Source organism: Beta vulgaris, chromosome 3 (assembly GCF_026745355.1).
Source record: "Beta vulgaris subsp. vulgaris cultivar EL10 chromosome 3, EL10.2, whole genome shotgun sequence".
NCBI classification, from domain to species: domain Eukaryota; kingdom Viridiplantae; phylum Streptophyta; class Magnoliopsida; order Caryophyllales; family Amaranthaceae; genus Beta; species Beta vulgaris.
The window spans coordinates 31,240,992-31,313,080 of record NC_079204.1 but is presented as its reverse complement, the minus strand read 5'-3'; the positions used below and the strand labels follow the sequence as shown (position 1 = coordinate 31,313,080).

The window sequence follows — 72,089 nt, the reverse complement described above, 5'->3', positions numbered from 1 at the left end:
TTGATGCCAAATACAATATTTCCTAACAAAAATAATTTGCTCCTATAAGTAAAGTTATTTTCAAACAATAACAATAAGCTACTCCCTCTATTCCAATTACATGCTACATCATCTTTTGTCGTTTGGATCCTCTACAGTTCTAAAATAACTCTACAAGGTAGAGTTTGAACAATATCAGCCATTGAATAAAAAATTAATGGCTTATACATTATCTTTCCAAAAATCCCCCTTTCCACTATTATTAGCCCTTGATTTTGAAATGTACGGGTAAGATACAACTCTACCATGTAGGGTTGCATTAAAGCTCTAGAGGATTCGAACTCTGTGCACGAGTGTATAGATTGGGAAAGAGACTTGCTAAAAAATGTATTTAGTATATTATTTTGGACATCTATAAAAGGAATATGTAGCAAGTGAATCGGGATGTAGGGGTTACTTGTATAGTTGTATTAAGAATTTTTTGTCCCAAACTACCTTTAACTTTCAAGTTTTTGCGAGAAACTACCTTATAAAAAAATTGTTTTCCTAAACTACCTTACTTTACAATTTTGTTGTTGACAGCTACTTTATGCCGGTTTCCTGCGTTGACTTTTGTTTTTTCAGTTCAATATAATTACCCTCGTGGGAATTGAGGAGGGTGATTGTTTCAATTTTAGTTTAAGAAGAAGAGGAATTTAATGGTGGAATGGTGGTACAAAGTGTCACATAGATATGAGAGAGAGCGCGCACACACCGGAAAATGGGGAAATTAGGATGGGGAAAATTAAAAAAAGGGTTTGAAGAGGTCAAGTGATATAACGTGACATTAAAAAATCGGAAAAAACAAAAGTCAACATCGGAAACCAGCATTAGGTAGCTGTCAACAACAAAATGGTAAAAGTAAGGTAGTTTGGGACAACAATTTTTTTATAAGGTAGTTTCTCGCAAAAACATGAAAGTTAAAGGTAGTTTGGGACAAAAAATCCTTGTATTAAATGCCTAATTGTAGATGTTTTAAATGGTGTAAAAATCATAACACTTCTAATTTCAATTATGCTATGTTTGTATAGCAAGATTTCATTTCAAATCCCGGATTTGGATGAAATCTATTGTTTGGATGGCATGGAATTTGAAATTATGGAATTTGTCCAAATTCTTATCAAAAGTCTATATTAGTAGAATTTAAAATTCAAGCTATTACCTTGTCATTTGAAATTCTCTTCTTATACATATCCCAACTTCACTCATTCTCTTTCTAATATCTATTTCTCTATCCTTTAGTTAACCCACACTTTTTCTCTCTCCTCTATCAAACCCCCTTTACAAAACAATGATTCGGAATTGAAATACAAACTTTAAATTCCAGATTTCAAATCCATTATTTGAAATGAAATACAAGTTTCCAAAACACTACCTTATGAGATTATAATGCATACGATAGCTTTTTACTTGATATCAAATACAATATTTTCCTAACAATAATATCAAACTACACTTGATGTAAATCTAAAAGCAACCTCCAAAGGATTGGATGATGATTCTAAACTTACGAACAATAGAACATTCACTTTGACAAGAAATTACTCGAAACAAGGGATAGTACCAAAACACAAGAACACACTCAATGTTTTGGGGTTATTCGTCAGAGATAAGACTTACTCAATCTCCCTATGCTTATCACTCAAGACTCACTCAAAGTAATAAGGGTTAGCAATACTTGAGACAAACTCAAAGTAAAAACTATAAACACAAAGGATTTTTTTATCATACTCCAAAATCTAATCTTCTCATAGCTTAAGCTCTCCTTATATAGGAAATAGGAGCAGCCAAATGAAGTACCAAACACACAAAAAAACGTCTAGCAATTAATCCTAAGCTATGGTTTTAGGAGCTCTAAATGCTCCTTGATTTACGCCCCTAGTAACTCCACTTCAATGGGGCTGTTTCAAGGAGGTTACAGCAGCATTACTTCAACATAATCTCATGCTTAGACTTCCCTAATAATCAGCAAACTACACGCCTAACATAAGCTTTACTTGAGGAGTAAGCTCATGATTTATTACAACTCAAAACAAAGAAAAACAAATAGATTAAATAGTAATCCAAACAGAACTTGGCCTTCCTTTACAATCATGCTTGAAACCCAAACAGAACTTGGGCCCTTCAATGTTGCACGACACTTTCAATCCGCCATCCAAGTTAAGCAAGTAAAAACACCCACAAAAAAAGCTCAACACGTCCAACTTCACGTCTAACTTCAAGCAGCAACTCCTTGGGCCTTTAATTTACATCCCATGTAATGCAACACTTGAATTCGGCCTAAACCGTGTCCAAATTAAGTGTTTTGACCACTTTTTCCGTAAGTTCAGAATGTGAACTTATTGATGGACCTATTAAACTCCACGAAATGAGCCAAATTGACCGAGTTATGGCTGTTGGAAATATAAGTATCAACACTAATGCATGGGCTTTTCTCGTGAACCTTGGGCTTGCATCATTCTCCCTTTCTTCGAAAAAGTTTGCCCTCAAACTTTGTTTTTCAAAGTATGAAAATTGATCTCTTATAGTGAAGGTTGGACCAGGTTAAGACTTTCCTTTTGCTCTGATACCATATGATGTAAATCTAAAAGCACCCTCCAAAAGATTGGATGATGATTCTAAACTTACGAACAATGAAACACTCACTTTGACAAAAAATTACTCGAAACAAGGGATAATACCAAAATACAAGAACACGCTCAATGTTTTGGGGTTCTAGGGCAGAGATAAGACTCACTCTCTCCTAAGCTTATCACTCAAGACTCACTCAAAGTAATAAGGGTTAGCAATACTTGAGACAAACTCAAAGTAAAAACTATAAACACAAAGGTTTTTTTTATCAAACTCCAAAATCTGATCTTCTCATAGCTTAAGCTCTCCTTATATAGGAAATAGGAGCAGCCAAATGAAGTACCAAACACACAAAAAAACGTCTAGCAATTAATCCTAAGCTATGGTTTTAGGAGCTCTAAATGCTCCTTGATTTATGCCCCTAGTAACTCCACTTCAATGGGGCTGTTTCAAGGAGGTTATAGTAGCATTACTTCAACCTAATCTCATGCTTAGACTTCCTTAAGAATCAGCAAACTACACGCCTAACATAAGCTTTACTTGATGAGTAAGCTCATGATTTATTACAACTCAAAACAAAGAAAAACAAATAGATTAAATAGGAATCCAAACAAAACTTGGCCTTCCTTTACAATCATGCTTGAAACCCAAACAGAATTTGGGCCCTTCAATGTTGCACGTCACTTTCAATCCGCCATCCAAGTTAAGCAAGTAAAAACACCCACAAAAAAAGCTCAACACGTCTAACTTCAAGCAGCAGCTCCTTAGGCCTTTAATTAACATCCCATGTGATGCAACACTTGAATTCGGCCTAAAACGTGTCCAAATTAAGTGTTTTGACCACTTTTTCCGTAAGTTCAGAATGTGAACTTATTGATGGACCTATTAAAGTCCACGAAATGAGCCAAATTGACCGAGTTATGGTTGTTGGAAATATAAGTATCAACACTAATGCATGGGCTTTTCTCGTGGACCTTGGGCTTGCATCATTCTCCCTTTCTTCGAAAAAGTTTGCCCTCAAACTTAGTTTTTCAAAGTATGAAAAGTGATATCTTATAGTGAAGATTGGACCAGGTTTGAAGACTTTCCTTTTGCTCTGATACCAGATGATGTAAATCTAAAAGCACCCTCCAAAGGATTGGATGATGATTCTAAACTTACGAAGAATAAAATACTCACTTTTACTCGAAACAAGGGATAGTACCAAAACACAAGAACACACTTAATGTTTTGGGGTTCTAGGTCAGAGATAAGACTCACTCAATCTCTCCTAGGTTTATCACTCAAGACTCACTCAAAGTAATAAGGGTTAGCAATACTTTGAGACAAACTCAAAGTAAAAACTATAAACACAAAGGTTTTTTTTATCAAACTCCAAAATTTGATTTTCTCATGGCTTAAGCTCTCCTTATATAGGAAATAGGAGCAGCCAAATGAAGTACCAAACACACAAAAAAAACGTCTAGCAATTAATCCTAAGCTATGGTTTTAGGAGCTCTAAATGCTCCTTGATTTACGCCCCTAGTATCTCCACTTTAATGGGGCTGTTACAAGGAGGTTACAACACCATTACTTCAACCTAATCTTATGCTTAGACTTCCCTAATAATCAGTAAACTACACGCCTAACATAAGCTTTACTTGATGAGTAAGCTCATGATTTATTACAACTCAAAACAAAGAAAAACAAATAGATTAAATAGGAATCCAAACAGAACTTGGCCTTCCTTTACAATCATGCTTGAAACCCAAACAGAACTTGGGCCCTTCAATGTTGCACGTCACGTTCAATCCGCCATCCAAGTTAAGCAAGTAAAAACACCCACAAAAAAAGCTCAACACGTCCAACTTCAAGCAGCAACTCCTTGGGCCTTTAATTAACATCCCATGTAATGCAACACTTGAATTCGGCCTAAAACGTGTCCAAGTTAAGTGTTTTGACCACTTTTTCCGTAAGTTCAGAATGTGAACTTATTGATGGACCTATTAAAGTCCACGAAATGAGCCAAATTGACCGAGTTATGGCTGTTGGAATTATAAGTATCAACACTAATGCATGGGCTTTTCTCGTGGACCTTGGGCTTGCATCAACACTATATTGAATATAATCTTTCATTCTAAAAGTAATAATTTCTTTGTTTTTTAATGACATGGCCCACCTAGGTGGCAATTGGCACGCTCTGTGCTCTGGCAAAAAGTCTCATCTATATATAGCCCATATACATACATACTAGATTCTGTGCTCTGCTTCCTTTTGTCATTGCTTCCTTTTGTCATCAATTGATTGTCTATTCTGGGTTGATTTCAATAATCTCAATATTCGTAGGCTGAAAAGTATGGAGGTGAAGAATCATCTAGAGTTCTGTTTTCATTTCTTGTTGAAACAATGGAGAATGCTGTCAAAACATGGCATGAAACCTCAAAAGTGGATCCAAGAGTCTACTTTCTTCTGGACAATGAGAAGACGGATACAGAGAAATATGCTCCTGTTGTAAACATTGATAAGGTTTGAGTACTTTCCATTACTTTGTATGTTCTTGTGATTTAATATGTTATTGATAGCATCTACTTGTAGAATCATGCACTACTTTATTGCTTATCTGGAGTACTTCACTTAAAGCAACTATTGCCACCCTGCTTTATCTGGTTTAGCATTGCAACTGTAAATATGATGGAACATGAGGTTCATAGCTTCTTTTGACAATTACATCTATGTTCTATTTTTACTGACTGTTCTCTGTTCTTTTTTCAGGCATTTGAATCACCTCATACACACAGCAATTGCTTCTCATTTCTGAGGCAGTATGTCGAGGATTCGTTTGCTAGAGCTGCTTGCTTAATCACGCCCAAAAGTCTCATATCTTATCCTCAGGTACCTTGGAGCTTAACAGCAATTGTTTCTCATTTCTTAGGCACTCTGCCTGTTTTTTTCATATTTCTTAACATTTTGGTAGTAATTTTTAAGATTCCTTCATTTGATATAGGCCATGAATTTGATTTTAAATCATGGGATGCATGGAAGTATAATCAAGACTTCTAAGCTGTAAAGTACTCGCCACTAGGAAATAGTGATGGAAAATTTGCCAGCCGGTTATGGGACTTTATATTAATGTTAGTGATGGAGCCATAATTATCTGTTAGGTGAATAAATGAATTTGCAGCAGCCTTGCAGTTCGATAAAAAAAAGTTTAGATCCTAATCATGTTCCAAATCTGTAGGCAGCAAAGATTTGTCTAGCTTTAGCAATGTTGGCTTTGGTTGTGGCTTGGACGGTGGTAGATTACTTGTAATGGTGGTGATAAAGTAATGTGTTTAGTCTCTAACGATAATGTTGCTGTAGAATGATTGGAGAGGTTATTAATGCCTACACAGCATGTGGGTGGATGCCTTTAATTAATGAAAAACTCGCTTTCATACCCAATAATGGAGTATCTCTTCATCCAAAATTCAATTCTTAACACATTCCATTTAACAGAGAAGTAAAGCCAGTGCAGGAGTGTTTCTAATGGAAAAGAATACTTGGAGAGAATGGAAATTTATCTAATGTTTTTACTTTACTTTGAATAATATGTTTTGCGGGTGCAATTGCTATTGAGGCAATGGTTGGTGTTTTACATTAATAGAGCATTTTGTTGACTTATTCTGTTAAATAATTTTTAAAAATCACAACATTGAACGCTATAGTGTTTTACTGTAGTATCATGGTTTAGTATTGTTATAGAATAAGGTCAAGTGGGGAGGGTTTTTCTCTCTTACAGCTTGTTTGATATTTTCTTTAGTAAAGGAAACAAAGAGAAAGAAAGTGAAGAGAAAAGAAAGTAAATAAAGAAAGGAAAGTACATAAAATTTCCAGTGTTTTGTTTAATGGATGGATTTGAACAAGGTTAAATGGGGAGGGTTTTTCTCTCTTACAGCTTGTTTGATATTCTTTTTAGCAAAGAAAACAAAGAGAAATAAAGTGAAGAGAAAAGAAAGGAAAGGAAGAGAAAATAAAGCACATACATTTTCCATTGTTTTGTTTAATGGACGGATTTGAAAGGAATCCAATCTTTGGTTACCTTTATTTAACCAAAGAAGGGAAAGGAAAGGAAATTGAAAGTTGAGTACTTCTTAATTTGCCTTCCTTTTCGAATTCCTCCAATTTTGGGAGAAAAGGAACTTGAGGATCTTATTAGGATCCTTTCCATTAGTTCCTTTCACTTCCCATGAAATCCCATAAGAGTTATAGAACCAAAAATGGGAAAGTCATTTTAATTTTTTCCTTTCATCTCCATCCAAATCCTCCCAACTAAACTAGTTTTAATAGATTAATTTGGAAATTCAACACAAGTTCTTTTTTATATTATAGTATCAATACCTGCAAAGACTATTATGAGGATTTTAGCAGATGATGTCACCAGATAATGGTTCTTCATAGTAGACATCACATGTGTTTTTTAATCACATCTTTGAGAATAGCTTCTCATGAAATCGTTATTGAGAATATACCATACATAGTTTGTGTTTTATCGATAAACATAAGCCAACGGACCTCTCTCAGGTGAATGATTATCCTCCCATATTCTCTATCCCTTCCCCTATTTTTGTACCCAGAAGGAAGATATAGACCAATTGATCCTAACTGCTTTATAAAATAGTCATCATATAATGCAGTGACCTTGATTTGTCTCCATACCTGAAAATATATAGGCTTCCCCAGCTTCTTTCAGTTTTTCCATTTGAGTTTTCATGGTCTCTAAGAAGCTTCTTTGACCCGTAATATCTATGTTGTTACATATTTCAAAAAATATAAAAAAGTTGATAATTTTGAAAATCTAAATAGATATGAAACAAACAAGATCCCAAATTTTATACTATATATTAAAACAAAGGCCACTAATTTTGCCTTTTCTCTCCCAAACTACAAAAAAGCTTGCTCCTAATTTCTTGAAATTGAAAGCATTTAATAGGTGGAACTGCATCCATATATAATCATGTCATATCTCAAAATGATAATACAAAAAAGAGATAATTCTTTAAATTGAAATCATTTAATTGGTGCAACTACTTGCATATATAATTGTACCAATTCACTATTAGCGATAACATTGGAAAAGAGAGCTTTTTCTAGTTTATAAAACTTTAATGATTTCTTTTTTTAGTATAATTGTATAGTTCTTTTTTTTTATATATATTAATTAAAATTCGAGCATTTCTTGGGTATGCTAGTGATAATATATATCTTGTACATATAACATATTGTAATGGTAAAAACTTTTTGACTCTGAAAAGCTGAAAGCAACAGCTAAAGACAACGGAGGACATAGAGTACTAAGATCTCATAACTGAACTATTGATCTGGTTATGACCTCGTATGCACTATATGTTGCTAAGGTGAAAGTTTAAAGGAGTGTGTGATCTGGTTTGGAACTTGCTTTTACATGTGGATAATTAATTGATTGTCAGGTACTAGACCAGCAAACCTTAGACATTAAGGCTGCCCCTGAGAGTTTTATGAGCATTATCCCTTCCCCAGCCCAAGTTAGTGATGCTTGGATAACAGTAAATAGATGAGGATTTCGAGAGTTAAAAGAGAGAGAGTGCTGGTGATTGTATTGGGTGCGCTGTAAATATAGTTTCAGAATGATGAGATGCTGAGATGTGTGCAGTGCGAAATTCTTCGAAATATAATTGGACTTTGTTTGTTAAGTGCTGCGGGGAAAGAAAATGTTGGAGGTCTTTTTCTCTCATTGCTCGATTTTGGCGGACATCTTGTCCTCCTGGTATCCCGTAAATCTTCAAATGAGATTTTCTTATCTAGAATAACATAGCATTAATTTTGATTACCTCTGATGGTAGAAGGTATGTGATGCATATGCAGGTCTGGAAAGGCCAAGGATTTAGGAAATGGAAACATGGGCAGAATGATGGATTCTTTGTCCAATTTGAGTCTCCTTATGTACGAAAGCTATGGTTTATCCCTTGCAACAGTGAGAAAGGAATGGCCTTGTGCAGGTGATGCTTTTAGTTCTTTTTTTAAAAAATTTTATTTATAGTTTTATCACTTATTGTTTCTATTAGCTGCAGCACCTGCATTGTTTTTTTCTTAAGGTTTTAGATCTTTGTGGCTTAGACTAGAAGAAATTGTGCCAGTATATATTTATCCTATCAGTGAGGTCCCAATCTTTTTGTTTTCCCCTTTCTTTTCCCTAGCCTAGGGCTGGTATGCAGAAAATATTAGAAGTAGCATAATAAATGCTTCTATTGATTCTCCTTACCTTTCTCTTTGTGTGATGGTTGCTATATTGCTATGACACTAGATAAGTTTAGAATTTTCTCTTTAAAACCAGTGCATTTGTTCCTTTCCTTGAAAGCTGGGGCAACTAGTTGCATAATGCTGTATATGAAGTGACTAGAGATGCTACTGTTTCCAACTGTGTTTTGTCTTAAGGCCTATTAATTATCAGCAGTCCTAGCTCGAAACATTGTACGAACAGAGAGAGATCTCTTGTTCTTTCTGTACATGGATATGAAGGATTCCAACTATAGATGTCTTGCAAGATATTTGTCTAATGATGTAAATATTGCTCTAACTCTTTTTTTAATACAAATATTGTGTCATGTTGAAGTATAATGCATAGAATCTCATGTAGTTGAATGCTAACTAATTTTAAGGGATCCCGAGGCTTTGGACATTGGTGCCCATGAACTGCTTCCACGCCTATTTAAATAATCTTCAGCAACTCGTGACAGCTCTATTGTCTTGGCTTGATAATCTCTGGTGAGATTGTTGTGGATGCAACTGTCAGCCTTCTCACGTTCTAGATTCAGATGACTGCAAAAACTGCTCAAGTGTCGTAATATCATGTCAGGTGTCTGTTTTGTCATGCCAGTTGTGTACGATTTTGCTAATAGCTCGATCGACAAGAGTTTCACTTTGAGTGATTGCTTGATCTTTACTATCTTTGGTGGATCTCCCCCAACTTAAGATACTTTTTAGGTGCACATCTAAGTGGGTAAGCTGAGGATACAGTTCAGGTCCCCATATGATCGGTGTTTTTAAGGTTGTGGCGAAATGGGTTTCAGAGCTGATGATATTTCTTGTTACTTGTATTATTTTTGCGGGGACTTTGTTGCAAAACTTCCTGTACATTTTTAGTGTCACATTAGAATTTATATGCTTGATGACAAGCAATTACTTTTTGTCACAGGTCTTAAGCGGAGGAGTTTTAGTTGTCAAAAGTTTTGTTTGCTGTGTTTGACCAATTAGATATCTTACGATGGTATTGGATTGAAGATCGGAAGGCCTTACGTTTTTGTTTTAATTCCCTATAATAAACAGTTTCCTGCATATTCTGCTAGAATCTTCGTTTCAAGGATTTGAGGTTTTTTCTCCGCACCTTTTGAAAGGGAAAAGAAAGATCTACGCAGGTTTAATGCACAACTGAAATATAATATTCAATATGAAAGGATAAGTTTAATATGCTTGAATTAGTTGAAATAAGCATGTGTTAGGCCAATAGAATGAAGCCTGAATTATGAAACAATAATTTCTCTAATGTCTATCTCTTTGGAATTGTGGCTGACTAGGTGCTCTTTTTAAATTTTTTACACATAATACAATTTGCTTATTGTAGCCGAATATAAGTCTAATGTGCAAAAAAGTGTGCTTAGGAAAAAATAATTCTATATGCTCCTGAGAACACCTGAAATGCACTAAGTTTAGGCTACTTATAACAATTTTTTTATCTATCATTTAACGAATATCAAACATTGGTATTGAACTTAATCACTGTTGGGAATCTCCGATGAAAGGAAAAAGTCCCACGTTAGAAGATTAGTAGAAAGATGACAAGCATAGAAGGTCAATGGGTACTTCTATTATTATGCGGTGTTAGATGGCATTTTACTTGATTTATATGCTTTATATATATCAAGTGAGGTTTCGCTGTAAAACCATATAGTTTTAGAATGTAATATTACTTGATTTTTATGTGCGTGTAGAAGAGAAATGATAGGCCTTCAACCGGTGTAGAAAGATACATTTTCTTCGTTACCTCACTTCCGGAGTTTACTAATACCAGCTGCAGTTGGAGCAGCATAACTTAGTTGTATGGTGTGTCACCATGAAGGAAAGTTTCCTTTATACACTTTCCTTCAATGAGTTTCTTTAGTTCTTCCAACAAGCTGCCAATAACGATTAAGTTGTGAAATTTCTTGCAGTTTGAAATTCAATACTTCATCCGGCAAATGCTTGGCGAGGGCTGATTTGATTAGTGAAATTTAAATGTTTTGAGAGTATATAATTAACATTTCATATATTGGTATCCGTGAAAAGAGGGGGATTTTTGTATTGTTGATATAAAAGGATTTAATAGAAAAGGACGAATCAATTAGATAGGGTGGCATGTGAGTATTTATTGAAGGCAATTACATCAAAACTATCTTGTTTGGAGGGTACATTCGTTTCAATACCAGGATTTACAATACCAACTTTTTATACTTTTGCTTATAAACGCAATTATTAAAGTAGTGTGTTGAAGAATGTGAAAAACTAACTGGTGTAAGTTTGCAACCAAACAAAATAGCAAAGTATAAAGCAAATTTTTATGAAAATAAGATAAGTTTACCTCCCAAATCAAGTATCACATGTTGCAAACTTTGTTCTCTAGAAAAAACTCCCTTGAAAGACAGGATTCTCTCTCTTCCCCCCCGAAAGAGTGCCCTACCCTTGGTTTGATCTCCGCCGCGGCGGCCGACTCCTCAGCCATGGCCGAGGAGATTTCGGATATTGTCTCGAGACTACGTATTGATACAGAGGAGGATGAAGTACTGGATGTCGAAATTATTAACCCTAATCCTTCGAACAAAGTTTCTCTATTATTAATGGGGCGCTTATTAACAGAACGTTCGTTCAACGTCGAAGCCTTCAAGCGGACCATCACTACCGTTTGGGCTCCAATCCATGGTCTGGTTATTAGGGCTTTGCGCCCAAATCTTTTTGCTTTTCAATTTTTTCACTGGAGGGATATGATGAAAGTGCTTGAAGGTCGACCTTGGTGTTTTGACAACATGCTAGTTTTGCTCAAAGAAGCCGATGGTGACGAGCCTCCTGACCAGGTAACTATACATCAGTCCCCCTTCTGGATTAGGCTTAAAAATTTGCCTTTTAATATGCGCTCGAATGAAGTTGTGAGAGCCCTAATTGGCAACATGGGTGAGATCCTTGACATAGAGGATGATGTATTAGGGTTTGGTAGATACAGGAGGGTGAAAGTAATGCTTGATACAAATAAACCTTTACGTCGATTTCGGAAAATTAAAGACAGAACTGGGGTGGAGTTTCAGGTTGATTTTGCTTACGAGCGCTTACCTTTTTTCTGTTTGGCCTGTGGAATAATGGGACATGCTGAGAAGGATTGTCAACAGGTGCTAGAAGAAGATAGGTGTGAAAAACTAGGATGGCATTTGGGCCTCAAAGCTACTCCTAGAAGAGGAAGAATGAAGGAGATGGAGGAAGAAGTGAAGTTTAAGAATTGTAAGAAAATTTTATTTGCGGAGTTGTCTAATTCTCAAAAAGCGAAGGGAGGGGAGGGAGAAGTTTCATCTGTGACTACAGCTCCAAAAAATAACTCTTGCATGGGTGCTCCAAAAATGTTGGAGGATGGCACGAATCTCGAAGGAGTACCCACATCAATTCCCACGCCAGGTACTCTAGCATTGGCAGGGGATTTGTCTTGTACTTTGAGCACTAATAATGGTGAAATGGGGTCATGTAATGTTGGAGGAAAACAAAAAATTGATGAAGTGGGGTATGAGGTTCCACGTGTTCACCTAAACCCACCTAAGGAGTTACTTCCTTCTTTAATTGTGGGTCTACAGGAGACTTCAATAATTCCTAATGAAATGGGAAATTTGTCCCATGGTTGTTTTGTTTTCTCTAGTGAACCGAAGCCTAAATCAAAAAAGGCACATCAATGGAAGCGACTGGCCCGTGGCTCGATGGATGAGAAAGGTGCAGATCAAAATATGGATGTGGATATGGACTTGGTATCTTTTGCAGGAAATAAACGTCAGTGTGATAGTAGTATGTTGGTTGGGGAAGAAAATGAGATTGTTGGGAAGCGGTTAAAGTAGAGCATCTCACTTGATTCATCTTACATTGTTTCGGCGGAGATTGGTGATGACCAATCCCGCCAATCATTATGAATCTTTTATGTTGGAACTGTCGAGGTTTGGGCAACCCTCGAACAGTTCGTCAGCTCCACAAATGGAGTAACTTGTATAGCCCGGATTTGGTTTTTGTTTCTGAGACGACGATTAATAAGATAGAAGTCGAAGCTTTGAAAAGTCGTTTGGGTTTTACTAATGCTTTTGGTGTGGCTAGTAGGGGTAGAGCTGGGGGCCTTTGTCTGTATTGGAAAGAGGATGTTATGTTCTCTCTTGTTTCTTTTTCTCAACATCATATCTGTGGTGATGTGGAGGATGGTGTCAAAAAATGGAGATTTGTCGGAATTTATGGCTGGGCAAAGGAGGAGGAGAAACACCACACCTGGACTCTCATTCGTCATTTATGTGATAACACTTCTCTCCCTATTCTACTTGGTGGGGATTTCAATGAAATTTTGAGCAATGAAGAACGGGAGGGTGGTTCTATCCGAATTCGTCGGGAAATGAGTAATTTTCGAAACATGATGGATGATCTTTCTCTTCGGGACTTTGGCTTTACTGGGATTTGGCACACATGGGAACGTGGTAATTCCCCACAGACTTGCATTAGGGAGCGGCTAGACAGATTTATAGGCTCCTCATCTTGGAGTGACTTGTACCCTCACTCTGTTGTAGAGCATTCACTGCGATATCGGTCGGATCACTCGGCTATTATTATTCGGCCCAGAGGATTTCAAAGGCCCAGAGGTAAAAACAGGCGCTGGCATTTTGAAACGGCCTGGCTTCTTGATGCTAGTTGTGAGGAAATCGTGTCTTCTTCATGGCTCAATTCTTCTAGTGAGCAGTTAATGGGGCGAATTGCACTTTTGGGCCAGCAGTTGGTTCGTTGGAGTGGCGAGAAGTTTAGGAAGCTGGGGAAACAAATCGAGGTGGTGGAGAGAGAGCTGGGCCGTGTCCAGCAGGATGCTATCTCGGTTTCTAATTGTTCTAGGCGTGTGGAGCTGGAGAAAAGCCTTGATGATCTTCACACCAAGCATGAGGCATATTGGTATTTGAGATCCCGAGTTGCAGAGGTCCGTGACGGTGACAGAAACACAAAATATTTTCATCATAAGGCGTCTCAAAGGCGTAAAAGAAACTTTGTGAAAGGGTTGTTTAACGATCAAGGGGAGTGGTGTGATGATGGGGAGGATATTGAGAATATTTTTTCTGATTACTTCTCTTCGATTTTTGACTCGGCTAATCCTTCCGACGCGCATTTGACGGACGTTCTAAAATTCGTAGATCCGGTGATTTCTGATGATGTTAACCAGCTTCTTGGCCAGCCTTATTCGAAAGATGAGATTTTTGCTGCTCTACAACAGATGCATCCCTGCAAGGCACCTGGGCCTGATGGTATGCATGCAATTTTTTATCAGCGTTTTTGGCATATTGTTGGAGATGACGTTTCTGCTTTTGTTAGTGATATTTTGCATGGCTCTCTCTCTCCTAGTTGTGCTAATCATACTAACATTGCCCTGATTCCTAAAGTTAAATCTCCTACTAAGGCTGCAGAATTTCGACCTATTGCTTTGTGTAATGTGATTTATAAGCTGGTTTCTAAAGCTATTGTGATGAGATTGAAAGATATTCTGCCTGCGATTGTGACTGAGAATCAAAGTGCTTTTGTTCCTGGGCGTCTTATTACTGATAATGTCCTGATTGCTCTCGAAATTTTTCACTCTATGAAATACCGAAATCGGAGTCGCAAGGGTGTTATAGCCATGAAGTTGGATATGAGCAAAGCGTATGACAGGGTGGAATGGGGTTTCCTTAGAAAACTTTTGCTCACTATGGGATTTGATGTGAGATGGGTTAATCTGATTATGGATTGTGTTTCTTCGGTGACTTATTCTATTATTCTGAATGGTGGTGTTTGTGGTTCGGTGATTCCCACTCGTGGACTTCGTCAAGGAGATCCCTTATCTCCATATCTTTTTATCTTGGTTGCTGATGTATTTTCTAAAATGATACAGAGGAAAGTGCAGGATAAATTGATCCATGGAGCTAAAGCAAGTCGTAGTGGCCCGGAAATTTCTCACCTTTTCTTTGCAGATGACAGTTTACTCTTTACCAGAGCCTCAAATCAGGAATGCACTGTTATAGTTGATATCCTCAACAAATACGAGCTTGCATCCGGGCAGAAAATTAACTATGAAAAATCGGAGGTCTCTTTTAGCAGAGGAGTTAGTGTCAGACAGAAAGAGGAGTTGACAAATATTCTCACTATGCGCCAGGTGGAAAATCACGGAAAATACCTTGGTATCCCTACTATTTTCGGGAGATCGAAAAAACTCATATTTGATTCTCTCTTAGATAGAATTTGGAAGAAACTCCAAGGGTGGAAAGAGAAGCTTTTATCGAGAGCGGGGAAGGAGGTGTTATTGAAATCAGTTATCCAAGCAATTGCAACCTATTTGATGGGAGTCTATAAGATTCCTAGTAATGTTATTCAAAAGATCCACTCTGCAATGGCTCGGTTTTGGTGGGGGAGTTCTGATAATCAGAGGAAGATTCACTGGAAAAGTTGGGAGTCCATGTGTACTTTGAAGTGTTTGGGTGGTATGGGATTTAAGGACCTGAAAATTTTCAATGATGCTTTATTGGGTCGTCAAGCCTGGAGACTAGTTCGCGAGCCCCATTCTCTTCTTGCAAAGGTGTTGAAAGCTAAATATTATCCTAATAGCGACTTTATGGGAGCCTCTCTTGGTCACTCTTTTAGTTATTCTTGGAGTAGTATTTGGAGTTCTAAAGCACTTCTGAAAGAGGGAATGGTTTGGAGAGTTGGCAATGGTTCGCAAATTCGCATTTGGGACGATCCATGGGTGGTGGATGAGGCCGGTCGCTTTTTAACGAGTGAACGTAATAACCACTTTACTTGGGTGAGTGACTTGATAGATTTTGACCGAAATGAATGGAAAGTGGAGGCCATCGAAGCTGCTTTTAATGAACGAGATGTTAGGTGTATTCTTAGCACTCCTCTTAGTTCAACTATAGCTTCGGATGAACTCACTTGGGCTTTTACAAAGGATGCTTGTTATTCAGTGAAGACGGCCTATATGATAGGTAAGGGTGGCAATCTAGATAATTTTCACCAAGCATGGGTGGATATTTGGAGTTTGAAGGTGAGTCCAAAAGTGAAACAATTTTTGTGGCGATGTTGTACTGCCACTTTACCTGTCCGAGACCTGCTGAAGTCTCGCCACATGATAGAGGATAATTGTTGCCCTCGTGGTTGTGGATTACCCGAAACACAAGAGCATGCTCTCTTTGCGTGTCCTTATCTGCTGCCCCTATGGACTGATTGTGGTGTGGAGGAAGTTCGCCAGCTTTTAATTAATGTCCCTCTATGTGAAGGCTTGATGAATTGGCGTAATTATGATCCGAAGCTCCGGGTAAAAGCTGCGTTTCTTGCATGGGGATTATGGGGTGATCGAAATGCTATTGTTTTTAGCAATAAATCCACTCCACACAATGTTCTTGCTGCACGAGTTGATAGATGGGTTGAGGAAGCTGGGATTTACATGCAGAAAATATACATGGCAGGTGTGTCCAAAACTTGCAGCAGCTCTGCGGTCTGGGTTCCGCCCCCTGCAGGTGTAGTTAAACTCAATGTCGATGCCTCGCTCGCGGTTGATGGTTGGATTGGTCTCGGGGCTATCGCTCGCGATTCTTTCGGGCAGGTTATCTTTGCGGCAACTCGAAGAATTAGAGCCCATTGGCCGGCGGTCGTGGCCGAAGCAAAGGCTGTTGAAATGGCGGTGCGTTTGGGAAAGAGATACGGGCTCCAAAATCTCATTGTGGAATCGGATTGCGAAGCTGTGATTAAACGCCTCTCAAAGCATGCTATTTATCTTTCTGATTTAGACATTGTACTCCATAATATCTTATCTGGTTGTGTTGTTTATTCTTCCATCTTTTGGTCACATGTCAAACGTGACGGAAATACAGTAGCTCATAATCTTGCTAAGTTCATCCCTTTCGGGGTTGAACAAGTTTGGGAGAACCACTACCCTAGAGAGGTGGCTCCTTTTGTTTTGATGGATTCTTTATCTATGGAGTAACAGTCGCATGCTTTTCCCCTCAAAAAAAAAAAAAAAAAAACTTTGTTCTCTAGAAGATTTTATCCTATCTTTTTCCTCGTGAACCCATCTTATGATTTTGGATGTGTTTTAAAACGTCAATAAATTAAATTTAGAGCTTAATCAAGCATTTATTAGCTACTCAATTACGTATATTATTAGCATATACCTAAGTTTTTTTTGACACAAGTAAAATGATACCCAAGTTAAATAGTGCATAGTATACCTTTCTCTTAAATAGTTAGTGCAAGCAAAGTTGATGGGACACTCAATGTTTACTTGTGTAGGATGAGAATTCCAACAACTCTTTGGGCCAATTCATAATGTTCAATGCTTCTGTAGGACATGGTGTTTGGTATGTTTCCTAGCACCAATATTTTGGCCCTGCCACCACTAACAGAACTCTCACCATAGATAAGCAAATCTGCATGTAGAGGAGTTCTCCTCAGCCGGTGATTTAAATTTTGTTGTTTTCTTTCAAATCTATAGTTTAAGTATTTATATTCTAATCGTTTCAAAGTAAAAAGTCATATCAGCTTAATAAGTCAAACACATCATTTTAGAACATAAGGTTGTACGATAACACATTCATACACATCATTTTAGAATGTAAATGTTCTATGGCAAAACGTTGTCACACATAAAATTTTAGAACGTAAGCTTGTATGACAAAGCGTTTTCACACACATAGTTATTATAACTAGTTTAAAAACAATGAACAATTTTCTTAGTCTAGTAAATTTAAATTTAAATTTTCCTACGTTGCTTTTTTTTTTTTATCGATAATATATTGGTATTTCAATTCACTATAGTAGTAAGACTCTGCAACAATTATAATTGATATCACATATACCACTTAGTTAGTGTTACTACTTGTATCAAATTTATAGTTAATGTTATAAAGTCAAGTATAAAATTGAAAATATGAAAATGCAAGTGGAGTTGGCTAGACTACATAATGAAGAAAATGTAGTATAATGTTGCTGATATAATGTTGTTGTACCTAGAAATTTTAGATTTAATGCCTTTTAAATAGGGTTAGATTTAGATTTAATGCAAGAATGAATATTTCCAAAACTTGATAAAAATGATCAAGTCGCTTCCTTATTGATATGCAAATCATGGGGTAAAACTATAATGGAAGAAATTTGGCAACCTAATATGCCTTGGAGATATCTAAGAAGGCTTTTTGTTAAAGGAAATAAAAAAAAGCGTAAAAGTCTTTCGAATGGTGGATGACTCATATTCAAGAGATTTTGTACAATATATGTGTACATGTCAAATATGGCATAATTTCATGATCCTTGACGTGGACCCCTATTGGATGTTACAAAATTATCCAATAGGACCACGCCCTAAGCAAAAAAAAATTAATGGATTTCACACTGGCTAGAAGAAAGAGAGAAGGAATACATGATAGATTATTCTTCTCAACTAAATTCAGTCATCCTAGAGAAAGGTTTGTTGACCACCTTAGAATAATGGAAGAAGCTACCTTCAGAATATTATTTTATAATCGTTGAGCGTAACTCTCTGTTAATAATTTGTGGGTTCTGAGCATATCACCTCACAAATCGGGGGGGGGGGGGAGGGGGGGAATTTGTTACTACCATTTTTATATGATAGCTAGCATTTATTACGATACATTGTATTAAGCCCCAGAGGGTTTAATGTTTACATCAATATGGAGGCCCAATCATACTAAGAAGTCCATAATAAAGAGTCAATCACCAGAAGCGCATAAAAGAAAGTCTATGGAAGTCAAGAATGTTCAGGAGATAGAGGCCAAACAACATCAAAACGTTAACAAAAACGTGGGTAATTGTAAATTTGATGATGGAGCATGTAATATTACGTGGGTAATGAGACGTAACCACTTTAGCGCCAGAAGAAAGCAGTTATGATTTGAATCATAAATGATTCAAATCATTTCCCTCCAAAAAGGCAAGAAAGTTATGCGTAGTGATGAAGTATAAATACGAGAAGAATGATCAATTGAAAAACAACAAACACAACACACAACAACATGAAATTTACTTCCGTTTTAGCGTAGCTTTAACCTAGATCAGCCAACCCCCTTCTGGGGTTATAGTTTAGTTCCTAGCCAAGATTTAGAGCATGTACTAAGTGACGAGTTTTTTCATCTTCCGTTTTAACCGAAACTCATGGAGGTATTCAGATTTGTGTTTTCCCTTTAATTGTCCAGCCTGGTTTATCTTCATTTGTGTTATAGAGAATCTTCCTAGAAGTTTGTGATATGAGTAGGAATATTCAGCTTTAATTAATAGATTAATTATTGCGTTGTTGTTCTATTTAATATCTATCGCCTGAATTTATTAAGTGTTGTAGTTTAATTAACTTAAACTATAACAAAGTACGTTAGCAAGGTTTTAACTAATTAAAACCGGTAACCCTCAGGGACTAAGACTCCCGTGGCGCTCAGTATCTAACTATTGGGTGTGCATTGACTTGTTTGCAAAGTCATCCAACTGATTTTGCACCAACAATCACCAAAGGCAATCAAAATGCAAAATGTGAATAGTAAACACTATACAAATGATGCAACTATTTCTAAACGTATGAAGTATTTCTCTTAATTTTGATCCTAACCGTCTCTCTTTAAATTACATTGATCTATAAATGAATGAAGTATATAGATACATTGTTTATGTGCATAACTGTTTATAAAGGTGTACAAAGAGACCTAGAATAACTCATATCCTCTTTTCGAACCTGGTCCAAATTTTTGATATTTATTGTGCGTGTTAGTCACATTAGCCTTATACTTATACTTTAGGTACCTTTTTTTATGAAAAAAAAAATTGTATTAAATTGTAATTTTGAAGATGATGAATGTTTATGCCTTATATTTATGTATGACAATTTGAATTTTCAGGACTAATATTCATAATTAGCATAAAGCCCCAATCTTTTTAAGACAACCCTACTTATGACACTATTATTGGTGACCCGAATTTTTGAAGTGGACTCCGTCCCGCCCCACACTCACCAGGTCTAAAAAAATCGACTCATTGAGTTTAGAGGGTACAGGGTCCAAAATTAGTTTTTTATCGTCAATATTCTTTAATAAATACTTTTTCAGATAATTTTTTGTACACTAAATGTTAGTGCTAAGTTCGATTATTAACTATTTAGTGAATACTAAACTAATAAAACTATAACTAAAAAAAATATTAACCTATTTCAATTAAAAAGTTTAGTGCGCACGACAATTCAAAGTACATAACATAAAAAATGCTTATATAAGTATTATATACTTTGTTACTAACAATAATATTTAAAAAAATTACTTTGCTAATTCTATTTTATTTTATCATTAATTCTTTTAATAAAACAATGACTTATTTTTAGCATATAAATTATATTTTGCAATTTTAATATATTTATTTATTGAAAAAATTATAAAAGTCGATGGGTTGAATCTGAGATGGTCTAGGTCCGATGTGATTGGATTCGGACCCAGACCCAATCCAACAACATTTTGACCCAGAGTACGAGTTCCTTATAAATGGGGCGGGGTCCAATAATGCTGACAACTTTACTGTTTTAAACATCCCAATAAACGCTATACATAGCTGACTCTGTGTACACGGCACATCGTTGTTTTTTTTTTTTTTTTTTTTAACTATTACATCATCCAAGAACACATAAATAACTTCAATAACATGAAATCTAGAAATAGAAAACTTTGATATATTGCACACTTTGCAAATCACAAACAAACCAAATAGAAACAACTTTAAACAACCTTTGGACGCTTAATCCTTCTGAGCGCTCTACTTCTGTGACTAAAGCAGTGTTAGACATCTGATCTGAGTTAGCAAGAAAAGAGCAGCTCTAGCATCTTGGCTGCATTCACCAATGGAGATAAAGTATTAGCGCATTTTAGATTAATGTAATAAAATCCTAGTAAAAATTATAAGTATATGAGACTAAATTGTAAATTTCTTGTTAGTACTTACATCATATGATACAACGGATCTGCAGTAGTAAGCATTACTAGCCACCGAGTAAGTGGATCCACACTCACTATCTTTAAGTGAAACAGTGGACTTATCAAGCTTGACAGACCAAGGGTAATGGTAGTTCTGTCCAGTAGACCCGACTTGGGAGGAGGAACGTTGCATCTTGGCACCCTTAGGTATATTCCTCCCTTCAACAGAGGGCCTCCGCCCACGACTTGGTTGCCTCTCCAACTCTGGCCTTTGCTTTGGCGCACTTTGGGACCGTGCTTTAGCTCTAGAAGATTGAGTATTGGCCATGTAGTTGGGGTAAAAAGGGAATTCATACGACATTGTCTCTGCATAATCAGGGTTAGGGAATGAGAATGGAGCCCTTGATGGGTCTGGCCGCGACATTGCAGTGTAGCATTGTGGACTGCTCTGTGCTGTGGCAAAAGAATATTCTTCAAAGTGCCCACTGCATGTTCTTGGACTCAGGTCAGTAATGGCTGAAGGAGCAGGTGAGTATTGTTGGTAGTCCTGTTTCGAGTTTTCCCTTTGAGAAGAATAATACACTGATATTCGATTGTCCATCCGATCATTCATGTGCCTTGGACTTGGAATTGAGTAGCTACTCCTACTGTTCACATTTGACCCAAATTCTCCTTCATCCATTTCTACTATCTTCACATTCTCCTCCATGTCCTACATCATATTTATATGCAAAAATCTTGATCATTATAAAAGATTCAATAGTATTTCTTTCTGCGATTATTTATTCATTTGTTTTATTAAATCAGCTCGTAGATGTTTCCTAGAACTACAATATAAATTATGCCATAAAAATCCTTTTCTTCTTTGCTAAAAAAGTTGATATTCTTTTCATTAGAGATTTGCGTAGGTCAATATTCATTTGACAAGCTAAATGCTCAATTTCACTTCATATGTACCGATCTATTAAACTCTATACCAGGATTCCAGTAAAATAACACATATATTGAGTAGTGAGATAAATTTGAACAGCAAATTTTTGATTTATTTTCTTGATCCATAAACTAAGATTACAATTGACAGCAAAGACCAATTGATTCTTGTAAAACCATTTAAAAATCTGAATAAAATTTAATAACAGCATACTAACATGATAAGCGTGCTTGATCTTCTCTTGGCTGTTTCTTCTGTGGGTAGACTGCCTATGGTTTATGATGCTCTCGTCATCCGCTGATCGGATCCTCTGAGCTCGAGCTCGGGCTTGAGCTGTGACGAGCGCTTGCATACATCTCAATGTCGCTGTTGCCTGCTTTCGTACCAGGTGACCCCTTACCAAGGCCTGCAACTTCACCAGTCCTCGTAGTGCCTTGAGCGCCTTCCTTGCCTGCAATGCATTTTCTATCCCTTAAATTTTACTTTATATATACTCCCTAGCATACTCTCACTGTCACTATCCTAGTTTACTTTTAGCGGGTCAAACTTATAAATCATTGACATTCTAATGGAAACACTTCTATATATTTGATCTATGACAAAAATCGTAACCCGATTCAATCTAAGCCAAAACAGAGGGAGTATATTGTATATACATAATACATACCAAATAAGAGCGAAACATGGACTGAATCTTGACAGCAGCAGCCTCCTCAATAGCCTCATCTTTACCTTCGGTGGAACTACTTTGATCGATCACTGCAGCTGTCACCTCTGCATCTACAACTGTTGCATTGGCTGCAACATCAGTATCAGCTGCTACCTCTTCTACCTCCGTCTCTGGCTGAGCTACTGTCAAAACTCGCTGCACAACCACCACGGCATCAGAATTCTGTGGCGGCAATGCGGCTGTGGCAGCAGCAGTATTAGGATCCTTCTCCTTCTCCTTTGTATTACTGCTTGCAGACGATCTACGAAAGCTCCACCGTTTCTTTTCCTTAGGTGTCGTAGGCCTCGGTAACGTCACCGGAGGAGTTGTAGAAGTCTCCTGATCTATTGAAATTGACTGCTTATTGGTTTCATTAGCCTTTAGATCTTTATTCACATTCTTGTCTTTTTTACCTATCAAAAAACTCTTTAACCATTTCCCTGTCCTCCCCATCTCAGGCTTCAACAATCAACAATCAATACTGCAAATGTAAATATTTAGACCAAATACATTGGAACAACCAACGAACGAACGAACGAAGGAAGGAAGCAGCAGCTCTTCCTTCCTTTCTGTCTTTTTCTCTCTTAATTCTTTTGGGTTTCGCTGTCGTTAGTTGGTCAGTTGTTAATTAACTAGAGTTGTCTTATGTTGCATAATTGGGTATGTACGTACTTATTTGCTTTCTCTCTCATCTAATACTGTCAATACCTGTCAATATCCATTTTTATATATTTTTCTATGCACTAGTGTCCATAACTTCTACCAGTAAAAAACTTTGCAATTTTTTTTATTTTTTTTCGTTTAATAGGCAATGACTTGTGCACTAAGCGGTTTGTAACTAAGAACGAAGCATAAAAGAAGCTCGCGTTTCTTACAGCTTTGATTTTCTTATCCTTTGGCTTTGCGGAATTTTGTCCAATTTCTGTTACTCTTGTATTTATATCATAACATGCGTTCCTTGTGCCATCTATTGGTTTATGATTGGGAAATTTAATTATTTTAATGAGTTTGGAACTCAATTGAGTCTAATAAAAAACTTCTTTATTAATTATAACATACTTTCTCCAATGTTTTTCTATTGCAACAATTACCACTTTCCTTAGTTCCACATATATTGCAACAATTTCAATTTTGGTAAAAAAAAAAACAAATTTAGTTCACAATAAGAATTATTTTCTCTACTAGTTTAGTGAGTTATAGAGGTACTTTAATGCTAAACTATTTACTTTTTCCACTTCCTTAAAAACGCACCTAAATTACAATAGAAAAAGAACGAAAGTAGTATATTACTAATTTAGATAGTTTAATATGAATTGCAACTTTCCCTTTAGTAATTAAAACTAACTAGTCCAATTGGTTGTATTGTTCTTCATAACTTAATTTAAAACTCTCATTAGTTACCCACTCACAAAGATACATTCAACCTATCCCACCATTTTCATCTCTTCTATAAAAAATGAGCCAAACTCATATGTTTTGATTAGAAAAATAAAAGAAATATAGTTACAGTCCCAAAACCTTTAAATTAGAGAAATGATATTCAAAAGAAAATATAAAAATCGAATTATCTTGTGTGAAGTGCAATTCATAAGTGACGGACTGACGGTGAGTGGTTGAAATTGAAAAGTGACCAAGAAGTATGGGTTGATCATCTTGCAAGATCTAGAGTATTTTTGGAGCATGTACAAAATAAAGATTGTGTAGTAAATTCTGTTTTGCTGTCCATATTGATGGTCTTGAATAAGGTCAGGCTAGAAAGGACCCATGTGAGCAAGGTCAGCAAGATTTCAGAATTCGTGTAAAATACTTCAAATCAGAGTAAAGGTAAAGGGGTTATGGTTGGCCAATTTGGAGGGTTGAATTTTTGGGTGATGACTCTTTGTTGAGATCTTGACTTTTGTGGAGACCACTTATTTTTGGAATACAAAAAATGGGGGCACGTGCTAATGTAAACTCGATGTTTCATCCGAAATTCTTGACAAATGGATAACGGAATTAATTTTACAGCTATAGCGTTTTGCAATCCCGAAGAAGAATTAGGACTTCATTTTATGGGATGAATTTCCTCACATATTCAACGGAGCGCTGATAAGCGCATACCCAATATTTGTAAATACGGGGGCAAAGTTGTAAATAAATACAACTTTCCTCTTTTTTTGTTTTTTTTTTTTTTTTTTTTTGGTTTTTACTTACATATATCCATAATCTGATTCACATTATAGTTGATCTGATTCACATTGTAGTTGATCTGATTCATATCCTAGTTGATCTGATTTCTCTCCTACATGATCAGAGTCAACTTTTTTGTCTTTTCTGGCAAAATTACTAACATACCCCGGTATGGACACTGTTGGTCCATACCGGGTATGCGCAAATACTTTCTCATATTCAATGGTAGTAGAACTGTCATTTTGCTTGAAGACTGGTGATTGAATTACAAATTGATTACCAATTCAACCAAATAGATCAAATAAAATTGACGCTTAACTGAAAAGTGAAATAAAAAAAAAAGCTAATTGGATTAAAGTGCAATCCACTTGACTAAATCGGACATAAATTGACGAAATGAACCGTATGAAAAAACGTTTTAAATTGAAGTAAACTGGACTAAATTCTACCGAAAACTGACATAAACTAAACATAATCAAATTACATAAAATGTTTTCAAAGTTAACGGAATCAAACTATTTCAAACTTTGTAAGCAAAACTGAATCAAAGTACTTCAAACTGAACTGAATCAAACTATTTCAACCGTAACAACTAATACTAATTTTATTTATTTTCCTAAATTATTTACGAATAGTTCGACTCTAGTTATATCTATTAACACAACACCATAATTTATAGAAACTGATAAAAACAAACAAATTTATGTACTATTTGTAACTTTAAAACTAGTTAGTGTCCCGGGCGATGCCCCGGATTGTTTCTTTTCGTAAATTTTTGTCTTGTTTAGGAAAGATTGACGTCATAATTTAAAGAATGCAAGACATTGGAGTAAGAGTTTATGTCTACGATTGTCTACTATCATTACCATTAATGTGTTAGGTATCCAACTACTTGTATAGTCTTTTAATGAGATATAATTACAAGACTTTATTATATTTTATTTTGAAATATCAAACAATGATGTTATGTTGGATCAATGGTTAAGCTTCCACTTTTTATTTCAAAGGTCCTGTGTTCGATACCTTATAACCACACAACATAATTTTTTTAGTTGAGGGGTTTGACATGAAAATAGAGCATTTGCATTAGAACCTTAAAGGAGAGTGCCACATGACACATAGACATTCTTGTGAACGTCTTTTAATATATTAGTATAGATTTCATTAAAACACGCTAAATGTGACATAATGAATATGCAAAATTGTTCAATATAATTTAAAGTTAACAAATTGCTTGTACGAAATAATTGATTAAATAAAAAATTATACTACATTCTCAATTTAAGTAACCTTGAATAGTCGACAACCAATACACAAAAATTTATAAACCTGGGTATTTGTCTACAATTTTATAAACTGAACATAACTACATACTAAATGAAGTCAAAATTTATATATTTTAAACGAGACAAAAATTTTATTGAAGGAAATAGTAGAAATTACAATATAATAAAAACCAATTACAAGGTTTAAATGTATACTACTTTATTCGTCCCATAATATAAGTCATGATTCTGTTTTTACACGGAAATTAAGGTAAGTGGAATCTTGTTTTATTTAGATAATAAATAGATTCATTTTTATTGGGAATTAAGCACTTACATTGTTTTTTTTTCTTTTTAACAAAAAATAAAAAATGAACCTTTAATGTTACACGGTTTAATGTGTAGAAGAGTACAATGGGGTAAAAGATCCCATATTGTCATTAATAATGGTGAATTGAGAGATGAAATTATAGGGACATTTTGGAAATTATATTATTTTCATGATGGTAATTTTGGCATAATTATTAATTGAAAAGTAGAAATAGGACTTATATCTTGAGACGCCTCATAAGAGAACATGACTTATATCACGGGAACAATGGAGTAGTATTTAAAATAGGGAAATTTTCATTGATAACTTTGTAGTTTTTCGGTTTTCCAATAGTAACTCTGTAGTTTTCAAATTCCCAAAAATAACCTTGTACTCTTGTTGAATTCCCAAATGTGACTTTTTCCGTTAAATCTACTTGTTAAAGCAATGCACGCTAATTGAGATGATTCTGAAATGCAAATTTAGGAGAATCTGATCATTTTTTGCAAATTGCGACCTCAAATTTGACCAAATGTCCCCCAAAACCTTGACAATGCTATTTTTTCGAAATAATCTGCATTCTAAAAATATCTCGATTTGCATGCATTATTTTGTGAGCCGAAAAAAATAACCCGGTCAAGGTTTTAGGGGTCAATTTAGTCTTTTATGGGTCAAATTTCAGGTCGAAATTTGCAAAAATAAAGATTAAATGCCCCTCAGATCAATTTGCATTCCGCAAACATTTTGATATGCGTTTATTGATTTAACTATTAGATATAACAGAAATTTAATGGTAAAAAGGCACGTTTGGGAATTCAACAAGAGTACAAGGTCATTTTGGGAATTTGAAAACCACAGGGTTACTATTGGAAAATCGAAAACCTACTAGGTTACCAATGGGAATTTCCCTTTAAAATATCTTCAATTCTCAAAACTGAGTCTTCTACTCCTTTAGATTATAGACATCTTTCCATATACAGAATAAAAGCAAAATAAAGGAACTTCAATCTGTTTCGTGGCAACAACATTTCAACCATATTATCTTGGCACATATACTAACCGTCTAATCCCACAACGAGAAAAATTACTCCTTTTTGGACAACATCATAGGGAAACTCAAAGTAAGAATCAATGGCTAACTCAAGGTGATCAAAACTCTAGATTTTTTCCATATATAAATTAAAAAGAAAAATGCATACAATTCGATTTTTAGACTAAAAAATTATCTAAAGCATTGGGTTGATACTCCTCATAAAATTTCTCAAATATTGCTAAACTCTTTCAAAAACTCTTCTCCGAATATAAGCAGTCCCGTCATATTGACCTATCCTTCCTAATGCCGATAATATCCAACGAAGACTGCACCAATTAAGTAGTCCAACCATCAAATAATGAAATTAAACCAGGCAATTTTTATATAAATTATTCGATTATAACACTACTGGGATCGGATGGGTTTCGGGGAAATTTTTTCAATCTTATTGGTCGATAATTGGAAACGATATCAATATTGCCATTAAATGTATTTCCTTCCTTGGTAAACTTCCTCCAGCGCTAAATCATACATTGATTATCCTTGTTCCCAAAAATGACATCCAGAGAACCCAAATCATTTCTTGCCTATAAGTTTGATTAATATCATAAATAAAGCTATCTCTAAAATCATTGTCGCTCGCCTAAGCCTGATTCCTCATAAAGTGATCAGCCCTTTTCAAAAATGCTTTTCAAAAATGACAATATTCTCATCGTTAGAGAGATGTCAAATGTTTTCCACGAATCTCTGAATAAAACGAGATGAAATGCCCTTAAAACAATATATGAAAAAAGCTTATGATCGCATTGAATAGAATTTCCTTTGTGCTACTCTTACACCCTTTAGGTTCCCATGAACTTGGATTAAGTAAGTAAAAGAATATCTCAAAATGTCTATACTCTATAAAAATCAATGGTAAACCTACCCCCTGGTTAAAACCATCTAAAAGTTTGAGACAAGGTGACCCTCTGTCACCTTATCACATTATCCTTTATATGGAAGTTTTCGTAAAAAAAACTAGCCTTGACGGCGCAATCTTCTTCGACAGACTTGTCATACTAAAATAATATATCCATAGTGTCTGACTTATGTCATTCCATAAGGATTGACTTAAGGAATAACGTTACAAAAGAATTATATTTTTATATTCCTTGTTTGAGTCAGTTCCTGTGAGTTCCAAGTTCCCACAAGTGTCATGTTCCTTTACAGTTATTCAGTTTCTATATACTAGAGTTAAACCAAATTATCAAGCGTCTGTATTTGAGTTTGGAGTTAAAGGGTTTGAGCGAACTCTTGTAATGGGAACTTGGTAAAGGGTTTGAGTGAATTCTTATATCAAGTTCGAGTTAGGAACTTCAGTAAGTTCTTGTTGTGTATGTGTAGACTTAGGGTGAAGTATATCTAGGGATGAAGGGTTTGAGTAAAGTTGTGGCAACTCTTGAAAGACTTAGAGTTAATTCTAGAGTATAGAGTGCAGATTGTGAGAGAGTTGAATTTCCGAGTGGAACTTGCGTAAGTAATAGGTTGAATCATAGGAGATTTCCTATTATAGTGAAGAGTTTAAATCCTGAGTAGGTCGTGGTTTTTCTTCTTGTATTGAGACAAGAAGTTTCCACGTAAAAATCTCTCCTGCACTTTCAGTTCCTTATTGCTTATATTTTAAATTTCGCATTATTTGGGAAATAAGTTCCACACAACAATTCACGCCCCCTCTTGTAGTGTTCCTAGTGAAATAACAATTAGTATCAGAGCCGGAACTCATTGATAAGCAGGAAACCCTGCGGAGTTAGGTTCCTGCAAGAAGAAAGAACACGTATGAGAAAGGAACTCCACCCGATGTCATTCAAAGGAACAAGTGAAGGCTATATATATTGGTCATTATTAGTCTCAAATTTGATTTTCTATTTAATACATGATTGTAGAAGGTTATGAAAGAGAAGTTGTTTTATGGTTGTTACATATATATGAATTATTTCAATCTAACTTCTCTTCCAGTTTTGTTGCAAGTATAATTATATTTTGTAGGTTTGTCAACGGATATAATTAATATTGGCAAAGGAACTTATGGATGTAATAAAAGAATGATCGTCAGTTCCTCTGAAAGGAACAGATGTTTTGGCACAAGTCTAGGGATGTTAATGAGCCAGGGTGGCTCGCAAACTGTTCGAGCTCGGCTCGTTCAAAGCTCGGTCAAAGCTCGGCTCAAGAGGGCTCGATTCGAGTTCGGGATCGGCTCGAGAACTTAACGAGCCGAGCCTGAGCTACCTTAAGCTCGGCTCGAAAGCTCGCAAACAGGCTCGATAATTTTTTTATTATTAAAAATATTTCATTAATGTTTACTATAAGATAAAAAAAAAATTATTTAATAATCATGGTTAAAAGTTGTCATGTTAGTAGTCATAATATTTTCAAAGTTGTGATTTTTGATTTGAATAACAAAGTAGATATAGCCCGCTAAATCTCCACTTGTATATTTTTTCGCTTCATGGTTTGGGACTGTTCTTTCCCTAGGAACACTACAAGAGGGGGGGGGGGGGGGGTTGAATTGAGATCGTTTTTATAACGTTATATATTGAAACTCATATTTTGTTTCTCGATATTTATAGCGAAAGAGTTGAGATTATTTATGATATTTATATTAAAAGGAGGAAGTTCCTCAATGTTACCAAGTTTAATGAAAATGTGGGGTTGCGATAAGCGGTATTCCTCGAGTATGGAAGTATGTTGAGTTAACAGTGTCTCAACAATTTATTTTAGTAGTTGTGAGTATATTGATCAATATTCTTGCCAATTGTCTTCCTTCTTGATACGTTATCAAGTTAGGGGTATGCATACTAGGGACTTTGGTGTTTACCTTATCTAGTGAGCCTAGCTAGCTCATTGAAATTTTATTACTTCCTACTCATAGATTACGAAGGCTTATATTTGAAAGTTTTATAAAATAGTACAGAAAGAAAGAAAGAAAGATTGGATTTGAGGTTGTTAGAAAGTTAATATATTATATATATAATTTGTACAACTTTTAAATGAATTTGTAAGATATTCCTATATATCTTACCTGCATATTGAATAGTTTTCTTTTATTACAGTATTAAATCTTTCTCAGCCTTTGGCTGATATTACAGTGTTTAATGTGCAGAGACTTGAAGATAGTTATCTCTGGTTGGGTTAAAGAGTGCGTTGGATCTCTTTTGATTTAATGAGACTATAATAAGACTTCCGCTGTTATTTATTTGACTATAAGATTTATATTCTGATTTGTAATAATTAATTTACATTCTATTTAGTCGGTCTGTAATAATTATTTAAAACTTATTGTTTAATGTTTCAATTAGAACCATTAGCCTTACGGTTATTATTACTAATTATCGTGGCGTAGCACCTTTGGATTTTCGAGTTATTTATGTTAAGTTGTTTTTAGAAGTATTGAAAATTCAGGGTTGTTAAAGTGCATCCTTCTTTTCTGGAAAAGGAAAATTCAAGCCACCTTCAAAACGATAGTTTTTGTTTTTAGTTTTGAACTTATGCTTTATTATTTTAGACTATAAAGAAGATTGTTATTATGGTTCATATTAGAGAAAAAAAAACTTTAAGCTTGTTGCTAGATTTGAGATTCATTGATCATAGTTTGTGATTCCTATAAAAATTTACAATAATACAAGCGATGAGTACTTTTATTTTATATCCTCTTGAGCACTTAAATTGATTGTCCGATCTCCTAGATAGATTAATCCTCCTTTTTAAAATTAATCCAAAACAAAACTCACTAACAGGATAGAAGAACGTTAAAGTTAATGACAAACTAGATTTTTTTGCACGCGATGCGTGTTTGAATTTTTTCGAAACAGAAATTCGATTTTCTTTGGCATAAGAGTCAAAATTTGAACATTAGACATGCAAAGTATAATTGTTTTTAGTTGTGAAATTTGATTGGTTTAGTTTTTCCCACTTAAGTCATCATTCTTTTTTTTTTCTTTTTTTTTTACTTTTCAAAGTTAAATTCAATGAACAAAATATAAATTTTATTGAATTTATTTATGATTTCTAATATTATAATTTTTTAGTTGATTTTTGAATTAAGTATAGTACTTCATAAATTGCAAAGAAAGTGGACACTTTGATTTCAAGTCAATTTTTCATAGGTTGTAGTTTGTAAGTGAATTTTTAAGTTTTTTTAAAGCTTCCTCATTTTAGTGATTTGCATAAAGCAAATTATGCAATTTTATGATTTTAGTTGACTTGTGAGTGATTGTTATAATTATATTTTTGGTATTTTTGTTTGAAGCCCCCTTTGATTTGTAAGTGAATTTGTAATTTAGAATGGTAAAGGGGTAACATAGTCTCTTCATTCGGGGACACCATAACTCCCCATTCTCTTATACTCCCTCCGTTTACTAAAGATCTTCTCTCTTTCCGTTTAAGAGTGTTTCCAAAAGATCTTCCCTCTTTTGCTTTATTCCTTATTTGGCAAAATAAATTTCCCTATTTACCCTCTCATGTCACTATCATATGGTCCACCATTACATTATTAATTCAATTTTACTCTTTTTCTCTCTCCTACTTTAACTCCTTTTTATTTGTTTATTTATCTTAATGTAACACCCCGATAATTCTCTCTTTCTAGAAAATACTTCATAATATAAAACTTAGAGAATTACCCAGGCATTATCGCCCGTGTGAAAACGTTTCGGCTTACTCAGAATTTTGCAGCGGAAAACTTACTAAAACAAAACCAACTTTATTGAACTTATGAAATAGAGTCAAACAATGTTTGACTGAAACACACCAACTCAAAGCTAAAGTCTGAAAATATAAACTCCTTAAAACAACTTAAATACTACTATCTCAAAGCCTCTCCATTCCAGATTCCCCAATGTATGCATCTTCGAACCTGTAATGTCAATGCTTTCTTGACTCTGCTCCCCCGAAGGATCACCACAGGATCAATAGGCAAAGCCATGATCACAACACAAAAAAGCACGTAATCAGCAAAGCTGAGTACTACATATCAGACAAAATAATCCTAACATGATACTACACATAACTTTGCAGGAAATAATAACATAAATAAATAATACTCTGCAGACGACTTTTACTGAACTAAACTTAATTACTTTTTATCACTTTAATGGAATAGTTATTAGACGAGTTGTCCTGCAATAAAAATGAAATGGTGGGCGCGACTCCACATTTCAGAGTGACCTGCGATATCGAGGAACCTTTGAATAAAAGGGATGGTGATCAACCATCCTAGAAAGCTATGGCACGCTCACCATAACCCCAACCCTTTGTCCAACTCTAGACGTGCACCAGTCTAAAGTCTATAACTTATTCTCGTTTCACTTTACGTTGCATTCTTTTAATACTTGTGATGACACCACAACAACCAAATAATACACAATTCACCATCACATAATCAAACAAAATTCTTTTTATCTTAGATTAACAAGTGTTCACAACTTATCAATCAAGACTCCTTTTATTTCTTTTATCCTTTGGTTGAACCAGCCAACAGAAATCCGTACCTTTACATAGGTATAAACCAAACTTACCAAATAAGATCCTCGGTTCTTATAAGAAATAAATAAAACTCAAAGAATCCATGATTCCAATTTACTTACATTAATTCACTCACGAATTAATACCAAACAAACTTAGTTGCTTGCATCAAACTTCCATACAAACAAGTCATACTTAAACATATTCTTAGTTTACATGTAGCATCAAGCAAATAACATGTAAAGCCATCTCAGTAAATCATATATATGAACTACAAGGTCCTATACATGATACTACAAATTAAAAACATCCCTAGAGCATGTTTCTAACCATTTAAGCACGTAGACTATGTACGTACCTCGTATAAACGTTACGGTAGGCCACTTTTAAGCACTAAAAGTCCCCTACAGTGAATTCTCCGCCTAAAACAACCAAGAAATCGAATAAATACTTGTACTAAAAAAAATACAGCAACTTTAAAAATCCCAAACCCTTTTAAACTTCTTTAAAAATCGCTTTTATAATTTAAACTCTCATTATTTTTAATCCCTAGTATAGATAAACTATTCTAGTGATTAAAAACCTTAAAATATTAACTTTCTGAATTTCCAGCAACTATAAAATTTTCTAAACCTTCTGAAAATATTTTAAATGAATATAAAAATCGTATTCCAATCAAAATTCATATTCATACTCTAAATATGCGATTTCTAGTGATTTAAAACCCTAAAAATCACATCTTTCATGATTAAAACTAAAAATAATAAATCTGAAAATTTCTTTTATACATATGATCCGAAAAATACATATTTCAAATAAAAATAATAACTCAAATCAAATCATCATAATAATAAAATATAATAAAAATTGGAACTTTAATGGAATCTTAAAGGAGAAGTAAAGAAAACAACCAAAATAAGAGGAGGAAGAAAGGGCGCCGGACTGAAACAGCAGCAAGGATGGCGGCAGCAGCTTTTTCGGCTTCAAAAATATGTTTGTGACGTTTCTTGTTCAACAAGAAACGTTACTTAGCGAAGAAGAAACGATTTTTGAGAGAAAAGATGAATCACGCCAAGAGGAAGAGGAGAGAGAAAATGTCGAGTGAGAGAGAGAGGATCGAAATCACGTGCAAGTGAGGAGAGAGAAAATAAGTGTAGGGCAAAAATTCGGGTTTTAGGATATTTAAATAGGCTAATCCTATTGGGCTTAGGAAAAGAAAGAATTCAATAATTAAAACAATAGGCTAATCCTATTGGGCTTAGGAAAAGGAATTCAAAATTAAACTTTGATGACTAACAAGATGGGCTTGTTAGGACTTTAGTCATCAAATTCCTTTCCCTTTTTATTTCTTTTGGGCTTTCGATTCCATTAAGTTTCTTTTCAAAATATTTTAATAATTAAACTCTTATTTAAAACACGCTTAATTAAAATTTACAAACTTTATTAAGCTTAGAAAAATATTTTTAGTTGACTTTTAAAATAGTCAACCCTTTTTAAAAGTCAAATCATTTTCCAAACTCATTTGGATTTAATATAATTACATAAATAACTTAATATATTTATGAAAATCCTTTAAAAATGTGGGGGATTACAGTCTACCCCCCTTAAAAGAAGTTTCGTCCCGAAACTTAACACAAAACCCTCGTGTTTCAAAGTTTAACTAACATTTCGAAAACTTTTGGAAAAAGGTAGTGCCTCTCGTGCACTTTCCCATTTTTAAACACTTGTGTACTTACGAACACTTTTCTTATGCGGAGACTCTACTTCTTTTGCACTAACATGTGCAAATTGCCCAACATAGGCATACATATACATGAAAATGTCATAAAAATAGACAAAAAGCGCGAAATTTATCGCATTCTACCCCCCTTAAAGAAAACGAGTTACGCCCTCGTAACTCACCTCAAGGAATAGGTCTGGATACTTTTTCTTCATATCCTCTTCGGCTTCCCACGTTGCCTCTTCTGACTCGTGGTTAGACCAAAGAACTTTGACAATATGCACATCCTTGTTACGCGTACTACGCACTTTCCTGTCGAGAATCTTGACAGGTCTTTCCTCATAAGTGAGGCTACTATCTATCTGCACTCGTTCAGGCTCTAACACATGGCGCTCATCAGGGATATAGCGCTTCAATTGGGATATGTGAAACACATCTGCATCTTTTCAAACTCCATTGGCAATGCCAATCTATAAGCTACTTTCCCAATGCGCTCCAAAATTTCATATGGGCCTACATATTTAGCACTCAGCTTGCCCTTTTTCCCAAATCGCATAACGCCTTTGGTGGGTGATACTTTCAGGAATACTTTATCACCTACAGCGAACTCATCTTCGCGCCGCTTTAAGTCTGCGTAACTCTTCTGCCTATCTTGCGCAGCTTGAATTCTAGCCTGAATCAATCTAACGTTCTTGACGGTCTCCTCAATGAATTCTGTCCCCAAAACTACATTCTCACTATAGTCGTTCCAGCAAATGGGACTTCTACACTTCTCGACCATATAACGCCTCAAAAGGTGCCATTTGATACTCGCATGGTAACTATTATTGTAAGAGAACTCAATCAAATCTAATTGGTCCTCCCAACTTCCTTGAAAATCTATAGCACAAGCTCGCAACATGTCTTCCATAGTTTGGTTAGTCCGCTCAGTCTGACCATCGGTCGCAGGGTGAAAGGCGGTACTCATCTTTAATGTTGTCCCAAGGTTTGCTTGTACCTTCTTCCAAAACTTAGATAGAAATCTAGAGTCACGGTCTGAAATAATGTCCTTTGGGACTCCGTGCAATCTCACTACATGCTTGATATAGGTTGTAGCGAGTTGCTTCTTCTTCCATGTCTCCTTAATAGGTATGAAAATAGCGGACTTGGTCAGTCTATCCACTATAACCCAAATGGTATCATTTCCACTCCTCGACTTGGGTAAGGCAGTCACAAAGTCCATAGAAATCGAATCCCACTTCCATCCAGGAACCTCTAGTGGTTGGACTGTCCCCATGGGCCTCTTATGGTCTATCTTCACTTTCTGACAGGTTAGACACTTAGACACATACTCGGCTACCTCTCGTTTCATGTTCGGCCACCAATATATCACCTTAAGATCCTTATACAACTTGTCACCCCCAGGGTGCACAGAATACGGAGTGTTATGTCCCTCATCCATAAGACGTCTCTTTAGATCGTTACACTTCTGTGGTACACACCACCGTCCCTTAAACCTTAGACTCCCATCCTCATGAATCTTGAAGTCTACTTCTTTACCTTGCTTCATTTTCTCTTTTATCTTATCTAGATGCTCATCCCCAACTTGACCCTCAATGATCTCATCGAAAATTGACACTCCCAAAGAAAGATTACTGAGTCTAGCCTCACTTTCCCCAGGATTTAAAATTTCTAGGTTCAACCTTTGCATATCTCTACACAACTCCTCAGGAACTATCAAAGTACTCAGGCTATGACTCGATTTCCTACTCAAGGCGTCAGCACCACATTGGCTTTCCCTTCATGATACTGGATGTCTAGATCGTAATCCTTAATCAACTCTAGCCATCTCCTTTGTCTCATATTCAAGTCTTTTTGGGTAAATATGTATTTCAAGCTCTTATGGTCTGTGAATATCTTGCAGTTGCCCCATAAAGATAATGTCTCCAAATCTTCAATGCAAATACTATGGCAGCTAACTCTAGATCATGGGTGGGTAATTAGCCTCATAGGTTTCAGTTGACGCGATGCATAAGCTATTACCTTCCCATTCTGTTGCAATACACAACCCAAACCATTCTTCGAAGCATCACTATAGACCTCAAATCCCTCATTCCCATCAGGTAGGGTTAAGACAGGTGCAGTGGTTAAACGATCTTTCAAGATCTGGAAGGCTTCCTCACACTTCTCATTCCACTCAAACTTGGTCTCCTTTTTCATTAAATTCGTCATAGGTCTCGCTATTTCGAGAAATCCTCACAAATCTCCTATAATAGCCAGCTAAACCCAAGAAACTTCTAATGTCAGTCACACTCTTTGGAGTTGGCCACTCACTCACAGCTTGAATCTTAGCAGGATCTACAGATACTCCTTCCTTAGACACAAAATGACCCAAGAATGCTACTTTCTCCAAACGAAACTCACACTTAGAGAACTTGGCATATAATTGGTTCTTCCTCAAGGTTTCAAGATAATCCTCAAATGTTCATCGTGTTCGGTTTCATTCCTCGAATAAATCAAAATGTCATCGATGAAAACCACTACGAACTTATCTAAAAACTCATGAAAGATTCTATTCATAAATCCATAAATATAGCAGGAGCATTGGTTAACCCAAATGGCATTACAGTGAACTCGTAGTGACCATAACGCGTTCTAAAAGCAGTCTTAGGTACATCCTTATCAGCTACCCTCAACTGGTGATATCCTGAACGTAAGTCAATCTTCGAGAACACACTAGCTCCTTCAGTTGATCGAATAGGTCATCTATTCTAGGCAAAGGGTACTTGTTCTTGATGGTAACATTATTCAACTCCCTATATCATAACATAACTCATACTCCCATCCTTTTTCTTCACGAACAAAACAGGAGCTCCCCAAGGCGATGCACTAGGTCTGATATAACCCTTATCCAAAAGTTCTTGAATTGCGTCTTTAACTCACTCATCTCAGGAGGTGCCATTCTATAAGGTGCCTTAGATATAGGTGCAGTTCCAGGAACTAAGTCTATGGTAAACTCGACAGCTCTTGCAGGCGGCATACCTGAAATTTCACTCGGAAATACGTCCATAAACTCATTCACTATTGGAACATCCTCAAGTTTTAACTCAGCTTCTTTACTCACATCTTGCACACTACAGAAAAACAGCTCACACCCCTTTCTCATCAACTTCTGCACTTGTAGAGCAGAGATCACCCAAAGTTTTTAGGTTTCCCAAATCGTCTATATGAGGTAAATTTTCCCGAAGGGTTTCTCAACACTACTTTCTGGACTTCACAATCGATCCTGGCCTTGTAATGACTCAACCAGTTCATCCCAAGAATCACATCTAAATCTCCTAAGTTAAACTCGATAAATCGGATGGAAAAACACTCCCTCCTATCTTCAAAGGTAAGTTCTTAAAAACTTAGTACACTTAACGACTTCCCCAGTAGGAATACTAACAGACAAGTCAATTGACTCATACTCCACCAATCCCAGACTCTTTAAAACAGAAGGCGAAATAAAAGAATAAGTAGCCCCCGAATCGAATAACGTTTTAACGAAAACTGAGTTGATAGAGAAATTACCAGTTACCACATCCGCAGATCTCTCTGCCTCGTTATGACTCATCACGAACACTTTTCCTGCAGGTTTGTTCTGGGTAGATTATTGTGAGTAGGCCTACTATGGTTCCTTGGTTATTTCTGACCTCCAGGCTTAGGACCCTGGTTCCCTATTTGATTAGACCCTGGTCTAGCCTGATTACCTTTCCCTGATTCTCAACCTTTCCTGCTTAGCGTAGCACTCATACTTCTTGGACCCTTCTTCTGGCAGTAATGACAAGCCAAGTCTCTCCTTACAGTTTCCCCAGGATGGTTTTGTTGCACTTTACAATGTAACCCTTCAGGTCTACCCTGACTACGTTATCCTGGTTGTTCTTCCTGGAAATTCCCATTCCCATTTCGGTTTTTCTTAAAGTTATTTTGGTTTCCTCCAGTACTAACCTCCTTTCTCTTTTCACCAACTATTCCAGCCTTCTTATCCATTCTCGATTGTAACCCATAAATATGAGAAGCTCTCCCATACACCCATCTAAGATGTAAAGGTTCACCCCCAACCCAGCTGGATCTCATCAGTCAACCCTGTTCGAACCTCTGAGCCTTAAGCTCCTCAGTAGCTACAACCTCAGGTGCAAACCTAGACAAGGCTATGAACTTACTATAGTATTCAGAAATGGTCATACTACCCATTCTAAGGTTGATGAACTCTTGGGCTTTCTGCTTCCTCATGAAGGCAGGGTAAAACTTTCCTCTCAGCACAATCACAAAGGCTTCCCAATTGAATCCCTCAGCAGCACTCAATCTAGCCCCTTTTCTCTCCACCACAAGTCAGCCTCATCTTTAGGTATAAAACAGCTTGTCCTACTCTCATGTCAGCAGGGCAATTCACTACCTCAAACAACTTTTCAAATTCCCTAATCCAGTTTTCTAGGAAAGTAGGGTCAGCTTGTCCCTTAAAGTAAGGTGGTTTCACTTTGGACAGTCTTTCAAACATTTCTCCAGCAGTCTCTGGACGTTCAACCTTGTCCTGGTTCAGTTTCTCCGCCAAGAGGCGAATAGCGTCAGCTAGTTCAGTGTTGTTAGCCATTCTACTTCGGGACCTGAAAGTAATATAACTCTACTCAGGCTCCAGAAAACTAGTATAGTCATCTAAGCAAGACAATACTTGATTTGATCACTAAGGATCGCATCACATACAATTTCACTAAGTTTCAACATGGAATGTTCACTAATATTCATACAGTTGTTCACGTAAGTAAATTCATAGTCACATGAATTTAGGCAAGAAAATCGAAATCACATAATGAAAATAAAAAAAATATTCCCCATTACGTGGCCAAAATAAATTTTTTTACTCCTTGACTAAACAAACTAATTTATTCTTCCATAGAAGGGAAAAGAAAAATGTGAAATAAAATAACACACTAGTATATATATATATTTCCTAAAATGCTAATCCTATAAAACACCTTTGTTTGTTGGCATATACCCAACCTTATTCTTTTAACTAAAACCTTATATACCTCTATATATATATAAAAAAAAATAAATATCTATAGTTTATAACTATGGCACTACACTGCCATCCTTGTCCTTATCTTCCTTATATTGTTGAGGTACAAAGTCTTCATCACTAACTTCGTCCTCTTCGTCAGTCTCATAGTAGTCAACGAATTTCCTCTTGATCTTAGACTGCCTAGTAGGTATGGTGTCCAAGTCTTCCTCAGGTTCAGATTCCACCCTCATACATGCATCATATATGTCTTCTCTGGTAGTTCCTCTAGCATGATCCATTTCTATGATGACTTCATCATCCCTAGCATAGTGTCTCCTCAAGATGCGACGCATTATCCAATGCAGTTCTTCATATTCTCTATGGTCAATGGGTGGATGATGGTCGTCGTCTTCATCGTCAGTCAGGACGATAGGGTTAAAGTAGTTTCCTAATTTGCAGCCATAATAGTAGAGCTACATCACAATAACCCAAAAGGTTTAGCACTCTTCCTTAACGTATTCCCACCAAGAATCAAAGAATAAGAAAACAAAAGCATGTAAAATATAACACTTTAATAGGCAAAAGGATATAACAATTAGCAGGAAAGAAAACATTCATGCATCGTTAGTAGGGAAGAAAAATAATAATGTACTTATTTGCAGGGAAGAAAATTTATAATGATGCTGAACTAAATTTTCAATGCAGCATATAATATTTTTATCCTATATGCCCTTCCTATACTACCCATTCTCACAATGTCATGTTGTAAACCCTTAAAGGTATGAAAATAATGCAGGCACTTTTTATAATAACATTACTTTTGTGCCTAAATAAATTTTCTAAAAAAAATTTCGAACTCAAGACATTCGAAAAAAAAATTTTACTCGACAAATTTTTTTTTTTTTTTTTTTTTATTCGGCCCTAAAAAAAATTCCGAAAAAAAACGAAAACGAAAACGAAAAAAAATTTCGAACCCCCGACTTTCGGAAAACGAAATTTCCGAAAAAAAATTTTCCGAAAAATTTCGGTTTAAAAAAAAACTTTGATCCTCAAATATTTGTGTTCATCTTTCGAAATGAAACGTAGGAGCAATACTAAGGTTTCCTTCAAATAATCAATAAGCTAGGTAACTTAAGAAGCTAAAGTCACTTAATAAGCTAGTTAGTTAGGCGCCTATAAGTCTTAAACTAACCTAAAGCTCCCAGATACCACTTTGTAACACCCCGATAATTCTCTCTTTCTAGAAAATATTATAATATAAAACTTAGAGAATTACCCAGGCATTATCGCCCGTGTAAACGTTTCGGCTTACTCAGAATTTTGCAGCGGAAAACTTACTAAAACAAAACCAACTTTATTAAACTTATGAAATAAGAGTCAAACAATGTTTGAACTGAAACACACCAACTCAAAGCTAAAGTCTGAAAATATAAACTCCTAAAAACAACTTAAATACTACTATCCAAAGCCTCTCCATTCCAGATTCCCCAATGTATGCATCTTCGAACCTGTAATGTCAATGCTTTTTGACTCTGCTCCCCCGAAGGATCACCACAGGATCAATAGGCAAAGCCATGATCAATCACAAACAAAGCACGTAATCAGCAAAGCTGAGTACTACATATCAGACAAAATAATCCTAACATGATACTACACATAACTTTGCAGGAAAATAATAACAAAATAAATAATATCTGCAGACGACTTTTACTGAACTAAACTTAAATTAACTTTTTATCACTTTAAATGGAATAGTTATTAGACGAGTTGTCCTGCCAATAAAAATGAAATGGGGGCGCGACTCCCATTTCAGGTGACCTGCGATATCGAGGAACCTTTGAATAAAGGGATGGTGATCAACCCATCCTAGAAAAGCTATGGCACGCTCACCATAACCCCAACCCTTATGTCCAACTCTAGACGTGCACCAGTCTAAAGTCTATAACTTATTCTCGTTTCACTTTACGTTGCATTCTTTTAATACTTGTGATGACACCACAACAATCCAAATAATACACAATTCACCATCACATAATCAAACAAAATTCTTTTTATCTTTAGATTAACAAGTGTTCACAACTTATCAATCAAGACTCCTTTTATTTCTTTTTATCCTTTGTTGAACCCAGCCAACAGAAATCGTACCTTTACATAGGTATAAACCAAACTTACCAAATAAGATCCTCGGTTCTTATAAGATAAATTAATAAACTCAAAGAATCCATGATTCCAATTTACTACATTAATTCACTCCCGAATTAATACCAAACCAAACTTAGTTGCTTGCATCAAACTTCCATACAAACAAGTCATACTTAAACATATTCTTAGTTTACATGTAGCATCAAGCAAATAACATGTAAAGCCATCTCAGTAAATCATATATATGAACTACAAGGTCCTATACATGATACTACAAATTAAAAACATCCCTAGAGCATGTTTCTAACCATTTAGCACGTAGACTATGTACGTACCTCGTATAAACGTTACGGTAGGCCACTTTTAAGCACTAAAAGTCCCCTACAGTGAATTCTCCGCCTAAAACAACCAAGAAATCGAATAAATACTTGTACTAAAAAAAATACAGCAACTTTAAAATTCCCCAAACCCTTTTAAACTTCTTTAAAAATCGCTTTTATAATTTAAACTCTCACTATTTTTAATCCCTAGCATAGATAAACTATTCTAGTGATTAAAAACTATTAAAAACCTTAAAATATTAACTTTCTGAATTTCCAGCAACTATAAAATTTTCTAAACCTTCTGAAAATATTTTAAATGAATATAAAAATCATATTCAATCAAAAATTATATTCATACTCTAAATATGCGATTTCTAGTGATTTAAAACCCTAAAAATCACATCTTTCATGATTAAAATAAAAATAATAAATCTGAAAATTTTCTTTTATACATATGACTCGAAAATACATATTTCAAATAAAAATAATAACTCAAATCAAATCATCTACATACATAATAAAATAATAATAAAAATTGGAACTTTAATGGAATCTTAAAGGAGAAGTAAAGAAAACAACCAAAATAAGAGGAGGAAGAAAGGGCGCCGGACTGAAACAGCAGCAAGGATGGCGGCAGCAGCTTTTTCGGCTTCAAAAAAAATATGTTTGTGACGTTTCTTGTTCAACAAGAAACGTTACTTAGCGAAGAAGAAACGATTTTTGAGAGAAAAGATGGAATCACGCACAAGAGGAAGAGGAGAGAGAAAAGTCGAGTGAGAGAGAGAGGATTTCGAAACTCACGTGCAAGTGAGGAGAGAGAAAATAAAGTGTAGGGCAAAAATTCGGGTTTTAGGATATTTAAATAGGCTAATCCTATTGGGCTTAGGAAAAGGAAAGAATTCAATAATTAAAACAATAGGCTAATCCTATTGGGCTTAGGAAAAGGATTTCAACAATTAAACTTTGATGACTAACAAGATGGGCTTGTTAGGACTTTAGTCATCAAATTCCTTTCCCTTTTTATTTCATTTGGGCTTTTGATTCCATTAAGTTTCTTTTCGAAAATACGTTTAATAATTAACTCTTATTTAACACTCGCTTAATTAGAATTTTACAAACTTTATTAAGCTTAGAAAAATATTTTTAGTTGACTTTTAAAATAGTCAACCCTTTTTAAAAGTCAAATCATTTTCCAAACTCTTTTGGATTTAATATAATTACATAAATAACTAAATATATTTATGAAAATCCTTTAAAAATGTGGGGGATTACACTTAACCCCTTTCTCTCTCCTACTTTACTCACCATGCCCCACACAACTTGATTTTCCTTGGTATCTGTAGGAACAGTAAGTGGGAAGATCTTTGAGAAACGGAGGGAGTATAATAGAAATATGTTGTACTTTAATTCTTAAATGATACTTTACATAAACCTTTTTACCTTGATAATGAATTGCTATTATATATAATAGAAAAAGATAGGTCCAAATATATGTAAAAGTTTCATTATATATAGGAAACAATATGAAAAAGTAAATAATTTTTTTCCTTGTCTAACTTCTAAATTCTGATTTCACTACAAATACACCTCTATTTTTTATCATGACCCACCATTAATTAATTGTGAATGGTTCTTGAGAATAGTGATTTGTAAGTAAATTTTTGTACATGTTTTTGTATGCATTGACGTTCTAGGTTATTAGTTTTAGTTTGTATGTTAATTTTACGTTTTAATAAAGTTTCCTGATTATTTGAGTGATTTGCGTGATTTTTATAACGTGATTTTCTCAATTGTATGAGTGATTTGTAAAGTTTCTTCTTTTAACTGATTTGTAAGTGATTTGTGAGTGAGTGTTGTAAATTAATTTTTGGTAGCTTTCATTGAGCGCCGATTTTAATTTTGACATTCCTTTTGTAATTTAGAAAGGGAAGGGTGGGTAAAATAGACATTTCAAAAGAGGACACCATTGCTCCCCCCTTCCCTTATATAATAGAGATATAGGGTTTTATCATTAATTAATTTCAAATTAGGAGTATCAAAGAAACCACTCTTATGTAATTGAATGTTTCTTATTTTTATTGTATAAGCCTATAAGGGAAAAATAATATTGGCAAAGTAATAAGAGACAATCTTTGTATAAAAGAGGTATATTTCGTTCTATTATAAGAGACCTCATTTTTTTCTATTACAAGAGACCTCATTTTCAAGAAATAAGGTTTCTTTAATTAAATAACCACCTGTAAGATTAAGGTGGCCTTTTATTAGTGGTATCTTTGCCTAATGCCTACTTTTATAGTAGTTGTGAATAGTTTGTTAACAACTTTCAAACTGAAAAGAAGATAGAGAAACCTTATTCCTCTTCATTGGAAATTAATACGGCTACCCTCTCTAAAAAGTAAGAGATGAAATTTGTTCATCCTCTTCCGTTCTAGCAAACGTGGAAATTGATACTCGTGGTCCAAGGATAACTATTGGTGTTGTTTGATCTCTAACTCTAGCAATCCGGTGGAAAACACACTACAAACAAAGATTGTACATTCTTTTAACATATTATTATTCATATTGATATAATATATGTGATTCTATGATAGATGTTAGAAAATTGTCTCCTGAAATTCCACAATATATGCATCTATATTCCTACATATCTTTCTTAATTTCACGAGTTACAATCACATCACCTCTTATTTCAGAGGTATTAGATTTGGATATTGTCCAGTTAGTATTTAGAGGTAGAATCTCCCTTATTTTTCCCCCACTTCCAAACACCTCTGTAATTGTCAATCAAGAAATCGTGAAAGTTGATGTTGGAATTCGGTTTTGACCGCCAATACGTAATAAATGGATGATTTGCGAATGATTTATGGACTTACTTCTGATGTAATCCCAAAAAACCACTTCATACATGTCGCACAAAATTTTTTAAAATGTGAACCTTAGACGAATACACGAAGGAAAAGCAATTAAGATAAAAGGGGGGCGAAGAAATATCAATACCTCTTCCAATCTGTAAGACCTTGCAAAACTAGTGGAATTTCAACAGATCTATTTACTCATTCAATTATTTTTCTAAGTGATATATCAATCAGTATACTATCGACATCATTATGGACATAACTTAATTGTATCTCATAATATCAACTGATGCTGGTAAAAAAATTAATGTCGTTGGTGATTTGACATCTCCACCGATGATGCTGCACTGGCTCCTTGAAAATTCGAGTTCGCAAGGCTACCAGAATCGGTAACTCTAGTGCCATATCTCTCCATTGCCTCCTTATTATACGAACTTCCCATCTTAATAACAAAATGAGATAATATGCAACTTATTAGTAACAAAATTTGCAGTAAAGGAAAGATAACATGAGTACTATGACCTAATCTTGAGTAACTAAACTAGCTTGTTTTTTTGTTGTTATAAATGAGCAAGTAATTGTAATGATAATATGATATAGATGGAATTTGATTCCAGATCTTGGATATCACACCCAACAAAACTGTACGAACTACGCTCTGGATTACATCCACATTAAACTAGGTTGTTGGATAGACTGGATTTAAACATGTTTTTCACAGTATGATTATTGAAAAGACCATTTGGGTTACCTGTGTGACAATTGCATAGAGTGGAAGAGTGCTGTAACTGCAAATGGTTTGAGCCACAACCCTATAACAAGCAAGAGACAAACATGATTACAGAACTATCATAAATTTACCAAATTTCATATAGAAAATAATTGCTAGAAATGAATTGCGGGTTTTATTACATTATAATAATTCTTGGATAGGCATATATTGCATCTCCCATAACGCAGGAATTTAATCCGAATTTGAACTGTTGCAGAACACATTTGTCAATATTTTGTCAATCTTACGAGATGAATCAATAACTGAAAACTTTTACATGAATTATCTCAATTTCACCATTTTCTCATAAGAATAATCCCATATACTAAACATACATTTTGAAAAAGCCAATTATTTTGCTGTACAATGAGTTCAGAGAGACTCGACAAAAGTTGGGATTATTCTTGTCTAATATTGGTATTATTTTACGAAAATGGGTGGAAGTTGAGATTATTCATGTTAATTGTACTCTTGCAATATCATATTTTGATTTATATAAATTTGGTTAGGAAGGTCTAACCAATGTCCAGAAGAAGATGGAAAATCCAAATGAATTTACGAACAGGATGATGTGGATCAAGGATAGAGCAACCTTGGTACTGCCGAACCAAAAGTAATCATCTGATGGTTCTATTCTTACTTCACCAAAAATGATTGAATTCTTTTGAGCTATTCGCGTAGCTAATGCTGTGATCACTTGTTGCAGTTTGGTGCCCAATATAAGTAAGAGCTGCAGATAACCCGGTGTGTTAGTAATGTTGAAAACTGCTACATCAGTATAAGCAATATATTTCTTCCGCAATTATTGGTCATGTTGTTGCAAACATTTTTAAGTTAGCATCCATTATATGGAAGTAACTAATGATCACGGTCCCTTCAAAAACTAATAATCACGGTAATAACAGAATCAATCCGACTTGCGTGGACCCGGTTCACACTAATAATAGTGTGGACCAGGCCCAGGCCCAGGCACGTGACCCTATATCACTTTAACATACACTATATCACTTTAACATACACTATATCATTGTAACATACACTATATCATTTTAACACACGTTAAATCACTTTAACACACACTATATCACTTTAACATACACTATATCATTGTAACATACATTATATCATTTTAACACCCACTATATTACTTTAACATACATTATATCACTTTAACATACACTCTATCATTTTAACATACACTATATCATTTTAACATACACTATATCATATCAATATACACTATCATAAACTCACGTGATATGGATCGGGTGCACACTAATTAGTGTGCACCGGGTTCATATTAGTTTTTTTATAACAGAATATCTCACGTCACAATAGCAATTTTTTAATTTTTAAGAATAAAACAAGAAAGTTAGCATCTATTATGGGGGAATCCCTAAAATGCTCGGTGATGTTTCCCAAAATTACGCAAAATACCTCAATGATATGTTACTATTCATATATGATCATGATTATTTAGGACAATCTATCCATTATGATCGTACTTCCTCTTTGACTTTGTTATTGCATCATCGGATATATACACTGCTGACACATTCTCTTTTGATCATCTTTTGTGATTCAAATATTGCGAAAAACATAATTTTGTAAGGTCTTGTTATTAATCATGCAATTTATTTTCAAACCAAGCTTTTTATAATTTTCTTTAAAATATAATTAGAAATATAAATGATTTGGATTATAGAAAAACGAAGCAGGTTTATACACTACCACGTTCTCGATGATTAGAGGGAATAATTTTAGTTATATTACTCCCTCCGTCCCATAATATAGTGCCTACTTCATATTTGGTGGGTCAAACTTTAAAATCTTTGACCGAATATTTTCATTTGTATATATAAAAAAACATATTCATGTGGGATCTTGTTAGATTCGTGTCAATGTATAGTTTAATAATATTAATTTTTTATTAATACGAAATTGAAGATATTAAATGTCAAAGTTACGTCTCGGAGACCGTGTAAAAAAGAAACAAGCACTATATTATGGCACGGAGGGAGTACATCTTTTCCCTAACATAATCATCATCTTTCCTCAGTTTCAAAATTCTAGACACACTTCTCTTAACACGCTTACCATTGCATATTTTTAACTATTAATATATCAAATTCTCTATTTGCATTAAAAAAAAATATATCTAATTCTCTCTATAAATAAAAACAATAAAAGTTGATATCTTGAAAGTATATATCGAGACAAATCTAACCAAATCCCACATAACTATATTTTTTTCTTGCGGACAGATCACCAAATATAGTTACTGGAGAGTGTGTAAATAGAGCAAAAGTCAAACTGTGTTAAGTAATTTGAAATGGAGAAAGTATATTATATTATTCTCTCTATTCTCTTTTTGTTCTTCCTATTTTGAGTTTTTTTGGTGGCTTAAAATGATTTCAAACAAGAAGAGCAAAATAGAATGGAATGAGTACCATATGTATTCTAATATGTTTAAGGAGATAGTTCTCATAATTTGTTAATCGATTTTTCAATGTATCTTCACCTAAATAAAATGGCGAGAAAAACAAAAACGATACTAATTTATAACTATATGAAATACCTCAATATTTTAGTCAATAAGACAATACTTTTTTATTGTTATTTCTTTTGGACATTGGGAAAACACAATAGTAAAACTAGAACCAATCTCCTCCACACTGAAGACAGTGACTAAACAAAGTGTTGAGAAGGCGCATGTATTAGTCCATAAGGCTAGAACTGATTTATATTATCCTCTTTAATTTATATTGGAACTGCCAAAAAAAATACATTGAAGACCTAATATATAACTTGCACTCTTTCACAAGCAGTAATACTTACAGTAAAGGGGATGAATGCTATCCCAAAATATATATGCCAACCTGCACAGCGCGTTGAGGTCAAAAAAATTCAGCACAGATCTTGTTCATCCATATATATGCAGAAAAGAAGGAAACCTCGTTTAGTCGTTTTAGTATGAGTTGACACCGTTATATAGAAGAGTTTGTATAACTTACAAGCTCAAACAAGGTAAATTGACACTAAGAGGAGTAACTCCTTAAACTTATAAAGTTGTTTATTCTTCTGTCGACGCTAAATGTGGGACAACATTTGCAAATTGCAATGATATGGGTTATAAATGGATCTCAACATATATGTCTGATTTTATTAGTAAATGACAGCTTTAAAGTGTGCAAGCATTAACTTGAACTGTAACATGATAATTTCGATATCAAATTACATATGATTTTAAATATAATTGTTAATGTCATTGACATAGATAAGCACTTATATCTATGTTTTGTAGAATAAAAGAACTACTAATTGTATACCTGGTTCAATGATTAGATCTTATATCATTCACGTGATGTCAAGTTCAACCTTGAATAGATCTTATATCATTCACGTGATTTCAAGTTCAACGGTTTTTGTTAAATAACAAGCATTTTGGTTCGGCGTTGCCTCGGATAAATTACAATAAACAAATACGTTATTATTCATAAAATTCATAATTTATTTTGTTACTTTTCGTGTAATTTTTTCAGTGAGAAAATGATAAATGAACGTCATGACGTGATAAATAAAAAAAGGATAAAAGTATGAGTTTGAAAATAATAGCTTAAAAGGAATTGGGGATAAGAAAATATGTCATCAAAAGTCTCTTGTTAGTATTGTAATAAGAGTGTTAGAGATGTGAATACTTGTTTAAGTCTTTTTAGTCAAGTATAATTGTTATAAGACTATCATATTTTATTTGAAACATTAGTGAATAAAAATTATAATGTATTGATAGCGGCTAAACTCTCACTTTTCATTTGAAATTAAGGTCATGCGTTTGATATCTTGCAATTACACAATATTTTAGTTTCTTAAAAGAAGTTCACATGAACATAAAGCACTTGAATATGACACTTGAGAAGAGCGTCACGTGGTATATAAGTTTTATTAGGAGCGCCTTTTAATATATTTGTACTAGCCTTTATATGCACATTGTGCGTGCGAAATCATATATTCTTTAATTACTTTTAATAATTTTCGTCATAAATTATTTACCAAAATTAAAAAGGGGAATTATAGTTTTTTTTGTTTGTTTGGAAATGATGAGTAAGAAGATGTTCTAGTGTAACTAAGGGGAAAAAACAGCGGGCGCGATTGCGTTTGCAGGAACGGCTTGTAACGGGGAGATAAAACATTTAGCAGCCGACGTGGTAGAATTTTTTTTAAAAAATTCACATTAATATGTTTTAACCTTATTTGCATTTTTAAATTTATGAAACATTATTACAACATAACATAATCAAATCAAATAGGATATTATGTTTCATCAACCATAAAATTAAATCATAAAAAAAAATGGCCAATGTTTGAAAAGAACGGATGTAACGGGGATAAAAGCTTTTTAACGCAGCAAGCTCACGTTACGGAACGGACAACGCGACGAGAAGCATGTAAATTTTATTATGGCGTTCCGTAACAGGATTTCACGGAACAGCAAATCCAAAATCCGTTATAAAACGGCCGTGTAACGGAACGAGAGAGTTTTAATTCCCTGGTGTAACTTGTTTTTGGAATAAGAGATAAGTTAGGGATTTTAATTTCTTTTTGTAAATATGGTTGACACTTGGTAGTTATACCTAATCTTTTTTACTTTTATTTTTTTCCCTTTTCTTACTTTTTAGTGTCCCTCATATGTTGCCTTATACAATAGAGATAGATTGTTCAACCCTTATTGTTGAGTTAGAGTTTTTTTGTGATCATTTATACTTTATCTTTCATTTGTTCCGACACTTTAAAGAAACACATCCATCAAGCTAATTGTTTCTTTCTACAATATAATATTTTTGATTCAATCAAGATGACATACCAGCAACATTTAATGTCAATGAGATAGCCACAAAGAGCCACATGAACCAGCTGCATCCAAAGATTACAAGTATTAAAAAACAGGAATTGAGATCAAATATTGATCTCAGATATTAATGATACAATTAAAGATTTTGAAGTACCTGATCGACACAATTTTATTAAAATCAGCTTCATAAGCATATACGATGTACTTATGAAAGTTGAACCTCTGATTTCCATTGCAATGTGTCTGCATAAGCCAGAAAGAATCTAGTAAAGTTAATTCAATATATATAAATATATATCAATGGCTTTAGAAAATCAGTTCTATTTAAGGTATGGTAACAATTACCAATACGAAGCCCATTCTCATAGCTGCGTAATCATTTTTTGTTAATATCCCAGCAAGGTGCTTGAAGAAGGATTTCTGAAAGCAAAAATGCAAGTGTTAATGAAATGAAAGTTGGAATAATTCCATCGACTTTTTTTTAATTAATTATGAAATGAAAGTTGGAATAATTCCAAATTTTAAACTATAAATAAACAAGTTTTTTTTGTAAATTTATAGTATTGTATGTACAATATCCTACGTACATGATACATCCACATACTCCATCCGCTCTTTTTATAAATCATAGGTGGATGGTATACATACACATGGAAATGTTGTTTAGTTCAATGATTACACTCTACACAAAAAGATGAAAAACTTGCAGTGGACCTAGCATCATATATGAAACCTAGATAGCTTCTATACTTGAGTACATCTTGGGAATTGGGTGTAATATATTACTTACACAATAACTTATTGTGTAACAAAATCTCACATGTGCAAACTATAACTTTCTTCCATGTCATTATACAAATCTTTCAGGTTACTATCGGTGTATTCATATCATTTTAGAATTGTTTCATGTCAGATTTGAATTTGTTTCACATCATTCATAAAACTCTTTCAGGTCATTATTGATAGGTTTCATACCATCTAAGAATTGTTTCATACCATCTAAGAATTATTTCATGTCACTTCTAAATCTATTTCATGTACTTGTTGGTGGTGTGTTTTATATTCGTTAGAATTCTACTTCATGTCATAAAAGAGGTTTATGTAATAACATCCACAACAACATAATTCAATGAATTGGACATCAACGGAGTAAAATTAGATCATAATTTTCATTTATGACCTTGGTAACATCACCACAAACGATCTGTAACATTATAATTGCAAACAATAAGAACAAATTTCCCTAATCAAAGTGAATTAAGCATGAAGGGAGAGAAAAAGTGGAACAAAGAAGTATACCAGCGAATTCTAGAATTCCAGAATGGAACTAAAAACGCGATTGACACCACAACCACGACCGAAAAGTCTTTCTCTTCTAGTGTCGACGCTCTTCTCCGCCTCTCTAAAATCCTTGATTCTCGCTTTTCTCATCTTGAACGAGACTGTTGTGCACTTTGTATTATAGTTTATAAACTCAAGTTATGCTAAATTCGTTACGATTGCAATTCGATGTTTTATGGGAAATTGGGTTTAAGATGAAGGAGAAGAGTGTGGATCTGGGTTTGGAGAGAGAAAATGGAGAAAGAGAATTACCATGAGATGAAGAGGTTGGGTTTGGAGTTCGGGGTTTGGAGAGAGAGAGAAAAAAAGGCAGTGACAGAATTGAAAATGATTCCAATGAAACAAGTTGATTTTATTATGGGTTGTTACTTGTTACACCATAATTTATCGTAAGGAAAAATGGATCAGAATACCCCCAATTTTGGACGGTCCGCTTTTAATACCCCCAACTTTTGATTATTTTTAAATACCCCCAACTTTGGGATAGTCCGCCAAAAATACTCCTTTTACCTGCTTTCACCGGAAGAACTGATAAATACTTACACGTGCTTTGCTTGTGATCCATTTTTGCCTCGTTAATTCACAACCTGCTCTTCTCTCTCCTCATCTCTCCTCAATCCTCATCTCTTTCTTCCTTTTTCAATGGCATCCAAAGTTGTTTATCCTCGCGATGATGTTTTACACCTTCACAAGGCCTTCAAATGTAAAATCATTTTTCATCTCTCTGTTTATTTTTTTTGCAATTCCATGTTTTTTTTTTGATCTATTATTCGAAGTGTTATTTATATTTATATTTGTTTGTTTATATGTAGTGAGAAATTGAAAATATCACTTTGGACTAATTTGACGAATTTAACTATATAAAATTGGGATAATTTTGTTCAATTCAAAACCCTAACTATCAACGTCAGTGGAATTTTGAATTCCCTTCATTTCTTTCCTTTTGAAAATTATTAATTAGCTCAATAATATAATGATCTCAGTTCTCAAAGGATTATTCAGCCTGATTTTTGAATTTATGAGTGGAGTATGTTAAAGAATTTTCGAAGTGCATTGTTCTGTAATTTTCTGTGCAATAATGAAACATAGTGTGTGATCAAAGTGATGGTTTGATGGCTTCTTGCTTACTGCATCCACTGCCTGATCATTTGTATATAAAGAAAGAATCTTCGAGTGTCGGTTACCATCTAGTATGCAGTTTTCGTGGCGAGGGGTTATTGATTATATGTGATAAAACATAGTAGAGTTAGAATTAATGGAAAGCTAAAGAAATGTTGTAGTTTGAGGCGTGATGGTGAAAGGTTGACAACATTTCTAGTTTTCGAAAGTTATGGTTCCTGAGTTGCTGTGTTGGAAATATCCGTCGCTAAATCGTAGTCCTGAGTGGAAACAAGTTTAATTTTTACCTTATGTATTGTTTAAAGTGACATAGTGGACTTTTGATTTTGATCACATTCAAATTTTATCCGAAATTCTGTTGTAGATATATATTGTTCTTATCGTCTGAGTCAATATCCTGTAAATCCGATGTCAGCAAGTTTAGGCTTCTCAAGACACTAACTTGGGTACTAGTCGGTGGTTGCGAAGTTGAAAATCTGGTGATGATGGCTGAAGGTGCACAAGGCTGCGTGGTGAACTGGTGATGGTGGAGGTGAGAAGGTGAGGTTGAAATTAGTGGGAGGGGGGTTGGGGTGTGGGAAGGGTACGGTGGTAGGGGCGCTACTGGGGGTAGGGGTCGGGTGTGGGAAAGGTGGTAGGGGGCTGCTGGGGGTAGGGAGTGGGGTGTGGGATGGGCGGTAGTGGCTAGTGGGAAGGTGGCAGTGGGTGGTAGTGGGGGTGAGGGAAGGGTGGGAATAGAAATTGAAAATGAAAATAAAAGAGATATAAAAAATAAAAAAATTACCTTGCTAACAGGTTACAAGTCATCTAGGTGTATTTTTGGCGGACCACCCCTAAAGTTGGGGTATTTAAAAATAATTCAAAGTTGGGGGTATTAAAAGCGAACCGTCCAAAGTTGGGGGTATTATGATCCATTTTTCCTTATCGTAATGATAATGATACAAATTAATTTCACGTCACATGTTTCACCAAAAAAAAAAAATTCACGTCATTTGGATAGGTCGACAGTGTAGTCACCATCATTTATGGTAATGATAATGACATTCAGTTTTACACCAATCAACTAAATTCACCCGTTTATTATACGCACCATTACTATGTATAGCATATTGATTCTCACATACTGCCGATTCAGGTATGACACCGAGAAACTGGCACAGAAACGGGTTGCGGCTTTCCGCTCATGTCCATTTGCAATGCATTCATCAATTGCAGTTTATAATGTCATTCGTACTCGGATATCTAAATTACCTACTATAAAGAGTGTAAATAACTATAAACCTTTTCAATTTGTTTATTAGTGGAATTATCAATACAAAACAAAATAACGAATATTTGTTGTTTTCTATGATAGGTTCATTATTGTCGATTAGTCGCTCATGTGAGGCGTATTGAGTCACAACCTGATGAGATTATTTACGAAGCATGTAATCGTTGTCTAAGAAAAATTGTCATCACCCAAACGGTCTATAAATGTGTAAGGTGCAATCTAACAAATGCTACAACTATTCCAAGGTATAAACTTTATAACACTAATCTACATATATTACAAATATTCACAAATGTTTTTTAATTATGTTTTCCCGTTGACAGATTAATGCTTCGACTCATTATTTCTGACAAGAGTGGCAGAATGGGAGTAACATTGATGAATAACCTAACTCAACACATGTTGCGGTGTACTCCGACTGAAATCAAATCACTACTTCAACAGGTTTGTCAAGTATTCTAAACTTTTTTTACGTATCGTTTTACAACTAAAAACTAATATCTTTATTAATTGCAGCATAATGGAAGAGCAGCAGTTTTCAACAAAGTTATGAAAGTTTTCGGTTTCAAAGAATACTCATGGTTTTTACATCCACCAAGTACCACCATGAAGATTAATTAGTTCCACACCGTTGATTACATATTTGAAGTTGACTGGGCTGATGATGAGTGTGCGTGGATTTTCAAGAAAATTATTTAATGTCAACAAAGAAGTAGTTACAAATGCAATTTCATTACTTATACTTATTTATTAAAGTATTTTTAAATACTATTTGATTGTATTTCAAAGAATCTTATTCATAAAATGGAGGTGAACTTAAATACTAACTTGCATTTTCCCTTTTTCTAGTACTTAGTAATAATTAGGCCTAAAAATGTCATCGCACGCATCGCGTGCATAAAAAGCTAGTTTTACTTTGGGGGAGAATTAATAACGAAGTACAAAAGTATGAGAGAGAAATTGAAAAGGTGGAGAGAGAAACAAAAGAGTAGGTTAAAATATTAAAAAGTGAATGACATGGGTGGAAAAAAAAAGAGAGTAGATGTGATATGTTATCAAAAATAGAAAAAGCAACAATGTGTAGATTAAAAAGAAACGAACTAAAAAAAGAAAGTGTGTAAATTAAAAAGAAACGAAGGGAGTACAAGTTAATTTTACGTCATGTGGATAGGTCAATAGTGTAATCACCATAACTCATTGTGTAACCGTTACACTTAAAAATTTGTGTTTACAATTTTCTCCATACTTCACTAATCTATTTCTTCCTAATAATTCATGACATTTGGAGAGAAAAAAAAAGGAGTGACAAAATTGAATGTTTTTAATGACACAAGTCGATTTTATCGTGGGTTGTTACACCATAATTTGTGGTAATGATTTGAGTGATACAAGTTGATTTCACGCCATGTGGATAGGTGATTACACCATAACTCATTGTGTAACGGTTACACCTTCAAAAAATTGTTTACACTTTTCTTAAAACTTTACTAATCTATATCTTTCTAATAATTCATTCTCTCCGGTGTTTTTATGATAATTCATTCGTATCTCCATTTTTTATCTATAGAACGAGCGATCTATGAATGCTAAAAAAACGAGTTATATATGAGTGCTAAAATATGAGCTTTATATAGAAATTTATCATCCACGCCAACTTGAGGAAGTGCATTAATAAGAAACTACTTACCACATAATTCCGTTTGTTCGCATTAATGCCTCCAAAATGTTCCTTGATAAAATCGTGGTTTCTAATATCAATGACTCTCCCTTCTGCATATGTGAAACACATTTAATTATTGTATATATAGGAATGGATATAAGAACGATAATCACGGCCGATATTCTAAATACTTAGGCTTCAAATAATAGTTTTTTTTTTTTGGAAAAATGAACACCAACAGTGCCAACTATGGACCATCTTTCATAAAAGGTCCCAAGTATGGAAAATCCACAGAATGTACGAACTATCAACCTAATCTTCCAAAAACGGTCCCATTGACCGGCTCACCTGCTGTTGTAGGTAAAACTTGATTTTTATATTTCTCTTTTATTCTTTTTTAGGTTTTAATAAACATTTTTCTTTTATTTTTTTCACTTCTTATTTCTCTCTCTTCCTTTCACCCAACATCACCCCTCATCTTCTCTCTCCTCTATGCCATCAACCATCATCATCGACACCATCTGATCTCCTCCCTCCATCTACCAACAACCACTCACCTTGTGTTCAGCACCACCCAACATCACCCATCATCATTCGTCGTTGCGTCTAATAACTGTCCACCCATCACATCCGCATCACCACCCTAATCACTTCCCATCACCACTCTTCTCTTTCATCTACTACCTCTAACAACATCACCCCTCTTTTTCTCACTGAAAATTACCACCTCCCACAAAATCGAGGTTTAGGGTTTTGGAGGTGGGTGTGGGTTTGGGATCGTTGTTGGTGTTTTGGGGGTGGTTTATGGAGTTTTCGGGGGTGGTTGGGATTTCGAGGTGGTTAGTTTTGGAGTGATTGGTTTCGGTTGATTGGGATTTGGGGTGGTTGGTTTTCGGATTGGTTAGGGTTGGTTTCGAGTTGGTGGTGTTTAGGGGTGGTTGGTTTCGAGTTGGTGGTGTTTAGGGGTGGTTGGTTTTGGGCTGGTGGTGTTTTGGGGTTTGGTGGAGGTTTCGAGGTACGGGGTTTGGGTGAAGGTGGGTGGAGACGAGTGAGGGTGGTTGTGGACAGGGGGTGGGATCATGAGTGGTGAGGGTGGAATGGCGGTTGGGTCGTGGGTTTGGGTGGGAGTAAGGGTTTGGGTTTTAGGGTGGGTTTGGGGTTGTGGGTGGGGTGGGGGTGGAAGGGTCTGGCTGGGTGGGGGTAGGTGGGTTAAAAAGACGATAAATGAAAATTTTGTAAAAAGTCAAACAAAAAAGGAAAAAAAGGAAATAATTTAAAAATCATGAAACATATCACGTGAAAGTCGCATGATCTCATTTAACCTGTTATAACAGGTTTACCAGGTAATCAGGACCATTTTTGGAATATTGATGCAATAGTTGGGATCGTTCCTGGATTTTCAATAGTTGGGACCTTTTATGGAAGATGGTCCATAATTGGGACTGTTGGTGTTCATTTTTCCTTTTTGTTTTTACAAGGAGAGTTGTTGGTGAAGTAATTAATTGATCATACTCAATCATAACATATATTAAAAAGATATATATTGTTAATAATAGAATCTAAAATTAATTTTGGAACTCCAAATTTCGATTCTCATATAAAAGAGAGAACTGTTTCCCTTTTTTTTAAAACGAATGAGGTATATTGTTAGCTAGCGAGTAGCGGGCTTATAAAAAACGTTACAGGATGTCCATGTTTATAAGATGCTTGCTCAAAGTAGATTTGAAGAAAGCATATAATTCCACTCAAAGTAACTTTCTGAAGGTTGTGTTGGTTGAGTTAAGTTTTTCTCATGTTTGTATTATGAGATGGTGTGTAACTATATATGCAATGTGTTTCAACCGTTAACACTCTATATTTATCATCAATGGTAAAACCTAGTTCCTCTATTTGTTGTTAGAAGGTTCTAGATAAGGTGATCTTGTCTGTGTTTTCCCCTTTGCTATTATAATGAAGAACTTTTTGTTGGGAAATATCTACTAAAATAGCTAATTTATTGAGAATTAAAGACCTTATATATCTTTTTTTTTGTTAAAAAAGACCTATTATTATACTTTCCTTTGTTACTTAAGATCACATCAACATTTTACAGCATTAGCTTTTCCCCCTCCCTTTCTCATTAAATGGGACCAACCTATTTTTTTCTACCCTAATCCCTATAAATAGGAAGCAAGAGAAAAGGGTATGGTGGGATTAAGGGATTATGATAAGGAAAAAAATTAGGTTGGTCCCATTTAATGAGAAAGAGAGGGGGAAAAGTCCATGCCAGAAAATTGACTCTTTGGCTGGAAAATGTTGATGTGGACTAAAGTAATAAAGCGAATTATTATAATAGGTCTTTTTTTAAAGAAAAGTTCTTTCTATTAAGTCTTTTCCAACAAAATGACTATTTTAATAAATATTTTCCAACAAAAAGTTTTAAAATAAAATATAAATTTGTCTATATTTTAATAAATATTACTCGGTTTATGCACGCCATCCGAAGTGCATCTGGTATGGAAATCTAGACCGACCAACTCCAAGGGCCAATTACCCCAATAGTAAAACCAAGTAATGCTAGGTTTACTTTTTGCTAAACCAATCCAAAACCATCCCATTCTACATGCTTTTAGAGCATGCCCACTCATGCATAGGAAAAACGTCATGTCTCTCTCTCATCAACTTTCTCTCTCCTCTTACAAAAGTTTGTCATGTTTTACGACTCATTTTGACAAATGCACCTCACTCGTGACCCAAAAAAAAGAACATCATCCTTCTCTCTCCTACTTTTTATTACACCCCACCTTATTTTCTCTCTCATACATCATTATATTATTTGCACCTTTTGATATTTATAATATTTAAGATTATAAATAAAATTATTTTGGGCATTAATGATCCTAATTAAATTTATTTAGTAGTAATTTATAATTTTTGACTCACCTCAATTGTCTTCAATAATAATTTCTTCAAAAATAAAAGCTTCCAAAGATGAATATTCAAGTATGTATGATGTAAAGATAAAATAATTAATTTTCGAAGTGTGTCAAAATATAACAAAATTGATGTCTATATATAGATCCCAAAAAAATATGATCGTTGATGAATTTTTTAATTTTGATTTGTAATTTTAAAGTTATTCAAATTAAAAATTCGAATATCAAAAACAAAAGTTGGAATTGAAGAGCAACGTGGCAGCATATGGTTCATTGGGCGGCGGGCGCGCTGCCCAGTACTGATGCGTGTCTGACGCGTCAGAATTTGCCATCAACGTTATTGTTGAGCTGATGCACGCTTGGCAAGGAGATTGGTGCTCCCATTTTTTGCACCTCAAAACTCTACGTTTTGAGTTACTCCCAGCCAAATTTGACAAGTTTTTTGTAGGCGGCCTTTTTGCTTCTCCTTTTACATGACTTGATCCATATTTTAGGTCATAGGATGTCCAAATATGGATTGAGTCATTCTATGACCCACTTTAAAACATGAAAAATCCATGAATAAAAGATAATGTTTTTTTGGACCTTGATGGATAATCGAATTTCATGGTCAATTCTATTATGAGTGGGCATGGTCTTAGAGCCAGTTATAGTAGCTATATTTGTTAGTTTTCGAGAATCCTTAAAATGGCTAACACAACTTGGAGAAAGATGTGAAGTATAGTGACGAGGACTTAACTATTGCAGAACAACTTTTCTCTAAAAAAAAAAAAAAGAGTTAACTCTATTAATCTTGCAAATCCAAAGAGTTGTTTCCATCATATGGCTTGCCAGGTTGCCATATTGCATAGGCTGTCCACCACGGAAAATTGAATTTACAAGTACTGGACCCCTCTTAAGTTTTGTGTGTTAATGTTATTAATTAATACTCCATTCGTTTCATTTTAATCTATACACTTATACTTTTTATGCATGTCAATACAAAACTTTGACGATATATATCTCTAATTTTGTATTCGTAAAAATTATAAAAAGTACATATTAATAAAATACATATTAAGACGAATCTAACAAGATCCCACATGACTATGTTTTTATTCACGTATAAATCACAAATGAGGGTCCAAGTGCAATTCGTGAATAGTGTAAAATGTCAAAGTGTAACAATTAAAATGAAACGAAAGGGGTAGTATATACAATTATTTCCTCTAACAACACATATATTTAGGTGAAATGCTGCTATATTATTATAAATTTATTACAAATATACACTTTTTTATGATATTGATTAACTTAGAAATTGATATGTTACTAGGGGTTTGTTCTCCCCAGCTTATTTTCAGTTCAGTTCAGTTCAGTTCAATTCAATGCAGTTCAGTTCAGTTCAGTTCAGATCAGTTCAGTTCAGTTCAGTTCAGACCAGTTCAGTTCAGTTTAGTTCAGTTCAGCTCTTGACAATACTTTTACTCTCACATATCACTATTCATTTCAGTTCAGTTCAATTCAGTTCAGTTCAGTTCAGTTCAGTTCAGATCAGTTCATTTCATATCAGTTCAGTTCAATTCAGTTCAGTTCAATTCAATTCAGTTCAGTTCAGTTCAGTTCAGCTATTTTATGTCGAAGAGAACAGGCCCTAGGTCCACCCGCGGCAAATGTGAAACTTAATATGCTATTCATAGTTTTTTTTAGTGAAAATGTTGATTATACTTCATCCGTTTAGAAATAGTTGCACCATTACATAGTGTTTATTATTTATATTTTTACAATTTGATTGTCTTTGGTGATTTATATTTTACGAGAAACATAGTCACATGGGATCCTGTTAGATTCGTTTCAACGTATATTTTTTTAGTATCAACTTTTTATAATTTTTACTAATTGATAGTTGAATATATTAATGTTTGAAACCATGCATCGACAAGCGTGAAAATATGAAACGATTCAACTATTTCTAAACGGAGGAAGTATTAAAGGGAGTACAAATTTTAGCTTTAAGGGAGCAGAGATATATTTGAAGCCAGGTGCAAACAAAAATCATTTGTATGATTAAATTCTATTGTCATAAACTATAATTATATATAAACTACTTCCTCGACATTTTTTTTTCTCATTTGAAAATTTGACACTATTTACAATTATAGAATATTCTAAAATTTCCTCAATATAGTCACGTGGTGTCTTGTTTCATTCGTCTTAATAAATGCTTTATTAAAATTCAATAACAATAATTTTTATTAATATGTAATGTGCACAGTTAAAGTAAGAAAGATAAAAAAAATAAAGAGAGTAATATCAAAATCAATCGTTTTTAGAATTGCATCTGATAAGGAGAATGCTTAGTCCTCCTATCAACCCTTCTTAATAGATCTAAAATATGTATATATTTTATATTAATAAAAAAATTTATGTATTTCTTTGCTCATCATATTTGACATATTAGTCCCTCTTTTATTATTTCTCTATATCTCTCTTATTTTCACGCACTCCTTAAAACTTGTATTTTTCTCATATTAAAATTTTGCAACTAATCTAAAACCTAGAAAATATATAGGGTAATTATTTTTTTGGGTAATTTATTTGATTAGAAACATTTCTTAGCACCTACTCTACCAATGGAAACGTCAAAGACTATAGATTTAAAATAATTACCGTCGTTAGCATTCTGCATTCTTATGGATTCTTCCCACTTCTTCCACTGACGTATCTACATATATAGAGTGATAACCAAAATCAAAGTATAGAATTAGACATTAGCAATTTGGCTCTGCTCTCTTCAAGATATTACTGTATAAGAAATTACCTTCATCTCTCCAAGGAGAACTATGAGTTGACAGCTCAGTACATGGACAATTGCTAATATAAAGATGAGGTAATGAAGGTCGTGGAGAACAGTAAGTGATACAAAATGTATCTTTCCCTGCCCAAGGAGAAGTATAAATAAGTTATTAGGATCGTCTCACAAAATTTGGGGGTCGCTAAATAAGCAATTGAACACACAAATATGAAAAAAATACAATTTCTTAGTAGATACATAAATGGGTTTCTAACCTATACACCTAGTGCAAAGATTAAGCCTTATCTATTAAACAAATTGATTAACTGAAGTAGAATATCTTCCCTTTAATTATGCTAAATAGTTAGTTTCTTTAGTAATATATATATATTTTATCTTTTAATTTCTTTTAATCAAATCAAAATTGTCACTAATATATATTTAGCATAATTATAGGGAAGATATTCTATTTTAGTTAATCAATTTGTGTAATAAATAAGGCTTAACCTTTGCACTAGGTGCATAGGTTAGACTAACCCTACATAAAATAATATAATTGGTGACAATTTTCTTAATCTAAGGTTTAATGAACTATTGGAATTTTGAAGGTCCCTAATTTTGATGCCCTACCTTGTACAAAAATTCAATCACCCTACTAGATAGCCGTGTGAAATGATCACGAGGTGGTCATTTCACTACACTTAGTGTTGGAACTTTTATAGTGTAATGGGTTTATATAAGTCTATATGGTTTATACTAGAAGAGGAGGAGGTCTAGTATGCTAAGATTAGAAGACGTAAAACACGTGAAACAATCAAGCGAAACAGGAAGGTCGTCACTGGTCGCGATCCGTCACGGGTCGCAACATGGGTGTCGTCAATGGTCGTGACAGCCGTCGCGGGTCACGACCAGCGTACTGTCGTGGCTCGCGATGTACGTACTGTTTCAGAGCGTGAAATTTCGCGTGGACGGTTAACCTTTGTATTGTGTACGTCATCCTTTTGATGACGATTGATAATTTTAATTAGAGGATTAAAAGGATATTAAAGCAATAACTACTCTAATCTAAGAAGATAATATAAATACTACCTTTGTCATTCATATGAGGGGTGGAAAAATTCAATTTTTATATTTCACAAAACTTGCTTTGCTTTAGGGAAATTTCTGTATTTTCTCTCTAGTGTTCTTCACAAACAACAAACACAAAAGTTCTTGTTGATTCACATAAAAGATCATCTTGTGAATTGTTTTCTCCGTTGTATCTCATTAGTTATTTTGTGTTAACCCGTTGATCTTAGAGGGACGAAATTAAACTAATAGGAAAGCGTAGATTCCGTACCTTGGAGTGATATTTATCCGGTTCCCTTGTTGATCATATATATAACAATCGATTAGTTTAACTTTCTTTCTTTTCGGGTATGGCTGAAGCACTCAAAGGCATGACTATGAATTTCCAAAAGTTGGACAAGTTCGAAGAGGTAAGTTATCGGAGATGGCAAAAGAAGATGCATTTCTTGTTGAGAACTTTAAATGTGGTGTACGTTCTTACAACACCCATGCCACCGTTCCTACAAGATGGAGAGGAAGAGACCTTGAAGATTACAAGGAAGAAAACAAAGTAGGAGAACGATGACTACATTTGCCGGGGTCACATCCGCAACTCTCTTACCGACACTTTGTTTGATCTTTACCAAAATGTGGAGAGTGCAAATGAACTTTGGGATACTCTTGAGGCCAAGTATATTTTGGAAGATGCTTCAAGTAAGAAATTTCTTGTTAGTAATCTTAATTCATTTAAAATGACTAATGATAGGCCTATTATAGAGCAATTTCATGAAATTCAACAAATTTTGAACCAAATAAGATCACATGGCAAGGTGATGGATGAGGCTATTGCTGTTGCCTCAATCATTGATAAATTACTACATTCTTGGAAAGACATTAATCATTATTTGAAACATAGGAAAGAGGATATGTCCATGGAGCAATTAGGAACCCATCTTCATATTGAAAAAAGGATCTGGGCTCAAGATGGGGTTAAGGATACTACTACTAGTGTTCCTAAGTCTATCGGGTCGTGAATATGGTAGAGGTTGGTAGGTCTAGAGGGACCAAGAAATTCAATAATAACAACTCTAAAACCAATGTTGCAAACAAAACGAGGAAGGCCCTTACTTGTTGGGTATGCAATGGACCTCATTTCAAGAGGGATTGTCCTTCTAAGAAGAAGAAGAAGATAAAGAATGAACAACCTAGTGTTGTTCAAAACCAAGGTAAAATTGCACATGAAAACATAATTGAAGAAATGAACTTTGTGGCTATGATTTATGAAATTATGGGGAATATGGTGAAGGCAAAGGGCATAGGCAAAGTAGAATTGTTGCTAATCTCGAGAAAGAATTTAACTCTCCAGGATGTTGTTTATGTGTCGTAAGGTAGGAAGAATCTAAGGGTGGTATTTATGTAGGACAAGGATATAAATGTAATATGTTTAAATTTAGTATTAATGCAAATGATACTAGTTCTATTTACATGCTTGATGTTTCTTCTCCAGGGCATAATCGATTATGTCGTGTAAACTATCGTCGATTATACGATATGTCTAAGCTCGGTTTAACACCTCATTTCAATTTAAAGTTAGAAAAGTATAAGACATGCATGTTAGATAAGATTTCAAAGAATCTTTATTCTAGTGTGACTAGACAAACGGTATTGCTAGAATTGGTGCATAGCGACTTGTGTGACTTTCATAGTTCACCTTCTTTGAAAAATAAAAAATATAGTTGACTTTTATTGATGATTTCAAGGTTTTGTTACATATATTTATTATTTACTACAGATGAAGCACTAGAAAAAGTTTAAGACTTTAAATCGAAGTGGAACTTAAACTTAATGAAAAGTTTAAAAGACTTCGGACGGATAGGAGTGGTGAATACGATAATCCGTATTTTAGTTCCATTGTGTAATTCATAAACAACCCCCATACTCACCTCAAAGTAATGGTATAGCGGAAAGGAAAAATAGGGTCTAAAAGAAATGGTTAAACCATGCTTTCTAATTCAGGTCTTAATGACGGTTTTTGGGGTGATGCAATTCTAACTGCATGTTATATATTAAATCGTGTTCCTGATAAGAGGAATAAGACTACCCCTTATGAACTATGGTGTAATAAAAAACTTAATCTCAATTACCTTAAGGTATGGGGTTGTAGGGCAATTGTCAAATTGACGGAACCTAAAAGGAAAACTTTAGGTGAAAAAGGAATTGATTGCATTTTTATAGGCTATGCGGTACATAGCAAAGCCTATAGGTTTTATGTCATTGAGCCCAATGATTTTGTCTCTATTCATACTTGATAGAGTCAAGGGATGCAATATTTGATGAGACTAGATTCTCATCGATTCCAAGACCAAAGGACATGATACCTAGTACTAGTTCCAATGTTGTAGATGACATTACAATGATCATGATACTACAAACCGGAAATTAGGAAAAAGTAAAAGAATTAGAAAAGAGAAATATTTTGGACCGGATTTTCAACTATATTTAGTTGAAGGGTGAGGGGAGTCAATTTCGACTCAAATTTCATATTGTTATAATGTGGAGGAGGATCCTAAGACTTGTGATGAGGCTATGAAGTCTCATGATTCTGGCTTTTGGAAAGAGGTAGTGAATGATGAAATGGATATAATAATGGGAAATCATACACTTGGATTTTAGCTAATTTACCTCCCGGTTGCAAACCCTAGGTTGTAAATGGATTTTTGTAAGGAAAAAGAAAATCGATGGAACCATACTAAAACATAAGGCCCGGTTAGTGGTCCAAGGTTTTAGGCAAAGATATGGTATCGATTATTTGATACTTTGTTCCAGTAGCTAGAATAGCTACTTTAGACCTTTGATAGCATTGGTTGCGATACATGGTCTAGTAATTCACCAAATGGATGTAAAACTGCTTTCCTTTATTGTAAATTGGAGGAGGAAGTGTACATGAATCAACTTGAAGGGTTTGTAGGTCAAAGGCAAGAGACTAAGTTTGCAAATAGTTTAGATCTTTGTATGGTCTTAAACAAGCACCTAAGCAATGGCATCAAAAATTTGATGAAGTTGTTTGTCTAGTGGGTTCAAAATAAATCAGTCCGATAATGTGTAATAGTAAATTTGATAATAACGGTAAAGGAGTTATAATTTGCTTATATGTTGATGATATGCTTATTTTGGGACTGATTTGGAACAAGGAAAAGACCAAAGTCTTCTTCTCTCTAGCTTCTCCATGAAAGTTTGGTGAAGCGGATGTTATTCTAGGTATTAGAATATAATAGGAAAGGGTCTTTCTTTATCACAATCTCATTATATTGAGAAAGTGTCAAGAGGTTAATGAGTCAAATTCGACTCATTTTGCTACTCCATGGATCCTAGTATTCACTTGGTTCCGAGTAGTGGTACTCCAATTTCACAATTGAGTATGCAAGTTAATTGGAAGCTTGATGTATGCTATGACTAGCACTCGGCCGGATATAGCTTTGCTATTGGAAGCTCAGTAGGTATACTAGTAATCCTAGTATGTTGCATTGGCAAGCATTGAGAAGAGTGTTAGGTATTGAATAAACCTTGGATTATGTCATAACTTACAAAGGAGGACCTTCTACTCTAGAAGGTTACGCGGATGCTAGTTGGATTTCCAATAAGGAAGATTATTCATCCACAAGTGGATGTGTGTTTTTCTTGGAGGAGGTGCTATTTCATGGGCATCCAAGAAGCAAACATGTATGACAGATTCAACTATGGCATTGGAATTCATTGCATTGGCATCTTGTTGCTAAGAAGCGGAATGACAAAGGTATGTATTGAGTGAGGTTGACTTATGCTTCAAACCTATGTCACCTCTTGCTATTCATTATGATAGTGAATCAGCCATAACTAAAGCTTATAGTGAAGTCTACAATGACAAGTCAAGGCACATTGGAGTTAAATGTAGCTATGTGCGTGAATTGACAAGGAATGGTTGTACAACTATTAATTTTGTTCGGTTTAGTTTGAACTTGACGGATACATTTACTAAACCATTGTCATGGGAACTAGTGAACAAAATGAACAAAGGGATGTGTATTAAGCCTATTGAACAGCCTATAGTTAAGAAGAACTCAATTTGACATCTAATACACTGTTAGATCTCGAATTTAATGAGGATAGTACTTCTCTAGAAGGTTGGAAGCACTTGTTTAACACATCCCAAGGTTAGTGCTTGATTCTATAATGTTAAGAGGTTGAATTTATTTCTTAACAAATCTTTGATAAGTGCTTAATTGTAGGAGCATGTTCGTAAAGATTTACCTATATAAGCTAGAGATTTGGCCGCTTCACCAAGTCCAAGGCTTGACTTGGAAACGCTTATGAATGGATATGGACACCAAAGCTTCATAGGTGTCAGAGGTCAAGAACTAAGTTTATCCTTATGTGTATTAGTATCTTCAATGATTTGTGGTGGTTGTATGATTCAAAGCTTTGTCTATCATTATGATCGATATCATTGTAAATTATACTTTTACTAAGTGGAGATTCAATCGTAAGATATTTCCATGATGCATGAGCATGTCTTGTCTGTGATTTATAGCAAGTTGGAAAACCTTTCAACATTACCCTATAAATGGGAGGAGGATCGTTGGAATGTTTATAGTGTAATGAGCTTATAAGTTCATAAGGTTTATACTAGAAGAGGAGGAGGTCTAGTATGCTAAGATTAGAAGACGCAAAACACGTGAAACAATCAAGCGAAACAGGAAGGTCGTCACTAGGCGCGAAATCCGTCGCGGGTCGCGACCTAGGTGCCGTCACTGGTCATGACATCCGTCGCGGGTCGCGACCAGCATACTGTCATGGCTCGCGATCTGTATCGCGGCTCGCGACGTACGTACTGTTTCAGAGCGTGAACGGTTTATAACCGTTGTATTGTGTACGTTATCCTTTTAATGACGATTGGGAATTTCAATTAAAGGATTAAAAGGACATTAAGGCAATAACTACTCTAAGCTAAGAAGGTAATATACATACTACTTTTGTCATTCATAGGGTGGAAAAAACTCTAGAAAAATTCAGTTTTTATATCTCACAAAACTTGATTTGCTTTAGAGAAACTTCTGTATTTTCTCTCCAGTATTCTTCACAAACAATAAACACAAAAGTTCTTGTTGATTCACATAAAAGATCATCTTGTCAATTGTTTTCTCCATTGTATCTCATTAGTTATTTCGTATTAACCCGTAGATCATAAAGAGACGAAATTAAAATAATAGGAAAGTGTAGTTTATGTGTCTTGAAATTAAATGGTATATCCGGTTCTCTTGTTGATAATACATATAACACTTAGCTGATCAAGCTAGTCTAGTTTTTTTTATCATGCTAGCTAGCTCGACTCAAGAGCCATGAATATATTATCAAATAATGTTTCCACTATATTGATTGCACATCTTGTAGAATTAATGGTATAGTAAAATTTGCAAACACATGTAAGAATCAGATCTCAATTTTTTGTTAGAGCAGCATACCGTTGGGCAGGTAGAGCCGCCGGCTGCCCCTGCTAGAAGGTGACGTCCCCCAGCCGAAACGAAATGGGCAGTTGTCTCTGCCGGTTTATAATGACAAGGCAACCATTTTTGGGCAAGTTTTTCAGATATACACCACTTTGTAGTCTCATCTTGGAAAAATGTAAGCAGCAGAGATATAAAGCCCAATAGCATTAACTCTACAACAACAACAACAACAGCAAAAGAGAATTGAATAGCCAGTAAGATGTGGTACAATATTTGTAATTAGTTAGAGTTAATTTTTCATTTCCAATTTCATGGTAACGAATTAGGTAGAGTTTTAGTTTATTACCTTCTTTAATCTTTTGCAAAGCCATATGAAGAGGAATTTTATCCTTGTCTAACAAATACTGCAACCACAAATGTTTTGGTTGTAAATTGTAATAGTTATTAGCTTTGAAAAAAGAAATTAATAAGCAAAGAGAATTAATTAAAGAGAAGGAGATAAAACTTGCATGACCAAGGCGATGTAGAAGTTTTTCAATAACCAAAGAAACAGCAACAATCCCAAATACCACTGCTCCTATAATCCATGATGGTGTGGACTCGAACGTCGCGTCTCCTTCTGCTCCTCCTGCCATCCTTCTTTCTTAGGAATTAGGATTATACTTGGTCGTTAAAACTTAAAACATAAAACTGCGGATTCGATCTTATAGTCAGATGTCCCTGACTTTTTTCCTTTTAAATATTTGCTGCAGGGGATGTTCGTTGAAACTTAACTAAAATGGAAAGGGGAACTTATCTTTGGGAATCAACTACTGTTATGATATTGTATTATTGTAATTTTTTTTAGCTGGCTCAAGGCTTATTTTTAGTTGCCCTTTCCAGTATAAACAAAAGTTTTTGTGGTAGCTTGATTATGGTGGGGCGGTATTAAAAATTTATTACGCTTGTACCTTTGTTTACATAATTTGTTCAATTTTTGGTGTGTGGAAGGTCTAGGTAGCCTTATGATTGATGTGTGTGAGGGAAATAAAATATCCAGAAGTCAAGCAAAAACCAAGTCAACTTCGATGTCCTGGTTGTTAGGCTGCTTAATACTATTCTTATTCATATTTAGTTGTCAACTTCAGTCCAAGTTGGGCTTTTTGTTTCTTCTTAGTTGTATTAAAAATAATTGAGCTGACTGTAATATTTATAGGGGTATCTGATACTGTATCAAAATGTTGAATCTGATTTGTATGGACCAGTTCACGTTAACATTAACGTGTACTAGGTCAAAAACACGTATTATTTTTTAATAATTTACCATATTATTTCTGATACGATGCATTTAGAAACTCAATATATTATGCAAGAACTCACTAAATCATTCAGAAACATACTATATTATAAAGGAAGTAAATCATTCTAAACAATCTGTTGTATTATTTAGAAATGAACTATATCATGAACAAACTTACTATATCATTCAGAAATATACTATATCATGCAGAAACTGCATCATTGTAGAACAATCCACACACTCACTATATCATACAGGCACTTAATATATCATGCAGAAAGTACATCTTTTTATATGTTAAAGCAAGTGTCACATATACTACGCAACCTACGTCTTCTTGCATACTAAAACATTAAAGTTAAATCCTACACTATATCGCATATAATTTCACTATATGTTTTCCGTTAATAAAATCTTCAATATGATATATACGTTCACTATATTTACACAAATTATTAGAATAGGCGGTCTAATTTTAACATAAAATTAGATGAACCTAATATGAAAATTTTCTAACAAGCCCATTATATTTCACTTTAACCTAACACTATTCTAGGTATGCCTTCTGTTCTCCTTTCTTTGTTTTCTTGATTCTCGAACTACAACAGACAATTTTAAAAAATAACTCGATAGTCTTACGAAACGGATTAAACTAGTCACTAAGGCTCCGTTTGGTAGGGCGTAAAACGTTTTCCCGGAAAACTGTTTTCCTCTATTTTTAGTTTTACATTGTTTGGTTGGCAAAAGAGTGTAAAACCATTTTCCCTTGGGGTAAAATTACTCTCCCAAGGATGGAAAACCATTTTCCTTTCAAAATGAAGGGAAAACTATTTTCCTTCTCTCTCTTGTACACTCCTCTCACTACCTCCTTACTTTCCCTTTCATTTTCCTTTCATTTCATCATTTTTTTTTACATCGAACCAAACAACGGAAAACTAATTTTGGAATTGTGTTTTTCATTGTAAATTGTTTTCCATGAAAATCATTTTACACTGAAAATATTTTACGCCCTACCAAACGGAGCCTAAATGGATTAAACTAGTCATTGAACTGGTTAAAAAATATCATTATTGAATCGATTGAACTGGCCACGAAATAGATTACACATATACAAATAATCATGTTAAATAGTTATACAATATTAAAAAAAAGGTGGCATGTTCTCTTCTTAATATTGGGCTTGAGTCGTGCCTAATTTTAAATTAAAAGTAGACGGTGTCTTACAAGACCAATTGATCTCTATAAAACTCGCCATATAAAGTTAATATCAATTATCAACTCGGTCAGGTTCATTTATGTTTTCTTTTTACAAAATTTTACCATAAGCAATTGAAAATCAAAATATTTTATTGGTTGTATTTAGAAATCAAATGTTCTGGTCAAGATTAAGACTTGTGCAAGTGTTATATGTCACATTTTAAATTAATAGTGCAGATATGATACTAAACAACACGATAGCAAGGAAATAAGAGATAAGTGTTACAACAAAATTTAATATCTCCCCCTAAGAAAATAACATAAAATTATTAAGTTCATGTAAAATAATAGAATCATCTTCAACTTTAGATAATACATGTACCCAAACAGGCAAACATGATAATATGATATTGTAGTTTCGCCTCATAATCCTTTTTTTATAGACTAATATAGAAAACCACCTTCTCTGACAAAATAATAGCTTCCTAAGCTAGATAATTCTAAAGTTTGTTATTTTATGGGAATCTTAATTATTTTACTACTAGGTTCTAAAACAATAGAAAAGTATTTCAATATCAATCAGATTTATTCGTCTAAAATACGCCGAGCAACAAGAATATTCCTGCTTGATATCGTTAATCCTTTCTTTTTTCTTTCTTGAGGATCTACATGATGACCCCGACTTCCCAAAGCCTTGACCACGGCATCCACCTAAGCATCTAACGAGCATTTGGTCCAAGCAAAAACAATAACTTACCGTCAATCCGTCAACAAAGCCATGATCTATGTAATATGTATGTTATTAATTTTCTCCATAAATTGACCAGCCTTATATGGTTAAACTAGGTTTAAAACCCATGAAAGAATGCAGAGGATGCCAATTCATAGAGTTCTTTTTATTAATTATTTATCATGAAATAAGAGTTATTTTGAAAAAAAATAAATTATAGAAATAATAAAATTAATATAAATAAAATAACAATTGACATCAATTACACTCCCAATTCTCATCTAATAGACAATATATTAGACATAAAGACAATTATGAATGACAATGAAAAAAAATGATAAGCTCATAAAATTTTTATTTAGAATAATTATTACACATTTTGAAATACTTCCATAATGTAACACCTAAAAAATCCAAAACATTAATTACTCATACTTGGCAGCGGAAACACAAAACGTAAGCATGTAGGTTATGGGCGAGGCTCAGTAACATACAACCCTAAAATCGTAAGTGTAGGATTCTATAAGTACTATAAGCGGAATTTCATGAATCTAATTCATAAGCACTTAAAACAGGATCACATGCATATACAATCAAGAATCACATATAAGTTTAGAATTAACCTTTGTAGCGTGAATTCTACAAAGCTTGAATAACCCGGATAAAGAACCCTAGATGTGATTCCTCTACTTGGTCCACCAACCCGGATCAACACTCCACCAATGCTAGTTGGAAAGGAAGAAAACTTCTTCAAGTTTATGGAGTATATTACGTGACGTTTGAGAGAATAGGAGAGAGAAAATAATAAGAGATATCTGATGTATTTTCTTTACAGCCTAACCCAATATATAAATATATTTTAGGTTAA

The 72,089-nt window shown here is 34.5% G+C and overlaps 3 protein-coding genes across 7 annotated transcripts in view; 1 reads left to right on the top strand and 2 right to left on the bottom strand.

Moving 5' to 3' along the window:
* Nucleotides 1-9,931, top strand: part of LOC104906909 (hsp70-Hsp90 organizing protein 3) — a 15,663-nt gene extending 5,732 nt beyond the window's left edge. Inside the window, exons 5-8 of one of the 5 annotated variants that reach the window (XR_008968795.1) lie at nt 4,915-5,094; nt 5,341-5,460; nt 8,430-8,582; nt 9,779-9,931. Coding sequence is in view for 3 of the 5 variants with exons in the window: in XM_010695737.4 (XP_010694039.1) it covers nt 4,915-5,094; nt 5,341-5,460; nt 8,449-8,582; nt 9,243-9,300 (492 nt within the window). In the remaining 2 variants the exon portion in view is untranslated. Of the gene's footprint in view, nt 1-4,914; nt 5,095-5,340; nt 5,461-8,429; nt 8,583-9,242 lie in introns of all 5 variants that reach the window. The other 4 variants (XR_008968794.1, XM_057393695.1, XM_010695737.4 and 1 more) reach the window with 4 other exon arrangements.
* A 10,475-nt stretch (nt 9,932-20,406) lies between these two features.
* On the bottom strand, nt 20,407-23,149 carry LOC104906910 (protein IQ-DOMAIN 19). Its single transcript, XM_010695738.4, has 4 exons — nt 22,412-23,149; nt 21,962-22,195; nt 20,842-21,525; nt 20,407-20,728 (listed from the first exon to the last, which is right to left on the bottom strand). The coding sequence occupies exons 1-4, from the start codon at nt 22,904-22,906 to the stop codon at nt 20,717-20,719; spliced, it is 1,425 nt and encodes a 474-aa protein (XP_010694040.2). The 5' UTR covers nt 22,907-23,149; the 3' UTR covers nt 20,407-20,716.
* A 21,725-nt stretch (nt 23,150-44,874) lies between these two features.
* Nucleotides 44,875-68,966, bottom strand: LOC104906911 (MLO-like protein 1). The gene is made up of 14 exons (XM_010695741.4): nt 68,525-68,966; nt 68,362-68,419; nt 68,031-68,227; nt 61,513-61,629; nt 61,362-61,416; nt 55,825-55,907; nt 50,753-50,827; nt 50,562-50,650; nt 50,420-50,469; nt 48,397-48,437; nt 46,079-46,288; nt 45,699-45,766; nt 45,538-45,598; nt 44,875-45,228 (listed from the first exon to the last, which is right to left on the bottom strand). Exons 1-14 carry the CDS (start codon nt 68,648-68,650, stop codon nt 45,091-45,093), a joined length of 1,368 nt encoding a protein of 455 aa, XP_010694043.1. The 5' UTR covers nt 68,651-68,966; the 3' UTR covers nt 44,875-45,090.
* Between the last annotated feature and the right edge of the window lie 3,123 nt (nt 68,967-72,089).

Excerpts from the sequence above, each read along its gene's own strand:
- LOC104906910 (XM_010695738.4), bottom strand. The coding sequence starts at position 22,906 with ATGGGGAGGACAGGGAAATGGTTAAAGAGTTTTTTGATAGGTAAAAAA. Across the intron at positions 22,196-22,411 it reads CCATGTTTCGCTCTTATTTG|GCAAGGAAGGCGCTCAAGGC; the intron begins GTATGTATTATG and ends AATGCATTGCAG. Across the intron at positions 21,526-21,961 it reads AGATCAAGCACGCTTATCAT|GACATGGAGGAGAATGTGAA; the intron begins GTTAGTATGCTG and ends AATATGATGTAG.
- LOC104906911 (XM_010695741.4), bottom strand. The coding sequence starts at position 68,650 with ATGGCAGGAGGAGCAGAAGGAGACGCGACGTTCGAGTCCACACCATCA. Across the intron at positions 68,228-68,361 it reads TTTGCAAAAGATTAAAGAAG|AGTTAATGCTATTGGGCTTT; the intron begins GTAATAAACTAA and ends TTGTTGTTGTAG. Across the intron at positions 46,289-48,396 it reads TAGCATTCATCCCCTTTACT|CTCTTACTTATATTGGGCAC; the intron begins GTAAGTATTACT and ends GGTTATCTGCAG.